Raw genomic sequence first — 71,783 nt, forward strand, 5'->3', positions numbered from 1 at the left:
AAACATACCTTTATTATGAAGACTATGCTTAGAGTTGTGTTTGATGTTCTCGCCTTTGTCAGCTTTGGAAGACTTGTGTTCATCCACATGCGCCTGGTAGCCATGTTCCTTTTCAATTTCATGTCACAAACTTCGTTTATACTCTGACCACGGACACGGTAATTTCCCAATCACCTAATACACCACATCTCACAAACCTTAGTTCAGATAAAATATGAGTTTTGAAGATAATATCTAGATTTATAAACTTCGTTTGAACCACCATATCAAAAAACTCATGGTTACCCCATAAAAACTACTTTAGTTAACAACAAAATTCTGCCCGTCAGAATTTTTCAGGAACGTTTCTCAGTTTTGTAAAATATCAAAAAAATACTTTTACAACTCCAAAATTCTGAAATTTTACGTGGGTAACTATCAGGATGTCTACTACTTGTGTCAAAAGGGTTCATCGAAATTCCTTCTAGGTTAAGAGATAAACTCGAAACTCTACATGACCAAAAATTCGTTTTTGTTTTTCACTCCACAATTAACATCCATGATTCACAAACCAACCAACCATTTTTATTATTACAAATACTAATATCTTAAGATTGTTGGGTGCAATAATCAAAAACAAGGAAAAATCAAATAAGCAAAAGTTATTGATACTTAGCTCCTTTATAATGGAAGTGATCGATTTGATGAAACGAATGAGCTCCCTATATCTCCGCAACAGCAACAAGGCAAAACTTTGGAAAAAAAGAGTGAGTCACGTGTTCAACACGTTTCCATTAAGACATTAGCGCCCGGATACACTCAAGAGTGATGCTATAGCCCTCACAGGACGGATATCTCCAGGATAAAACACCCTAATACACCTACTACTAGCATATGTAGTAGATGCTCAACTTGAGCTTGGCAACTCCGAAAAAACCATAAAGGAAAATCTCGAACGCTTGAGACAACAATATAATATTTTTTCCCTTGGGGGTCCCTCTAAATATAGAGCAACCCCTTTCCCATAGATTTTACAAAAATAGTGAATTTGTTTATATAATTGACAAATACAACTTAACAAGAAAAACTCCCCGATGTGGGACTAAAAGGTTTATATAGTTTCTTAAAACTACTAAAAATTGGAAACTCCACGATGTGGGACTAAAAAGTTTCATTCACAAAATAAAACAATAAATTATAATTTTTTATTAAAACTTTAAAAAATTATTTTTTCTATTAATCGTTTTCCAACAAATCCATCCCATTTCAGCTTCCATTTGCACAAACCCATTAGCTCTGAAATCCCATCAACACAGCTACATTTGCAATTTCTATCTCAGCTCAGGCCACCTGCAATCCACCAGCACCTGCTCTTCTTCTCAGTATCACCACCAGTTCAGGCCACTTCCACAATCTTCTAATCTAACTTCAGAGCTCTGTCCAAAACCTCATCTGACACCTACCAGTTTCATACATACTCTCAGCAGCTTCAGAATTCCTCCACCAGAAGCAACTCCCATTTCAGTTCTTCTCTCCAATCGAACCCACAGTTCCACCTAATTCAGCCACCAAATCCCTTTTGTTCTCGACTTATACAAACCCTAAATTCCATCAACCAACACCAGATTCACGACATCTCATACCCATGATAATCACAGTATCACAATCTTCTCAATATCAATACCTAATTCAGACAAAACCCGTTCATAATCTCCTTTAATTTCTTTGTGATTCTCAGCATTAAGCCCTAATTCATCTTCTCTGATTGAATCGACCAAATGACAACAGCTTCATCTCCACTATCACTTTAACAGTAATCTTCACCAGTCTCTGATCATCATCGCTCTATTCATCGCAGTCATCATCAACCTTCCTTCCATGTTCTCTAAATTTCTGCATCTCTATTGACATAGAACAACGCCTCCTTTTCTCAATTTCAGATGCAAAAGTAATGAATGATGAGAAACGACTCTTCTCTGATTCCTATGTCTTTTGTAGGAAAGAGAATGGACACAGGAACCCACTGATAGATATGGGCCACCATAGCATTATTGGCTTGTCAGTTCCAGGTAACCGAAATCTTAATCCTCTGTTCAACTCAACTGTCAGTCATAGGGAACTGACAGTTCATCTTCACCTCCTTCTTGCGCATTCTATCCGACTCCAAGTATAGCTCGCCTGTGAATTGACGTTTTTTCCTGTGCGATTAGTGAAACAATAATTAATAAAGCAATTATGATATTTAAGTTGAACAAACCACCACCGTTGATTTATCTTTTCTATTAATTCCAACCAAGGTGGAACATTGGTTAGAGGCCACTCTTATGACACAATAGGTCATGAGTTCGAACCTCCCCGTTATAATTTTTGAAAATCCATATCTTGACTTGAGTATTCATTTTTCATTCATAATATTGGAATTAATGCCACGCGTGCGAGTTGTAGGGGGTGGTAAGGAGAACCACAACCCTTGATTTATCTTTGTCTGGACAAATCCTGACCACCACTAACACAGGCTAACTTAGCCTAGCTTTGTTTTGTACTAATGATTCTTAATGTTTCCCTCATCTCAATATTTCGAGAAATATGCAAGCGAGTTAAATTTAGCTTGAAATATCAAATGTGTATAATTTAAAGTCTATATATCTATAAGACTTTTGTCTCAATAGTAGATAGAATGAAAATAGTCTTCTAAGTTAGAGATGAGTTCAAGTCTCCACATGCCTTTTGTTGATGAAGTTTCACAAGATCCCCTTAGTAGTTCTTCGTCTTAAATCGATGAACGCCGTGACATAACTATAAGTAGACTAAATCAAGACTTATAGTTTTGACAACTAAACTTGACAAACAAGCTTGAGATAACAACGCTTGCGAGTTCGACCAAGCAGTGCTCTAACATAGTCAATTTCCTATTTATCTTAAAGGTCTGGATTTTATCTTGTACTTATGGTTGTCCTTACAAAATCAGGAAACGTGTGAGTTGGAAATATTTTAAGAAGTTGTCTAGGAGTGTTAATATCTCATGGTTAACCCAACTGATCAGGCAGAATTGTGTTTCTTCTCTAACCTAATCAATGCTGCTGAGTTCATTGACTTGGGCTTTGTTGGTTACCAGTTTACTTGGTCCACAAAAGGGATGGACATGAATTCATTGAGATGCTTGTCTAAATCAGGATTTCTGAACCTATTCCCCGGCGCTTAATTTACCATTTAAGTACAATAGGATCAAGCCATAGTCCTATACTCTTAAGAACTGCACCTTGTTGAAAAGATGGAGCTAAGCCATTCAAGTTTTTTGGTGTATATATGGAAGAACCATCCTGCTTCCAGATTATTGCATATTTGTGGAACTTTGACCCTTGGAGGGTCGGTTGCCTTTGGAATAGTATCTAGGCTAAAAAATGTCAAAAAAAACATAATAATCTGGAATAGAGAAGATTTTGAAAATATTCAACAAAACATCAAAAGAACTCACTCAGGACCTCAATCATGCAAAAAAACAATCTAAAACTCCAAGATAAGTCTCTCCAAAATCGAAACCTGATTTTTGATTTAGAAAAATGGTACAAATATGAAGAAGCCTTTTGGAAAACTAAGGCCTCTGGAAACAACCTTCGGCTATGGCACAAAATACATGGTACTTTTACTCCACATCAATGTATAGGACTAGGAATCAACGAATAGAGTCAGTAAAACTAGATGATGGCACTTGGTGTAGTGACAGGCAGGGAATTACACACTCCTTTTTTTCTTTCACTTTGCCAATATGAAGACTTCCTCAAGACCCTATATTTCTCAAGATATATTGAATATTATCCCCTCATGCATTAATGATATGGATAATACCAAACTAATGATAATACCAATAGAACTAGGGGTAAAACTCATAATTTTCGAAATGCACCCTAATAAGTCCCCTAGGCCTGACGGGTTTCCAGCCATCTTATTTTTTAAAAATTGGGTTCTCCTCAAAGATGAGGTAAGCAAAATGATTCTCAGGACTTCTTCACCACAAAGCACATTTTGAAAGAATTCAATTCTAATTTTATTACTCTTATTCCAAAAATTGAACCCACGTCCACCCTAAAAAGACTTCATACCTATCTCGCTGAGCAACACTATCTACAAAATCATATCAAAATTGCTAGCCAATAGAATAAAACTATTCCTAGATAAGATTATCTTCCCTTACCAATCATCTTTTGTCCCCGTGAGACAAATTAGCGGATAACATTGTTATTTCCCATGAGATAACCCACACAATGAGAACTGAGAGGATACATAAAAAGAAAAAAATGGTATCTAGGGATGAAGATTGACATGTCAAAAGCTTTTGACAGAGTGGAATTATACTTTTTGATTAAGGTAATGGTAAATATTGGATAGACCTAATCAGTCAATACATATGAACCACCACAAGTGCAGTCTTACTTAATGGATCCCCCACTGGTTTCTTCAAACCTTCAAGAGGACTGATACAAGGAGATCCCTTATACCCTTATCTCTTCATAATATGCATGGAAGACCTCTCCAGAGTCTTGTTAGAAGCGAAAAATAAAAAACTTATGAGTGGATAAACATTTGTTTCGATTTCTCCATCTATCTCTCACTTCATGTTTACTGATGATTGTCTCATCTTCACAAAGGCCAAGAAAAAAGAATACATAAATCTAACTAAAATCTTAGATACGTTCAGACCAGGATCGGGCCAACAAATAAATTATGACAAATCTGGAGCTTTCTATAGAAAATCGGTAACCAATGGGGAAATTAAGGAGATCCTTTAAATTCTTAAAGTGGGTAGAATTAAACTGGACGATAAATACCTAGGGGTACCTCTCTTCACCTAAAATCCAAGTTCAAATGTTTTGAGCCAATAGTTCACAAGTTGAGGAGTAGGCTTAAAGGTTGGAGAAGTAAAATTGTATCTGTGGAAGGGAGAGGGGTCCTGATTAAACGCATAGCTGACACTCTATCCACTTACCAAATGTCGTGTCTTGTTATTCCTAAACAAATTACGAAGAAAATGGATGCCCTATATAGATCTTTATGGTGGGGTCAGACTAAAGACAATGGTATGAGATGGTTCCCAATATCATGGGGAGCCATCTGTAAACCATCAGAGTGGAGATCTAGGATTCAAACATCTTGAAAAGTTCAACCATGCAATGCTTGCAAGAATTGCCTGAAGGATAATAAAAAATCTTTATTTTCTCCGATACAAAGTCCATTCAGTCAAATATTTCAAAGATACTTTAATTTTGTGCACCCTAAAACAGAAACAAAACTGCTCTTGATTCTGGAAGGGTCTGTGGAATGAGATCAAAATAATTCAAGAGGTGTTCGTGTAGAAGGTTGGAAACGACGAAGACATCCTCTTGTGGAAACATAACTGGATCCCTCTTAACACTCTGAACATCATACAAAGACAGGAAATTATACCTATTGTTGTTAACACTGTTAGAACTGCCAGTGAAGTCATTACAAGGGATTAAAATGTGCACTTTTTGCAACAGTCTCCCCCCCCACACCCCCCCCCCCCCACACCCCCTCCCAATTGTTCAATACATTGTAGGTACGGTCTCAAAACTAGTAACAACAGCCTTGATAAGCTAATTTGGCTCTCAAGTAAAAATGAAGAGTACATCGTCAGCCTGACTTACAATGTCAGTCAACCAAAAACCTCAATCAGGCGCACCAAAACTCAATATGGGAAAAAATCTGGGCTCTAGAATGCCTCCAACGAATCTGTGTTTTTGTCTGGAAGTGCTATCGTGGAATCTTGCATGTTAATAATAGTTTGAGTAGATATGTCCTTGAAATATGCTCTGTGTGTACCATGTGTAACAACCCCTCTGTAAGAGATACACATACTCTCCTAAAGTGTCCTTTTAGCAAAGCAGTTTGGTTTGGTCTTAATTGCAGGCTAGACAACCATATTGACAATGTACAACAATGGATAGAATCTTGGATTAATAATAGGAAAACCAGTCCAATAGAGGTTGTTGATTGAACTAATTGTATGCAGTATTAGCCTGGTTCATATGGAAGGCTAGATGTATTAGGTGCTTCGAAAACACTAAGCCCTCACCTGCAGGTACCATCAAGCTGATGAAAGACCACATCAATACATACTACTCAAAACACTCAGAACTGATAATCAATCGAAACCAAAATCCAGTCCAACTTCAACAAACCTTGATAAGAACCAAACAAGAATGGCTAACCATACTTTGTCATAGTGTATGGACAGATCAGTCAACCAAAACTATTCTGGTAATTGTTTTAACAGATGAATCAGAAAACACGCAGCAAAGAAGGGCCTTCCAATGTGAAGTGAGCTCACTGAAGAAAAGCAATATCCTAGGCGTCATAACTGCAATGAAATAACAACAACAACACAAGAAAAGGATATGCAACATCGAAATTGAAAACAAGAAGCTGATAAAGAAACTGACAAGCAAATGGAAATATCCTCAAAGATCAACAAGAAATGGTATAATTATCGAAAATATGTACTTATTCTGATATTTTAGTCATTTTAATTGTAATTCCTTAAGGCATGTTTGAAAGCCAAAACTTGTTACTATTGCACACATTGTTGCCCAATCATCTGGAGATGAAGGCCCTAGTATTTTATCATGATATTGTAACTTATTTTGCTGAACACAAGGACACTCAGGTCCCCTACCTGAGTTGCTAGTCCTCTCTATAAACTCTTCTCCAAGAAAACGAAAAAAGAATATTCACTCTGTTTCTGGAAAAATGTTACTTTTACTTTTTCAGTTTAACCTTTATTTTCGAAGTATATGAAATGTGCAAACAAAGCCCTTTAGCGTGGCGGGTTTCTTGCAATATATGTATATTATCTTTTGCCAGTGTGTTGTTCACGTTTAAAATGTATGGAGATGGATAACAATTGACATCTTCTATACATACATATATTTATTTCTACAAACATCATATGACATAAAGTAATAACGTAGTTAGTAGTTGCCAATGAGCTAGCTAGAGTCTCCATAACTGGCCGAGGCAGTCACAGTTCCAACTTCCAATAAATTACGTGAAGTGGAGAGTGATTAGGAGTTGCTGTTAGTTAATAAGTTAAATATCGTAAATATGTGGAACTGAATGAAATCAACAAGTGTCATGATTTGTAAAATTATCAAAGATGTAATAATAAATATATGCAATCTGATAGAGTTTAGCTCCTTGTTATTCATTCATTCCCCACACATGGTGGCCAATTTTGTTGCTAACCAGCATTTTGGCCTAGTCGGCTAGTGCTAATCTACTTGATCGACTTTGAGTGGTATAGTTGGATTAACCACCGGAGATTATATATTACTTGATGGAGTCTGAGTGGAATAGTGGATCGAACCCCCAACATTTTAATCGATGTGGTGCTAACAACCAGGGTGAAAAACCCCCAACATTTTAATCGATGTGGTGCTAACAACCAGGGTGAAAAACTACGTTTGGCATGAGATGAGATTTTTTTTTTTTTTGATCTGATGCTGACGAGTTTCGAACTCAGATCACTGATATCATCAACTAATAATTTTATCACCGTACTATAGTGACACCCGCTGGTATGAGATGAGATGGTGACACTGATGCCAGTACTAATATGGGTTCTCAGATCTTTTTGGTGTTTTCTACTCAATTTTCCAAAGGTTGTCTTGTGACTAGGGAGTGTTACTCATTACTTTAATGGATGGCCATGTGAAGTGAAGTAATGATCCAAGTTGAAAATATATTAAAAAGTAGACACTTGGACGTCGACTGAACCCTTTATACGATGTTAAGCCTTGAGAAAGGTACGCATAATAACTCCAAAAGTTCCTCCCTTCCCAACACTCACCAACAAAATCTCTACGAGTACTTAATGACATTCACATCTTCACAACTCTTAATCACATTTTTGTTTGCTTAGTCATAACAACGAATTCCTCCTGAAGTTCGTATTTATCATTATATATATCGCTCGTTCATTAGTTTCTCGAGTGTCCTAGAATGTTGTGTTTCCATACTGCATAAACTCTAGGTTTTGTCGAGTTTCATTTAAGAGATTATTATGGAGATGGAAGGCAGAAGCAACCGTAACGGAGTTTCCTGCAGAGGCGGTGACATGAAGAAGGGAACAGTTTTTGACGTATGGGTTGAGAAGGTTCGAAGATGGCCGGGAATGGCGACACAAAAGATATGGAAAGTTGGCCGTGATGATCCGAGAAGAGTGATTCATGCTTTGAAAGTTGGTTTCTCACTAACATTAGTTTCATTGTTTTACTTGTTGGAACAACTCTTTGATGGAATTGGAGATAATGCAATTTGGGCTGTCATGACTGTTGTCGTGGTTCTTGAGTTCACTGCAGGTAGCATTTTCGATAATCTAATGCTCATTTCATCATGCATGTTAACGATGACTTGGTACTAATTAATATTGTTGCAGGTGCAACTTTGTGCAAGGGATTGAACAGAGGACTGGGTACACTTTGTGCCGGATCACTAGTGTTTATCCTTGAATTTGTAGCTGATAAATCCGGTAGAACATCCAGAGCAATTTTTATCGGCGTTGCTGTATTTCTAACTGGATCAGCAGCAACATATATGAGATTTTTTCCGCATATAAAGAAGAATTATGATTACGGGATCGTAATATTTTTACTAACTTTTAATTTGATAGCTGTATCAAGTTTTCGGGTTCATAACGTGCTAAAAGTTGCACATGAACGATTCTACACGATCGCGATTGGTTGTGGAGTTTGTCTGCTCATGAGTTTATTGGTTTTTCCTAATTGGTCTGGTTTAGAACTTCATAATTCTACTGTCTCAAAACTTGAAGGCTTAGCTGAATCAATTGAAGGTAATTATCATCTGTTTCATGCTAGTTTCGGGGTTCTAGGCTTCTAGCCTCTACAAGCCTTCTTATTCACGTTGTTGTTGAAATTCTTGCAGCTTGTGTTAATAAGTATTTCAAGGATTCGGAGATTATCGAAGACGAAAAATCGTCAGATGATGAGGATCCTATTTATAGAGGCTACAAATCAGTTTTAGACTCCAAAACTATGGACGAAACGCTTGTAAGTACGGCCTAGCTAGCTGATTGATTTATCTTGTCTTTGCCATGCATCATCATATATAACATCTAGCGTAATTTTTATCTGAATCAGGCATTACATGCAAGTTGGGAGCCAAGGCATTCACTGTACTGCTACAAAACTCCATGGAAGCAATATGTTAGATTAGGAGCTGTACTCCGTCATTTTGGTTATACGCTTGTTGCTTTACATGGTTGCTTGCAATCGGAAATCCAGGTAAACATTTACTCAGTGCTCGTTCTTTAGTCAATTAATTCATAATTATACCGGTTTGTAATTAATACTCCCAGATTTTTGGTAAAGAAATACTATCACTTTTTCATTTTGACCAAGTATTCAGTTTGGAGGTACTGTCAATGGTATGTTAGTCATGCCCTATCTCGCCTCAGGAAGCTAGATTTAAATTAGCCGCGCAACACGTGAATGATCAAAAAAAATTCTTACTACTTATTAAATTCGATTCAAAGTCGTCCTGTTAAAATGACAAGCCACCAACCAACTTGGAAGCATTCATGCCAAAAGGCTGTGTCATTGTAGACAAAAAAAATAGGCTTGCAAGAATTTGGTTGTGCTGCGCGTGCTGGCGCATTGGTTCCCTTAGACCTCACCGTCTCATATTTTCCCCCCTGCTGTTGATTTTCAGGCTCCAAGATCTGTTCGTGATCTATTCAAAGCCCCGTGTACTAGAGTTGCAAGAGAAATCTCAAAAACATTCAAAGAACTTGCAGACAGCATTCGAAACAGACGCCTTTTAGCTCCAATCTTAGTATCCGATCCTCTTCACGAAGCATTACAAGACCTGAACGATGCCATCAAATCTCAACCTCGACTCTTCCTGAGTTGTTGGAATATTTTCAACGCCGCTAACCAAAGGGGGGTCCTGGGGGGCATCGCCCCCAGGCTGTGGTCGACCTGACAGGTCAGGTCGTGGGGGTCCAGGGGAGACCGCCCCTGGTGGGGGTTTCAAGAGGGCAACGCCCCCGGAAGAATTTTTTGAACTGAAGGTTTTATTTGGCCGATAAAAGCCTGTTCGAAAATTTCGAATCCAAAAGACACCATTGATGTCTGTTGATGAAGGAACCTGACGTTTCGTGAATAGAAACCTGTTGGCGAATAAAAACCTATTCCCAACAGGTGCAAAACCCTTTATAAATAGCTTTTCCCAGTTTCGTTTAACATATAAGAAAAATCAATCTGTTTTCTCTGTTTCAAAAAGCATCATCAGAAATCAGAAATCTCTTTGTGTGTTCTTGATTGAATCAAGGGGTACAAACCTTGAATTCAATTTTTCGTTGCAGGGCTTTCATTGTATCCTGAAGGCAATATTTCGCATACCTGTTGTAATCGCCAATTGTTATTGGGAGGGTAGAAATATTTGTCTAAAAGAAATTTATACAAGCCTTGAAAGTTTTGGAGTGCAACACTTTCTTCTCTGATTCATTCATCCTTTGTGAAACCCATTTTTTTCCAACATGAGTTCCAAGAATCATCACCACAACCACCACGCCTCTCAAATGTTAGCTTTAACGGCCGCCACTGCCAGCGCCCACCAAAAACCACCAAATATGAATTCGTCGCAGGTTTCATTAGCAACAGTTAAAACCGATAGTTCGGCGTTACTAGAGTGGAAAAAGAAACGAGCAGCTGATCAGTACAAGGATTCAGAACGAAAAGCATTAAGGCCAACATTGAGTAAGCTAGACATAACTAGCCTTGAATTCTCGGAAGCACTTCCTTTTGCGGCCTTTGCGTCATTGCTTGTAGAGATGGCGGCTAGGCTCGATATGGTCACGGAACAAGTAGAAGAGTTGGGGCGATTGTCTAGGTTCAAGGAATACAAAGCTGATGAGGTTGAAATTGTTGTAACCAATGGAGAAAACAAAACGGTGAAAAAGGATAGATCTAGAGATTTCGCAACAAATATGGGTTCTAACGATGTAGAGTAATCAACAGCTACGTTTTGCATTATTATTTATGAGTTATGTAATTTCATGGGATATCTGATTGTCTCAATAATATTCAGAACGGATGGTCTCTCCATTAATCTCCATCCTCACCGCCCAACTTGAGTCATTTGTCATGGGTTGTAGATGTGGTGCTTATGATTTTTCTTTGTTTTTTTTACTTTTTATTTATTTTATTTTTGATCGGTGAGGATTTTGGTGCTGGCGAGCTTCGAACTCAGATCACTAATATCATTATCCAATAATTTTATCATTGTATTTACAGCGACACACATGATTTATTTTTTTTGTTGGTACGTGTTTTCTTCTTTTATCCCGACTTTGATAATTCGAACGAGTTTTGCATTCTGGTCAGTGATATCATCACCGAACGACTATACCACCGAACATTTTACCTTTGCAGAGAGGCCTAGTTCAGACTTGTGAACATCACAAATGCCCTTTTGTCATTTGTTGGTTTCCGCTTATTTTGAGACTGCCAAATATAGACTGTTGGTATCGCTACACGTGTAAAAGCAAATCGAAGAGAATGTTCTTCATTCTTTCTTTTTCTCCGTACTCCTTTCACAAAATTTATTTACCCGTACTCTGATGAGAAAAGAAAACCCTAACTTTTTATAGAAAATTAAAACTTTGATCTATCAATGACGGATTCAGATGCAAATCTAACAGCGCTTCCAGAGGAAGACGTTGTAGAAGAAGAAGAAGTTAAAACCCAAACCCTTCCTTCTGCTTACTCATCGATCCCTATTCGTCCAGCAACTCAGTAAGTTTGTCTCCACAAATTCTCATCATTTTTATTCGTTTTTTAATATTGATTGAATATGTGATTTCAGTGTTTAAATGGTCATGAAATTGATGAAGTTCAGTTTAAATGGCCATGAAATTGAATTTTGAATTACTTGATTAGATATAACTATCTGGGACAATTCAGTGAGAACATTGGGTGAGATTATGTTAGCTCAAAGATCAAACTGCGGAATGTTGCAAAAATTCTTAGGGCATTGGCTTAGATGAAAGTGTCAGTCAATTATAAGAAAGTGGGACATGATGGAGAGGTGCATCACAAAAATAGCTTATACGAATCTTCTTCATTGTGCTGAAGCACGTAGTTGTAGATATTCATTTTATCTATGTTGGTTGTTTATTATCTAATCATTTTCATTTTCTATCTGTAGAACTTCTAAACAGAAGTATGCACCTATAGAATGGTTAGGCTACTTTGACAAAGAGGAAGACATTAAGATTCCCGATTCAAATGATGTAAGTAATCAGTTCAATTCATCTTTTAAAGGACTTGAAAAGAACAAATCAAAAATACAATCTCATGCGTTTTGTTGTTATTAGGTGTTCCATGTATACACGGCGGGATCTGAAGGACCAGTTGTTTTTTGTTTGCATGGAGGCGGATTCTCAGGGTATACCTTATCTAAAGAATGTTCACTCTTTTCTTTTTTATAATCAGTATTTGTTTTTTAAAATCAGAATGCTAGTTATAATATGACGAAGAAGTGAGAACACATTTTCTTTGGATAAATCATCTTCTCTGTAATGAGTCCAGGTTTTTAGCATTGAGAATCATCCAAGTTTCTTTCCACTCTATGTTATATGCATTGAAGACGGGATTTTGGATCTGCACTTATGTCTTCATTTGTGGCTTTCACAGAAATGATTTCCTTTGTTGTATGACAACTCTTAGCACCACCCATAATTGACTTTTCACCCTATTAGCGAATCAGTTTCTTTAGTCCCATTATAGTTTCATTGACCATTACCTCATGATGCCATAGTGGTGGACCTATCGTTCTTTAGGTGGAACTATATAAGAAGGGCGGTCTTAAGATTCTTGAATCCTCTCGTGCTAGTGACATTCAAGCAAGGATGTTTTTAATATAATAAAATACCTATTGGCTTCATTTTTTTTCCTAGTATATAACGAGGTACACATTTTACTGCTCATTTTCTCAGGCTCTCATTTGCATTGTCAGCTAGTAAAATAAAGGCCAATGCTCGGGTTGTAGCCATGGACCTTAGAGGACATGGCAAGTCATCCACAGAAGATGATTCAGATCTATCCATAGAGGTAAATTCGTACGGTTGACGGTTCTGGGTACTTACCATTTTCATTGCCAGTTTTTCTTTAACTCTTGAAGCTGCTTCTGAAATGTCTCCAACTTTAATATATAATTTGCAGACTCTTTGCAACGATGTATTAGCTGTTATAAAGGCGATGTATGGAGATTCTCCACCTGCAACTGTGCTTGTTGGCCACAGGTTTGTGCCCCTTAATAGTGTTGATTTATCATTGTTTGCTTAGGTTATAAATATTGCACGTGTAGTAAGTATATAAATGGAGTTGAAATTCAAAATGATTTTTTTTTTTATCTTTTCATACTCCTACATGGTCTAGGTTTCTGCTCCACCTGTCTTATTATGCTAATCGCAGACGTATTCGTTAATGGTTGGAGTATCTTTTCTTTTTGTTTCAATACTAACACTGGTTTTGGGGTTGTTTTATACACTTCCTGTCCACCAAAAAAAGAAAAAAGAAAAAAAAATGTACTGCAAGCTTTTTCCTCTAAGGTGCAAAAGCTGTTATACACCAACATAAACATATCTCATTAGACTTACTTGTACTCTTACAGCCTGCATTAAATAATAATGCTGATGGATAATTTTATCAACGATTTAAGCCAGATTTGTCATTGTCTTTTACAGCTTGGGAGGTTCAGTTGCTGTGCATGTAGCTGCAAAGAGAGCTATATCAAAATTGGCTGGGCTGGTTGTTGTTGATGTTGTAGAGGTTAGTTTTAATTCAGACAAACCATTTCGATGTGCAGCACATTGTTTGTGGGTGTTGACAGTCATAATGATAATACTTGAAACTTCAGGGAACAGCTATGGCTTCACTGATGCATATGCAAAAAATTCTATCAGGCAGAGTTCAGCACTTCCCCACTTATGAAAAAGCGGTACCTACCCATCCTTAAATCATTCTGGACTTCTCTATAAACTAACCCTTCTGCTGTTGGGGTTGTTTTATTATAGTAAATAGATTCTGTTCTGTGACAGTATAATTCTTCTCACATTTGGAAACTGAGTGCAGTATAATTTTTATCAGATGTAGTACTTCGCTGAACTAATTATAAACATATATCATCTGCTTGAATGACGTTCAATATAGACATTATGGAGTTGTTTTATAGCCGTTTAGCATCTATTGTTTGAGGTATTGATTTGAATAATGGCCGTGCTACATCAGGTTGAATGGAGTGTGAGAGGAGGTTTTTTACGGAACATTGAGTCTGCGCGTATATCCGTTCCATCCACTTTAAAATTTGATGACTCAAGGAACTGGTGAGTATTTTTTACCGCAATTGATAGTTATGGAATAATATTGGTGCATAAAGTGTCTATCACTTGTTCCTTTTAAACCTCGTCAGTTGAATTTCATGTATTTTATGGTTAATTTAGTCTATTTCAACCGCCCATGTTAAGCAATACATGTATCTGATTTTGAAGGTGTGCTGCAGTTATATTTACCAAACGCCGCTAGAAGAGTCAGAAAGATATTGGAGAGGATGGTAAGTACTGCTTGGTTTAGTAATTTTGGTATAGTAGAATTACTCTGATAATGATTCCTGATGATTTTATTAAATCAGCTCTAAAGAAGCGAATCTAGTGAAATTCCAATTTTTTGGACATTAACTCTATGAGTTTGTTTTAAATACCTCTCAATGTTTGTCCAATTCATTTCCTATCTTAATTAACATATTTATGGTGGTTCTCTTGACATAAAAAAATACTTGTAAAATAACTTATGCATACCACCTGCAATGCTATAAACACTTAACTTATGTTCTGTTGGTTGTCACCTCTCGAAGAAAGAGTTTGTTTTGTTCGTCTATGTTTCAGATTGAAATTGTGCTTATAATATTATAACGTGCTGTCTTGTATGTGGTGTAGTGCCGCCGTGGTACATATACTGATATTCTATCTTTTCTTACTTGTTCAGGTATGAAGGTCTTTCTGATTTGTTTTTGGCTTCCCCCGTGCCGAAGCTGTTATTGTTGGCAGGAACAGACAGACTAGACAAGTAATCTCCGACGCTTACATCTAACTGCCTGCTCTTATGTTTGGTTACTAGCATGGGATCCTCTCAGTTTTATATTTCATCTTAGCTTTCCAGCTGTGTATTCTATTTTTGTGATTTATGGCCGATTGGAGATGATAATTGGACCAAGCTACCAATATGTACTTTAGGCCTTTAGGGATGATTTTTGAGCCAAGCTACCAATATATATTTTTAATGCAACAATTACACAGGAAAAGAAGAAAGAATGCTATGAATTTAATAGGGAGAGAAGAAAAAATAGGGTTGTTTTCAATAATTTTCTAGGTTGAAGTGTAGAAGTCTGCTACCTAGCTAATAACAACTAATGCTGGAGCAGGAATCCTACTAATCTAACTAAAACCACCTATGGATTTCACATGGCTGTCACATGACTTGTTTGGAGACTTGGGCTGAAACCATCCATGGACTTTAAAGAATAGTGTAACTAAATTTGAAGGATATGCATATACATGCCAGTGTTGTTGAATTACATACATTAAGAAAGGTAGAGTAATGTTCCTAGAACAAGCTGCATGAAGCATTCTTAGTGTACGAATTAAAAGAATGATATGGTTTAAGAAAACCAAGATACCAATCTGCACAGCACAAGTATCAACAAAGACTGTGGAAAAATAGTTTGGAGAGAACACCAGGGTTGCAATTCCTATATATCCAACACATCTTGTTATGGATTCAATCGAGTAACTATCCTATCTGTTTTCTTATTTGTTTGTCCTATCCCTCTTTAAACAGATCTCTGACAATTGGTCAAATGCAAGGAAAGTTTCAAATGATTGTTGTTCGACATACTGGTCACTCTATACAGGTAAGGTCTACTGTTTTTGCAGTTTCACACTTTCCTGAAACATTTCTTGGGCTCATTTAGTTCACTTTGATCCATTTAACGTTGCAGGAAGACGTACCAGATGAGTTTGCTTCTCTTATTAGCAATTTCATATCTCGCAATCGAATAGGTCCACATGGTGTTGAGGTTTGTGTCCTAAATTTTATAAGCAGTATAACTTTTTTTATCTCTAATAATATCCAAACAAACCCATTTGATTATCCAGTACGAAGATGAAAACAAATTGGATATCTTTATCTGGTTAAATTTTGAAGTTGTCTTCTCTATTGTCATTATCATGTTTAGGGCCCCCGAAAAAAAATTGCACTCGTATCATTCTTGTATTGTCTCTCAATGATATTACAGTCGCCTCCTTTTATATGTTCTTCATTTCTTTTTTTCTTTTCCGTTATTTCTAGTTACATTTGGATGAGCAGAAAAGTAAAGAAACAATAGTAAAATAGAGTGCTAGTTTAAACTCTAGTTGCACAATGGAATTGCTGAGTTATGTTGATGGAACAATGTTTGAAAAACTGCTTTTCATTTTACTGGCTGAAGAAAAACTGCTTTTCATTTTACTGGCTGAAAGATGGTTATAACGACTGATCTTATCATTCTTGTATTTCTCTCAATGATATTTTAGATTATCACCCTCCGTTTATTTCTTCTCCATATCCTTTTCCTTTCCTACTATTTCTAGCTGCATTTGGATGCGCAGAAAGTAAAGAAACAACAGAAAAATTGAGTGTTTCTGTAAATCTAGTTGCACAGTAGTAGTGTTGAGTTGCTTTAATGGAACAATGTTTTAGGAACTGCTTTTCATTTTACTGGCTGAAAGATGGTTATAACGACTGATCTTGTTAGAAATAACGGTGAAAATGACTGTTATAATGTTATGTACTATAGGTAGTGATTTTTGTTTGTTTGGATAAACTGTCGTAGCGGGTGCGGTACATTTACTTCATTTTTAGTTCTTTGTCACCTGAAACCATTATGACGTTGACGGCCACAGAGTGTTAAATCGTTATACTTATAACAGTTCTTTCCTAACATCGTCATATATTTGTGTTTGTGCGATACCTTGACAATGTTTAATAATAATGAATTGCAGATACCAGGTCTTCCTCGTCCGCAAAAGTAACAGTTCAGTCATAAATCTGAGTAATCAAGAGGAGAAGAGAACCATTATTTCCTGATAAACTTTAGTTTTCCCTTGCGTGATTTGTCTTCTGTAATTTCAGAACATCCACTTGACACATGAAACATTGTATACTTGGTAACATTTTACAAAATCTGGGCCTGTGGTTCTGTCTTTTGGTAGCCATCTTTTTATTTTGTATTTCCGGCTTTGGTTTGGAATGTTGTAATGGACGTAAGAAATATTCCTTTTGTTTGATTACTGATCACCAGTCAGATTCAGTTCAGAGCGGATCAGAAAAAACAAAACACTGACTCTGTTTGGGGGTAAACCATCTGCAACATTAGCCAGTTGGTTTCCAACACCTTGTTGGAATCCGACGGTGGTTAACCAATAACAGCTGATAATCCTCTTAAACGATGGCAAGAGGTTAATTATAGTTAAGAGTGATCACATTTGCTTCCCTTGCCAGTCTGTTTAGTGAATGCTGTTGAGAGGGGAATTTACCTCCCGGAGGATTTTGTAGTTTTCTTTGGATAGTACCCTTAACAAAATATGGAGTCTGATTGCTTTATTAAATCTGTTAGCTGTGCTATTGGGCGGAAGCTATAGTCAAGATGCACATTTTATGATTTTTTTTTTATCATAGGTCAATTGAGATTTTTTTCAATTTTCTGTTGTCAGCAGCTTTGACGTCAATGGACATCCTTCTCAAACCTCCATGATCGTCTTATAGCTGTTGTCACAGACTTTGGCTAATGCTGGAGAGTGTAAGCTTGTTCCACCGCCTCCGCTTCCTTTACACTCTCTTCCTCAATTTGTGCACTCTTTAGTGTGAGTTGGGAAATGTCTGGCTGAGGAAGATGTCTTTCGCTTGTTAAGATATTTCTTTCCAAGAGTAAAATTGGCAATTCTGATGTTCAGTTTCTGAGAGTCAATTCATTCCTAACAAATACCAACTATTTAAGACATTTGTAGACCACAACTCAAATAAAAGGTCACATCCCCTCCTCCCTCTGGGACAAGGTTTTACTTATTTCCATTGGAGTTGTTTCTGTCAATCTTTTGGGTTCAGTATGAACGTAACACATGAAACATCTTTCAGTAATGCTCTGATTCCAAATTTCAGTAGCAACTAAGTTAAAGTTCATATTAAGAACTAGTAACATGACAACTAGAATCCGAAATTGAACCTTAGTTTTAAACTAGATTTAGTGTCTAACAGTAAACTGAGAATTTTTTGAGAAAAATAAACAAGAATCAAACAGATAAGAAATGTCTGACTCAACAGTCTCTGTGATTTTCCCCATCTCTTCATTGTGGGATGTCTCCCCCTTCTACAGGACATCTTCATCGGTTCGAAAGATGCTGACTTTAAAACGAACTGATTTCTTTGAAGTTGTAGCCGATGGAGAAGTAATCTCAAACAAACAGGCATCTCCAACTTTTATGGTGTTTTCTTGTACAAAATCAGTCCAACCCCTACCAGTAATTCCTGAATTTACTCCCTCTTTTTTCCATACATACTTAGCTTTCCATGTTTTTCCATTCATCTCGAGATATATACGTTTAGTTCCAGGAGCTATATGCTTTCTTGCTGCATCAACAGGAACCGTCTGCAATTGCATAATATGGTTTCATCTGTCAGTTAAATGTATTGAATGAAATACTTTTACAATGTGCAGCATAAGAAAAAGAAGGAAAGAAAACAACATTACCATGTAGTAGATGGCCGATATATGTGAGCGTTTCATGCTTACAACGAAATGTGGTGCTCTCCTTCGTTTACCTTCACGAACAGCTTGTTCAAAAACTTCATGTTCTTCTTTTCCGGACTCTCTTTTTAACACAAGCGCCAACGGGTTTACTGGGGTGACTTCATCATCTTCTGATACTGAAACCAATATGTACTATCGACTTAAAACACAAAATGCACACAATGAACTCATGAGCTAGGAAAGAAAAATAATGCAGCGAAGAGAATTCACCGTCTTCGGGCTTGACAGGAACTAGAGCTTTGCCTTTACTACCAGGAAGTGGATTAGACGAACGTGGATGAACAATAACTCTTCCGTAAACTTCCTCCTCCTCTTCATCATCGCTAATGGCGATTGCTTTCTTCTTGTAATGAACCTTCTTATGTTCAATTATCTCAAAAGAAGGTTGTCTTTCTAATCTTGGATGAACAATGACTCTTCCGTAAACTTGCTCATCCTCCTCATCATTATCGCTAATGGTCATTGCTTTCTTCTTGTAACGAACTGTCTTAGTCTCAATAATTTCAAAAGAAGGTTCTCTTTCGACTCGTTTTCTTCCCTCATTCAACCCCTTACTCTTATGACAACCTTTGACATCAATCCATGGCTCCCTTTCTACTCTTTTTCTTCCCTCATCCAACCACTCCTTGGTACTCCTATGGCTTCCTTCATTTTTAGAATGTGCCCTTTCTTTCTCACAAAAGTTTGCCTCATCAAACATTACGACATCAAAAACTGAAGTCCCTAAGTTGTACTTGAAAAGCAAAACATCATTTTCTTTCAGATTATGTTCCTTAACAAATACTTCCCATCCCTTGCTCAAATACAATTCCTCACTGCCATATTTCATCAATTGGACAGTCCAAGTTCTCCCACTTGGTCCTTTCAGAGTAACTACACTAATCTCTGATAATTCATTCACCAAACATTTATTTACCAACTTCTTTGGAAATTTCTGCATTCATGTACATTCAATCATCAAGATCTTGAATAAATCTATTTCAAATTACAAGTTGAAAACTAAGAAACACAATTAGGATGATGGAGCTACTACTTACAAGTTGGTAGCGGAAATTGTTTGTAAGAACAGAGAAGAAATGCACCACTTTAAACTTTGACCAATACATTTCTTCTTCCCACTTTTCACAATCCTCACACTTTCTTCCCATTTTAGTCCTACAAGAAAAACAGCTCACATTAAGATACTAGATTCACATATATGAGCATAGTTTGTGAACCCATTTGAGAAACCCATCATGGTATTGTTACAGAATCAGCTAAATCAAGTATAAAACCCTAAAGGGCCTAACCCAATTTAAGGAAGACCAAGAAAAGATCGAACATTTACCTATCTCCTTTAAAAACCTCCAACTGCAATCTTGAAAATGCTGTATTTCCAGTACCCATTCCTTGAGCATTTGCACGATGAGACGACCCTGAAGCTGGAAGTAGTTGTAGTTCTCGTTGATTGAGTTTCATGATTGTTTAATAGTTCCGATCTCTAAACCCTTAGCTCACACTCTGCTCTTTCTTTATCTTTTTTTCACTCTGAGAAGTAGTAGTAATCTTAATTTATGAACTTTAAATTTTTCTCCTAACATGATCAGACAAGTACTATATAGTCTTCCTACCCCCAACTTCCAACTTCAATAGAAATTTAATTCTCTGATTTTTTTTCCATCCATAACTCTGATTTTGCTTTCACCATTTTTAGTCCTTGCTTTATAACTCAGTTTGCTCTGTTTCAGTTTTTAGTTATTTTTAGTAAGAAAGTTTTGTCACTCACGTTTGATTTTGTTTACCCCCGACATTCGTATTAAAATTACCCCCAACCATGTAATGATCCCGATCTTGTATCGGTCCTAGCAATTGATTAATCAACGCTTCTACGTTGACATAAAATTTCTACCCGAGAAAATCGGGGAAGAAACAGCAGGCGCCCCATAGAATCATCAGGGGTGGGTTTCACTCATCATGGGTCCCACATGATTTGTCTCTTCGGATATTTCTAACGAGATTAAATCCCGATAAACTTGAAAATTGTAGATTGATAGCTGAATTTTGCACCTACCTAGAAGAAGAAGTTATGGAGTGTCTCCTGTCGAATAGGTGTTGAAAAAACTAAATTACTATCACTGCTAAAACCTAATGTTTTTAATCTATCTCATTTTCTCTCATCATAACAGAATCTTTTTTCTCTATATGTTGATTAAATTTTTTTCATTCCAAAGTTTCGAACGGAACTGAGCAAGAAAAACAAAAATTTCACTCACTGCGAACAACAGAACATATGTGACGAGAATTTGTTTCTTGATTGATTTATCCACACATAATTTTATTTATTTTAAAATAGAAAATTTGGCTTCTAGGTTGAACTCAAATCATTCGCTATTCATGTGTCATATTTGTTACTTCCGAATTGATGTGACACGCACGACAGCTGATTGTTCTTGATGTTTTTTATAGGAAGAACATCAACTTAGAATCAATCAACATTAAGTACCTTACTTGTCTATTAATAATGAAGGAAATGCACAAGTTTCTTGTAGATTTTTCGGCCAAAATATGCAAATAAGGACATATACAATTCATGATTTTCAAAAATCTTCAAGTGTTCAATCTACGAATATAGATATTCGTATCAACCGATCGCAGCATTGGGTAAATCCACATTTTCCTATTGTTTTTTTAGCCGAATTCGTCAGATATGAACATTCGCATATGTCGATTGTTAAGTTTGAATTGTTGTAATCGGCAGTTGCGTAGTTCTGTACATGCCGATTGCAACACTTCATTTTACTTGAACTATTGTCAAGCGGTGAAATCGACGGGTATAGAAATGTCGTGGATGACAATTATGATGGAAAACTGGCCGGGTTTTCAAACTCCAAAAAGAACTATAATCAGCAGTTGTACAAATATATACATGCGGATCATTTCTTAGTTAAATCGTGTCAATACTGAACCAGAATCGACAGGTGTTCTTCATTTACTTGCCGGTTTTGTGTCATACGAACCCTAGAAATGCTTGTTATAAGTCATTTTCCCCCATGTTTTCACGATTATATAAGCTACAAATCTAAGTTCCCTCTTATGGCTATTCAGCTGCTTAAAAAAGTAAGCAAAACCTAGTTTGTCTTACTTTCCCCAACTTAGTTTTCTTCTTCTTAAAATGTAGTTTTTTTTAATCCTCTAGCACTAACTACAACTTAATCTAATAATTAATATGATTAATTAACATTGATTAAGCAGGGGCGTGTTTGTCATAAAAAAATGTGTTTTTTAGTTTGTTCAGGGATCAAAATCTGTTTTAAAACTGAACTTGATTTTTTTAATAAGATTTTGAAAATTCAGCAACATCATACGATGAGATTTCATATGATTAACTTAGGTAAATAGATTGATCTTACTTGATGTTAGAATATTGCTCAGTCGAACTCACAAGTGTTGTTATCTCAAGCTTGTTGTTAAATTTAGTTTGTTTTTTTTTTGTTTTTTTTTTGATCAGACAGCTGGGGTTAAAAGTGACCACCCCCACCCAAACACAAAAAAGAAAAGAAAAAACCTAACTACAACCTACTCCCGATAGTACAATCTTCCCTCTCTGTCCTCCATGATTATAGTTCTCAGTTCATGCGAGAACTCTGTTTCATCTATATCCACCCATTTTATAGGGGGATGATAACTAGCTAACATGTCCGCAGCCCTGTTAGTCTCACGGAAAACATGAGATATCTTAATGCTGTCAAAAGAATTCCATAGAAGAGTTATTCTTCTCCAGGCCTGTAAGAATCTCCAAGGAGGTTTTTCCACCCTCTTCCTGAGCAAGTTATAGATTGTCATCGAGTTCACTGTTATATGAATCTTACGACAATTTTTTACTTTGGCAAGATTTAGCCCCAATTCCACCCCATGTAACTCATGAACATCAGCAGTGATTGGAGGACCGCCTCCCATAGCAGCAGCAATAACACCTCCCCCTTTTCCACTTAAAATAGCTCCACACCCACCTGAGTTCTCACCTTTTGACCCATCTGTATTTACCATGATTTCATCATAATCTAGAGCCAACCAAGGCAAGAACCTGCCATTAACCTGGAAAAATTCACAATTAAGCCTCAATTTGTCCACAAAACTCCTAGCAGCTGGAGAATCTTTCACGGGAGTCTTGATAGAGATTACTGTAATTCTCACTTCTTCCATAATTGCGAACCCCACCTGGTCTGTAGAGTTATCCTTACTGGTAAAAATTATGGTATTTCTTTCTTTCCATATGTGATACATGAAACAATTAAGAATTAACTTCTTTATCCTAGCCACCAAGCCTTGCCCTGCGAAAGCATTTACACACCATTTCACTTCCTCCAACCAACTACTACTCACTTCTCTTACATAACCCATTTTCAAGAGAAGACATGTCCATATGCTCACAACAAACCTACAATCATGGAAAATATGCTCAATTGTTTCAATACCATTCTCACACAAAGAACAAGGAGCAGACTGCATCAAACCCCACTTCACCATTTTATCTTTAGTCTTAAGCCTACCATGAAAACCCAACCAAGATATAAAAGAGTGTCGTGGTACATGGGATTTAAACCATACCAAACTCTTCCAAAAGATCTTATCCCCAGCACCAACTAACGCATTGTAAGTATGCTTAACAGTAAAGTCCCCAGAGGGACATGGTTGCCATACAATAACATCAGACTTTGTTCTATCAAATTCAACAATCTTCAATTTGTCAAGAATGGCCACATGCTCTTCATCCACTGAGTCAGGCAAACACCAACCACTGTCATCTAAAAATTGACTAACTTTGCAATCAGGATTAGGGAAAAGTTCTTCAATAATATCAGATCTGACCCAATCCACCAGTCTACCAATAGGGTGCCAGGAATCATAAAGCCAAGAGGTATTGCTGCCATCACCAATAATATGAAGTAAAAACTTCCTAGCCACCTCCCTCTGTCCCAGGATTCTCCTCCAACACCAAGATGCATCTTGTGGGGTATTCAGGGTCCAAAAATTTCTCTACTTAATCAGATTCTTGGACACCCAGTCTGTCCATATGGTAACTTTCCCACTCACCAAGTCCCATAAATGTCTTAAGTTAGTAGCCTCATTAAAGATGTTTATACTTCTAACCCCTAATCCACCTTCAGCAAAAGGCCTACAAATCAAATCACAATTCACCGGACAAGACTTCTTTTCAAGCCCAGCACCAGCCCAAAGAAACTGCTTGCATATAGAAATTAACTCCTTTATAACCCTCTTCGGCAGAACAAAACAAGCAATCCAAAAAAGTATAATTCCATTTAACACAACTTTGATCAAACGCATTGTACCAGCATCAGTCAGGTTCTTAGCCCTCCAAGATTGATCTCTCTTAGTGACTTTAGATAGAAGAGGAAGACAATCCTTATAAGACAGTTTAGAAGATAACATGGGAACTCCTAAATAACGAATAGGTAATTCACCAGTGGAAAAATCCAAACAATGAACAATAAGATCAAGCTCAGCACTATCAATTGAAGAATGAAATAAAGTCGTTTTCTGTCTATTCCTTTCAAGCCCAGAGATTTTACTAAACACAGAAAGAATTATTATTAAGTGAATCATCGGCCCCAATTGACCCTTTAAAAAAACACCAGAATATCGTCCGCAAAACAAAGATGGGTCAACTTAGTGAGACGACACCTAGGATGAAAGCCAAATCTTCCACATTCCACTTGGTTTTTAAGAGAAATATTCAAGATTTCCATTACCATGACGAATAAGTAAGGTGAAAGCGGACACCCTTGTCTTAGACCTCTACTCGCAGAAAAATATCCATACGGTGACCCATTCACAAGAACAACAAATTTGGCAGACGATATACAAAGATAAACCCAGTCGATAAAAATTCTTGGAAAACCCATTTTGTTCAGGCATAAAACAATGGCCTCCCACGACACAGTATCATAGGCCTTCCTGAGATCAATCTTTAAAGCACAGCGAGGAGGACCATTCTTCCAATGATAGTTACGAACAAGTTCATGAGCTAACATAATATTGTCTTGTATAGACCTACCCGAGATGAAAGCAGATTGATTCGGGATAACTAAGTCTTTCAAGATTCTCTTCATTCTTATTGCTAGGATTTTAGATTTGCACTTATATATAACATTACAACAAGCAATAGGCCGGAAATCAGTAATAAAAGAAGAATTTTCAACTTTAGGAACTAAGATTAAGAAGGTATTGTTTACCTCACCTAGCATCCTTGACATGGAGAAGAAATTAGTGACAGCTCTAACAAAATCAGCCTCCACAATCTGCCAGCACACTTTGAAAAAATGACTAGTAAAGCCATCCGGTCCCGGGGCTTTATTGGAACCAATGCAGGACAAGGCATACACAATTTCATCTCTGGTAATAGGTGCACCTAAAGCAGTAGCATCCTCCATAGAAACAGTGTTAGAAAATTGAAGAAAAGTCGTATCTTCTTCAGTGAATGGAGAAGAAGATGAACCATTAAATAAAGAAGTAAAGAACTGAGTACACTCTAATGCAATGTCCTTATCCTCCTCCAACAAATTACCATTCCCATCCACCAAGGTTAGAATGTTGTTCCTCCATCGCCTTTCCTTTAAAGAATCATGGAAAAACGCAGTATTAGAGTCCCCTAGATCCATCCACTGAACTCTCGATTGTTGTTTGAGCATTGATTCCTCTAATCTAGCTTCTTTGGCATAATGACAAACAACTCGTTTCTCTCGAGAAGCAACCTCAGTGTCAAGAGGCCTCAACTGAACAGCAGCTTGGGCCTGAACCATATCTGCCTTGGCAGTGACAACAGATTCTGAGAGATTATTAAATCTAACTTTTCTCCAATCAGTTATCAAGGTTTTAACTCTCTTCATCTTAGAAACCAGAACAAACATAGGATTCCCTTGCACCTTCTCACTCCAAGCAGTCCTAACAATATCAAAAAATTCTTGTTCTTCGGATAAATAATAGAAAAACCTAAAAGGTGGTGGCCCATGTTCTCTTCTCTCAAAGATATAAACCACCATGGGAGAATGGTCATAGATACCAGGATTTTGAAATTCAGCTTTAGATTTAGTAAAACAAGTCACCCATTCTATGTTCACTAAAACCCTGTCAATCTTTGAGACGATTCTACCCTGCCCAATCTGCTTATTTGACCGCGTAAAAAAGTCCCCAGAATACGGTAGTTCCAAGAGTTGAGACATACTAATGCATTCTAAGAAATCTTTACTTGAAGAATTACCACCACTAGTACCCCCTATTCTTTCATGCGGAGCAAGGATTTCATTAAAATCCCCTAAAACCACCCAAGGGATTTCGCAGCTAGAAGCAAAAGCAGTAATATCATTCCATAAAGCTAATCTATTTCGACTATTATTATCCCCATAACAGAGCAAACAACGAATTTCAGATTCCTGGTATTAGTGACTTCAAGAAAAATCGCCTGAGACGCCGAATGCAAAACAGTAACACCCACTTCCAAAGGGTTCCAACCAACCCAAATCTTACCAGACTCATTATTCTCATAGTTATCTAAAAACCTCCAATTTTTATTTATAGACAATCTAATTATGTCTTTATTCATCTCATGGACATGAGTTTCAACTATTCCTACCAAAGATAATTTATTCAAAGCAACAAACCTACCTACTTCCTTCAGCTTTAGAGGGTCGTTCAACCCTCTAATGTTCCAGCCTCCTATTTTAAACGTCATCATTAAGAACCATAAGGGTCTTTTTAGAACTCTAGAGTTTTTCAAGTCTACACCCTTAGGTCCCATATTAATCAAAGCATAGATATTAGATTTAACTAAGAATTTACCTCTAGCCCCATTTGGTTTGCTTGCATCATTATTCTGAGAGCTGGAAGCTATACTGCCACCTCCTTGACCAGAATTGAACTCCTGAGCTAACACTTTTACCGGCCTCATGCCCTCTATAACAGAAATGTCATCTGGTTGTTGTATCAAAACATCAAACATATTTGTAACAGGGGCTTCAACTTTATCCTCTACCATAGATGAATTCTCTTTGTTACTAGTTGGAGAGATAGGCCTTTCAACAGGATCTTGCTCCATAGCATTATCGTTCTCCTCTTGCACTTTGCTTACACTAGAACCCTCTTTCACTTTGCTTGCACTAGAATGTTTAGGTCCCTTTGTGATCTAAACCTGTTTCACAACACCATCATTGTTCTTCTTCTCTACTGCAGCATAAATCTTAGGTGCTACTTTAGGACATTTAGCCAGGGAATGACCAAAAGTTGAACACTCTGAGAAGACGGGAGGTTTCCATGAATATTCAACATAAACATCCACCACATGCTTCCCCTTATAGTATACAGGAACAACCAATGGATACTTATAATCAAAATCTATTTCCACTAAGACACGAGCAAAACTCATTCTAGAACGACTCAATGTGAATTTGTCCATCATAATAGGTTTCCCTATTAAACTAGCTATCTTTGATAAAGCAGTTGCATTCCACATATGTAATGGTACCTTGCGTAAATTAACCCAGGTGGGAACAGATTTCATTGTAGCTATTTCCTGTTCAATCAAAGGATGCCATGGCCTAACCAAGAACATTTGACTAGCAATAAACACGGGGCCGTACTCAATAGCAGCAACGCGATCCTCTTCATTATCAAATTCAAATACATAATTGGACTCACCATGAATAGTCATCTGCATAGCTCCTTTAGGTTTCCAGGCACGAAGAACTGCATTCTTAACCATCATGTAAGGGAACTTCTTCCCCACAAAAACCCCAATTAGCAAATCCTGACAAAATTTCAATTCATCAGCAACATCTTCTTCTAACACATCTGCTACCTCTTTATCATCAATAAAGCCAGGAGAATTGAAATCTATGGACACATCAGGTGATAATTCCTTCTTCTTCACAAACATATCAGACCATAAAAACTCAGACGAAGCTTTATGTTGAAACCCTTGAGATTCCTTCCTCGAAGAATTAGCTCCTCCCACAGCAGACCCCTCTACCCTCTGGGAGGATGAAGATAGAGAGAACCCCCCATATGGATGATGAGTTCCACCATCAGCAGCCATGGCGGATGAATCAGAGAACCAAAATAACTGAAAAAAGAAGAACCCTAATCGCCAAAAACTTTGGTCAAAATCGCACGGCCAAAGTCAACTCTATTTCCTCCGCTTTTTACGGAATCAATAGATTTCCCACTCACCCCCATTGTCAAATTTAGTTGTCAAAACTATATCTTGATTTCTAGTCTATAATTAGTTAAGTCTTGGTCTAGGATAGAGGTAGTTGAGAAACTAACCAGTCATCATTTGTGTTCTACCGTTTGAAGGCGAAGATCAATCGAAGCTTTGGAGAACTTCATCAACAAAAGGTATAAGTGAAGACTGAACCACCTATTTCTCAAGTTATATTCACTTTTTTGTCCTTGAGACATTTGTCGCATAACTAATTAGACTAGCTTGCATAGACAAGAATTTCGAGTCGGGAACTAATTATTTAGTTTACGAATTTCTCGAAATATAATGACTAAGCTTAATGAACATTTGTTCATACTTGATCAATTTTAGTGGAGAACAATTCATTGTTCGGAACCAAAATGATGATTCAAGTCTATCATTTGAAAATAGCCTGGAACAGTGATATATATCATTGATGTTATTCGGGAATATTTCGAATTGATTTAGAGAAAAATATAGAAATACTATATTAGGAATACAAGACAGTGTTATCAGTCTTACAAACTGAGAAAACTGTTATATGTCTGAAGCCGTATTACATGTACTCGTACACGTAGCGGAGTAACTATATATCGACTTACAGATTTGTGTGACACGCATATTCGTATGCACATCACGGGAAAATATGTTTGTTTTGTGATCTGGATAGGTATACATATTTGTATGCAACCCATTTTGGAACTGTGGTAAGGGAACCGGTTTAAGTATCCAAACCGGTATGCGAACCAATACAGTTCTATGTTCCTGAACTAGTTTAGTACCTAAACCAGTACGCAAACTGAAAAGGTTCCGTGAACTCCGGAACTGGTAAAGTCTTAAGGTTTCCAAACCGGTTCGCAAAATTAAAAAGTTCTGTGAACTCCGGAACTCAGTTTTGCACCTAAGTTTGCAAACCGGTACGTGAACTGAAAAAGTTCTATCAACTTCGGAACTCGGTTTTGCTCTTAAGTTTGCAAACCGGTAAGTGTACCATGACTCAACCGATTCACGAACGACTCATGTATTTTTACTTTGTGCATTTAACAACTATGTCGATTGTGTTCAATTGCGATTAAATTATTTAAAAGAAATAATTTGCATTTGATCAATTCTCTAAGAACGCTAGACTCATTTGATCACATGATTGTGACTCAAGATTAATGTCTTTGTGTTCATAAAAATGAGTGTTAAGCTTTTAAATTCAAACCGTCGAGTTTCGTCTAACCATGTTGAACGCAGTATTTGTACACGGTTATGTTACGGTTTACCTAATCTTGTTTATGTGAATAAGATTCAAAGTTTTCATCTAATAGGTGAATATTGTTTACTTGACTCCAAAGCTATCTTAGCTTCAACTTAAAGAAACCTATGCTTTGAAGTTTATATAAGGGGAACTCTTGGAAACTGGGATTTTTGAGTCCTGATACTACTTTTTAGTGTGTCCTAATTGTATCTAGAGTCGTCCTCTCCAGAAACCCTTTTAGGGTTTAGCGACTATCAAAGACTTCATTGGGATTCGTGAAGACAGGTACAGTTATCTTTTATCTTGATAACTTGAGTATCCTGATCTTCTTTGATTGTTGATTTATCACTTGAACAAGATAGATAGAAATCACAAAGTTCTCTTCGTCTCAACTTTGTGATTCCGCAAGTTTTATACTTGTGAGGTGAATAATAATTTAGGCTGCACTTCGGGTTGCATAAGTCCGGATTTTGAAGATAGCTAGACTTTTGTCAAATTGTTATTGATTTCCATCACCTTGATCCTACGTTTGATCTGATCACCCGTTTCGATCGTAATCAAGAAATCAATTATATAAGCTTAATCTGTGGGAAGAAGATTTGGTTTAAAGTCCTCAATTGAGTTGAAGTAACTCTTAGTTGGTGTGACTTCATCTAAGGGAATCAATTGCTGGGAGTCATGTTGGGATTCAAGAGGCATAAGGAGGGAGATTGTACCTGATTCAGTGGGAGACTGAGTTCGGGATCAACCACATTCCAGACCGAAGTTAATTGGTAGTAGGCTAGCATCTATAACGGCTTAATACAATTTGGTGTTCAATATGGACTAGGTCCTGGGGTTTTTATGCATTTGCGGTTTCCTCGTTAAAAAAATTTATGGTGTTTGTGTTATTTCTTTTTCTGCATTATATTATTTATCTTTATAATTGAAATATCACAGATTGTGCGTTGATCAATCAGAGTAGATACATCCGACCTAGTTTGTTGGATACGACTTGATTGATCCTTGGACATTGGTTTTTAGTACCTACCAAGAACTCTCTTTGTGATTTGGTTCACGGATTCAATTCTGTAAACGTTATAATCGCAAGAGAGACAGAGGTATGACTATAAACACTTTCCTTGATTGAGTTTAACTCTCGGAGTTGTGTTGAATTTTTCCATACAGATTGCCTAAGAAAAAGTTGGTGGTGTATTTTGGTACCCCCGGTGTTTTTCACTTGTTGATTATCTGCATAAAAATCACTAAACATATGAGGGGAAAAAATACCTATATTATTAGGTGAATCGACAAAAACAAAATTTATTAGATAAACTATACGTTATATATATATGAAGATCGTGATGATGGTGGAGTTCAACACCATGTTAGGAAAATTATGATTCATATAATAGCAACGAAAGGTAAGAGAAGAAGAATAAATAAATGATGGGTTTTAATTATTACCCGCAGAAAGGTGGTCATTAAATATTTTGATTTCAAGGGTAGGTTGTGTTTAATTAAATTATGGGTTGTATTTAGTCATCGCCTTTCACAATAAACAGGAATCAAATTACAACGGTCAACGCAAGTGCAAGGATACATATCTATTTATGCAAGCTTTACAACCTACAATTACAGCATTGCTCGGTAGAACTCATAAATTTTACTATCTCAAGCTTGTTGTCAATGTTAGATGCACAAAACTGTATCTCAATTTCTAGTCTAATAAAGTCAAATCTCGGACTGGGATTAGAGTATGGTAGTTGAGTATCAGGCACTACTGAATAACTCTCAAAGATTGAAGACTGAAGATCAAATGAAGATATTTGGAGACTGAAGATCAAACGAAGACATTTGGAGAACTTCATCGACAAAGAGGTATGTGAAGACTGGATCATCCTATAATAAATAGAGAGACTCAAATTACTGATCCCCGACACTTTTGCGTCCTAGTTTCTTGCTAGAGTTGTCCTCTATTAACCTAGGTTTCCTCTGAGAAACATAACTAGGTTTACGACTTAAAGTCTTCACTTAGGGATTCGTGAAGCCAGGTCCTATTATCTTTTACTTGATAGTTTGTGTATCCTGATCTTGTTCTTATTGATCGTCGAGGTTTTTGTCAATATCCGGTTAGGAACGAGATAGATAGAAATCACAAAATTCTCTTCGTTTCAGACTTTGTGATTCCTCAAGATAGATCTACTTGCAATTGTATTAGGTTTTGTCCATATATATTTCCGAACAAAAAAGTTGGTAGTGTACTTGGTACACTCTCCTTAATTTGTATTAGAGTAGGAAAACATTGTAGACCTAACAAATCTGTGTTTCTAAGTGATCCTAATGGGAAACTGCTTTGGGAGGCTTATTTCCTTCACCTGTAACGTACACTAGAATATCTTAAAGATTCTTCAGAGTCTTTTGACTAGGGGACCAATTAATTTTGTCTCGCTAGATGCTCTCGAGTCAACTAGGACCGTCAATCTCTCAGTTTATAGTAAAGAATCTAAAGCAAAAATAAAAGTTCCCTTGGTAAGGGAAAATGTCAAGAATCTATCTGTCAAGAGTATTAGGCTTTGCTATTTCAAAATGTTGTATCTAAATCTTCTTAAGGACTGCAACAAAAGATGGTGTATAAACGAAGATCTCTTCAAATCCATTAAGAATATTCTTGAATTCTTGGAACGTCTTGCTTCGATCAACAACAAGGTTAATTCCTTGCGTCGTTCCGATTCTGATAAAATATGTTTTCAGCGCAGAAAAATTGGACATGTTAGGAAGTCTTTCACAATTCCTCAAAAGAAGGCTGCCTAGATGTTGAATACTCCAATTATTTATGAAATTCAATTAATCGATCACTTCGTTAACGTTAACGGAAACAGAATTGAACGAAGAATACCGAGCCTCATTAAGAATTCCCACCCAATAGGTCATGCTCCACGCATGGGAGACGAAGACTATCATTCTAAGATGGTTCGTGAGCATATCCTTGCTTACACAACTTCATGGTAACAAGATTTTGGCTCCACCCTATTATGTACATAGCTTGATATAGGGCAAGAGACATGTAAGTAATTTTTTTTTCTTTTTGTGTTCTTCCATTTTGTGCTTTTTCAGGTATTTCTAGTGGGATTTAAGTATTTTCTGATACTATTCACTGGATAATAAAGAAAGTGAATTCTTTCAAGTACTGAAGACATTAAAAGATCATCTTCATGTTGAGCCTTTCTCTGTAAAGATGTGTCTCTACGACGTAAATCCCTATGTTGTGTCATGATTGTCTCCTACACACATGTAACTGTGAAAAGAGAGTCAATACAACTTGGGTGCTACCATATTGCTAACAGTGAGTCCAAATGTAATGACTCAATGTGGGTATCAACAAATCTTGTGCTCTTAGCAACATATTCTCCATGCCTATCTGATATTAAGTAAGAGATGAAAACAATATCCATGGGAATGGTTAATAACTATCCAAGTTAAGAATGCTCTTAGACTTTTCTAAACATCATGTTGATATTTAAACTTAGGTTTGTGTTTGAAAGAAACCGACCATCTTAACGTTATCCATGTTGGTTACTGAAAATACTTGGGATATGCAGTTCAACTTGGTAAGAGACATACTATTTTCGGGTTATGTATCAATTAACCAATTCATATCACAATTTTGGTTAAGTTTTTATCATCGGTTAAGACTTATCTGTGAGTCTCAGTGATATCATCTAACTTTCTATATCCATTTATCTAGAAAAGTTACACAAAATGGGACACTTTTGAATTTTGAAAATTATTAGATGATTTAGATACTTCATTTAAAATAGTTATCCATCTCGTAACCGGTCAAGCCCGTTAAGGCTAATATAAGGTTTGCGGATTCACGGACTACTTGTATTTTTATTCCTCATCAGTTCAAGAACATGGGGAGAAAAACAAACCTAGGGTTATGAAACCGAAATAGATAGAAATTGCAAAGTTCTCTTGGTCTCATACTTTGTGATTCCTCAAGATAGATATCTAAATCGGTTTATATTTTTGTTGAGGGGTGGTTAGTAATACAGGCTTCTCAGCTAACTGAGTGTAAGTGTTACGGATTCGTGAGGTTTGCTATCTTTGTCTATTGCAAACAGATTTCCAAGCCTGGATCTAAATGATCTAAAGGGAAATCAAATAAGCTTATTTTTTTAGAGGAAGATTGGTATTAAAATTCTTCACTTAGGTTGAAGCAACTTTTAGGTTGTCAAGGTCGTCAGCTAAGCGAATCAATTGCATAGAGCCTTGAGGTTCAAGAGACGTAAGGAACACGACTACAACTAAATTGCTTGGAGGGTTAATTCGGTTTCAACTATAATCAAGTCCGAAGTTTGATAGGAGGCTAGTATCTGTAGCGGCTTAATACAGTTTGGTGTTCAAAGCTGGACGAGTTACCGGGGTTTTTCTGCAGGTGCAGTTTTCCTCGTCAACAAAACTTATGTTGTCTTGTGTTTTTCCTTTTCGACATTATATTGTTTTATCTTTATAAGAGGAATAACACAAGTAATACGTGTTCAATCTAGGTAGTTTAAATCCTTATTAATTCTAACCAATAATGAGACTTGTTCTTGTTGAATTCGTTTCTTTAAAGATAGATAACAAGTTTCATACTTGGCAGAATTCGGATCCTCTTGATTTATATACAACTAGATTGGTCTTGGATATTGATTTGTGAGATCTTCTAAGGACTCTTCTACACAACCAGGTTCATGGACTTGTTAGTCTAGACATATTGATTATGGAAGAGAAAGAGAAAAAACTTTATATACATATTGTTCAAGAGAAAGAGAAAAAACTTTATCTACTTGCAATTATATTAGGTTTTGTTCATACATGTTGCCGAACAAAAAAAGTTGGTGTAATGTACTTGGTACCCTCTCCTTTTCGCCTACAATCGACAAAAAAAAAAAATCATCTGTAAGAATGTTCAACGAAGTTTAGAATCGTCATATATGGACATACTCGACAACTGATTCTAACATTAACATAACGTAATCGGAAATTCTTTTCTTTTTAATGGTCGATTCTAACCATTGTTTTATACAAAACATCTGAAGGAAGTGAAAATCTATTATCGCCTGTTCATTTACAAACTACTGTCGGTTCTAAACATATTTATACACCGATCATTTGAAGAAACTGGACATCTAATATCAACGGTTCATTTAGAAATTATAGTCGATTCCTACCCCGGATGAAGAAAGTGAAGAAAAATTGGTAGAAGGATTGTCTCACAATGGCCGATTTCTCTTCACATTTTCATCTACGTGGAACATAACCTAGAGCCGGCGGAAATTTTTTCTCATAACCCTCAATTTTTCATAATAACTGAAATTCCTAAAACACAAAATCATAATGCATGGGTTGAGAGAGTTACATAATTCTGGCCATTTTCTGTTGTTCCCTCAGGTTTTAGATGTCAGAATCACTCGGTGTTTCTTGAACTTCATATTTCTCTTCAATTTCTGGATTAAATAAAAATTGTTTCGATGTTACTAATTGTAAAAAAACTAGATAGGATTCACTATTTTTCTAGGTGTCCCTTATATCGAGTCATCTTTATGTAGAAAAATAGACAATAAATTGGTCTTTAAATCAACGATTGAAGTTTTTAAAAATATATAAAAGAATTGGCGGCGGCCTAATTCTTCACCATTGTGAATGGAGTGCCAAGTTACTAAAAAGAGTACCGAAATCGATAAAAATATAAGACAATGGATTTTTTAGTTTGTCTCATATGGATTATGATACACTCCCCAGTAAATTGATACCACTCCCCAGTAAACTGATACCCCTCATTAGCGATCATGTAATTTTTGTTGTTGGGATGGTGAAAATGAAATAGGAAAATCAGTTTCAAGGATGAGGGTAGACATTTCAAACCCTGAAAACACCCCTTATCAGTCCCCAATTGCACTAGGCTATTTATTTTTATTTTATTTTGATGGGTTAGTGTAGTGGTTAGTTGTGGCCCCTAAAAACTAGGAGCAATTATAAGGTCCATGGTTTGAACCTTTATCTCCTCCAACGGAGGGAGCTTATTTATCGATCAACGTAGTAAAAATGAAAGGAAAAAAAAAAGGTGGTGTTGACTGTTGACTTTAATCTAGCCCAACAGTTATTCCGCCACACCTGCAACCAAGTTAGAGAAAGTAAAAAAAAAAAAAAGTAAACAAGAGGGATTGAAAATGCAGACACACGGGGCATCTCATCAGAAAAAAAAAAAGAAAAGAATTAGAACACCAGTTACTGAATTTCCTATGCACAGCGATCCCTTATTAAATCGTTATCGTTAAACACTTCCATTTACATATAATAACCTTAACCACAAAACTGATTTAAGGATCACCAGGGCCGTCATTTTAAGTCTTTCCTTTACTTCTTTATATGTTTGGAACTTTTTGTTTCAGAGGAAGCATGGGCTGGCCTGGAGCTGGTGGAGAGGCGGGTGGAGATTCAAGTTGGCGTCTATGAGCAGAAGAGAAGAGGCTGACTTCTTCAACCGCTTCGGCATTTGGAGTTTCATCTTTCAGCATAGTCCGGAAAGAGATTGATCCACGCTTCGCAGAAGCATCAGAATTTCTCTCGAGACTAGTAACTGAGCTTGCCTCAAGAAGTACTTGGTTCGCGATGAGAGATGCAGTATCGTTTTGATCATCCAAGGACCTCCTTCTTCCAATTTCCAAATCTCCTAAATCTCTTCTTAGTCTCAAAGAATCCGCAATTGGACAATAAACAAGCATGCAGATACCCAAGCAGGCAGACACTAATAGCACAAGGAAAGCAGAGAAAACAAGACCCTCAAATAACTTATGCTCTGGAAGGGATAAAACAGATAATCCAAGTAGAATAACCCTTAATGGAAAGACACCAGAGACCATGCATATGAGAAAGAGAGCTCTCTTCTGCAATCCCTTGTTTATGACCGAAGAGACCATTCGCCTACCAAGCAACAGCAAATAACCAGTAGAGAAAGTGGCAAAGATCCCTAGGAGGATTGTGCTAAGTAAGGGGTACGTACACATGGCAATGTCATCATTAATAAGAGTAGATGTGCTTGTAAAGTAATGAGGCACCTTCTTCCATACATGGCTCTTCTTTTCGTTGAATTTCGGACCTGCTAAAACCAAGATGCACTGAAGAAGAAATAATGGGAGGCAAGTCAAAAGAACATAACCGGCTGTCTTCGCATTCCACTGCCGGCTTAAAGTCCCAGACTCCCTTTTCTGCAAGGATGCGCGAAGGAGAAACACAATGGTCAGAAGAAAGCATGGTTCTGCAATTCCAAGATTTGAAAGGACGTAGAGTTTGCAAATATTCTGCTGCCATTTCAAGCCAAGATCATATACTACTTTATCCCTTCGTCTCAATAAAGTTAACCTGGCAACCTCGCCAAAACCCCACCAAAATGCATACAGAATAAGGGTAATCCGGATGACCCAAGGTTTATTGAAGTAACCTAGTTGAATTAAACTCTGCGTTCTTGTACAAGTGCGGAAGTAGATTGAGTACAGGATGCAGAATAATCCCAGAAGTACTAACAGAGAGACTAGACAAATTGTCACCACACCGAATGCATCGGCGACGAATGTGGTCAGGGGCATTACCCGAAGCACAGATTCCACGCATGCTCTCTGCCAGCATGGAGACGGGAAGAGCCCTACAGAGACGTCAAAGCCTACTTCTTAATACAATAAGAATGAGGCAGCAGCTTCCAGATTATATTGAACAATTCTTGAGCACAAAAGAACCATACATGTGACAACTTCAGCCAATTATCAACACAAACTCAAAATCGCTGTGTGTTCAAAACCCAAATGCAACACCAATCAACAACTCCAGTTATCCCATTAACGCTTTGTCAACAAACCCCAGTACCGCCAATTTGTACTCCCTTCCTATCACGTCACTGAGTGTTACTTATATCTAAAATCTGAAGTAGACTTCAGGTCCAGCACTGAATCAATTGCTCATCGCATGACACCTAAAACTGAAATAGCAAACAATCTTAGACGCAATCCAATTAACACAAAAAAGAAAAGAAAATTCAAACCCATATATTGAAACTATGCAGGACTAAAGCCAACTTCCTTGACCCTTTCAAGCACGCAACATCAGACCAATGCATACTAATTACTTAAATGAAAACCAAAGCAACAATAATAAATATAAAATTAACATTACGAATACTAAATTACTAACAACCAAACCTAAACAAGTTGCTTGGAGAATCGAGGTCAATTCTCAAGCAGAGCTAATTTGACACACAAATTATCACTGACAAAATTAACTTTTCACATACATTACATACTTCCATCGAATCTTACAATCTTAGTCAAATATCTAGAGCAGAAAGTTCCAACAAAAGACGATTCCACATAAAGTTCTATACACAGTCGATATCTGACCGTTTTTTTGGCTCTAAATCTAAATCTTTAACGGTGAATTATCAAAGTAAAACAAAAAAAGAAGAAAAAAAAACTCAAATATCAGGATTTGTTTTTACATTCATGTTCATCCTAACTTCAAATCCTCTGAATCCAAACGTCTAAACATGGATTAAACTAACTAAAACATTCACAAAAGCAAATTCTACCACTTCATCCACAAACCTTATAATCATCCGAGCCAATAAACAAACAAAATCGATAACAAAACAAAAGTTCGTAAAATACCTTATGATTCTTCACAGCATTCCAGTTCAATATCCCGATCTCTTCTTCGCCTGTAGTTTTAACAACCAAACGAGCTTCAAATCGAACAAAAAATACACCAATCGAAAGCTTATCTAGTAACAAATCTCGATCTGTAAAACTCCAATGCAGATTCGTAATCTCTGTAAAGAAAATCGAAACCCTAGCGGAGAGAAACGATTTCGAGAGAGAGAAGGGAGTAAACAAAAAAACTGAGAGGAAGAGAGAAAAGGTGGGGGAATAGAGAGAGAGAAGAAGAAGGAGGGCTTTGGGTTGCTGACAGCCTGTATCCAGCTAGCTTTTAGGTTCGTGTGTCAATAATATTAGGTTCGGAAATCTACAAAAATAGGCTCGGAGGTTTAACCGGATCTACCTGGCACTGTTCTGCTTTGTTGTGTTTCTTTGTCCATAACAAAAAGGGTTTTGATTTGCTGTGACTTATTCCGTTATTAATAAGTTATTATTCCATCGACAGTTATGCAATCCAGTGGGTCCCATTTATCCACCCTTGGCCCAATTCATTAAAGTGGTTTTCTACCGTTGATTTTACTCGGGATTGGTTTGAGGACATGACGCGTGGGCTGAATGACGTAAAACACTGAAATAATAGTGGATGACAGAGTATACTATCATCATTACAGCAGTGATTTCACCGGGAACAATTACTTGTCTTTAAATGACTGTAATATCCTATTCATTCTTTTTATATACTTTGTGTATTTAGTTAATCCTCCTTGAGTCTTTTGAAAATACCTAAAACCCTCTGTATCGGCTTCAAATTTTGGGATATGCTCCTTGGGAAAAGTTTTCCTCTATGGGATTTGAACTCATTTTAACCAACTACGACGTATGGTATACTCACTCTAGTTGGTCGACCGATAGAGGATCCAGAGAAAAACAAACAAAGTGCCAAAATTGAAAACGGAACTACCATGGTCCATGAAGCAAATAGTCTCTATGATCAATAGTGTGAAAACCATAACTAACCGCCGACCCAAGTCGATTTTTTCTATTAATATGGGACACTTTTGTGCACAAGTGGGGCAAATGCACAAAACCAAAGGTAAACAAAGTGGGGGCAATTAGACCCTCACGGCCTTCATTGGATCCACCATCAACAGTGCAATTCTCATGCTCTATAGGAAAAGATAATTTGTTACTGATCTAAAGATGCGACTTCTGGCCCATGTCTGAGCTGTCAAACGGACCAAGCTAGGGTCAACTTGTCCCTAGCTTGCCAACCCGTACTAGGGTTAGGGTCAATTCTAGCCCTATTACTATTCACGAACAAGCTCAAAATCCTAACCCTAGCCCTAGACGGGTCAACCCTGACGGGTTGGCGGGTTGGCTTGTTAATATTATCAATTTAAAATTTAGGATTGTTTAGGATTATTCATTTAGTAAACGTCGAACCTAGGTCAATTTAGTGTTTAACTAGAAGCCTCACCACTGAGTTGTAAAGTGGACGTTTTTATTGCCACTTAATCAACGATATAGCCGGTTACGGCGCTTTAGTTTTTTTAGGCAGAGAACCCTAACATCAACTAAGCATTTTACTTTTTTTTTTATCATTTTATAAGTTTAAATTAATGTGAGTAAGACTAACTCACTGTTTAAATTATGCTAGTCCTTTTATCAATTTAGGACATCCCGAATAAATAAGTGATTGCTGAATTTAAGTTGTAATTTAATTTATTGATTGATTATTTAAAATCTAAAAATTGTTATATTTGTTTGGGTAGATCCAAAATTAGCTTTATTTATTGATTTAAAATTAACTAATTCTAATATATGTTTGCAAATGATGGATTTTAAAGAGTTGGTGGGATTGAGGGATATATTTATTAATTTTGACGGGTTGACGGGTAACCCGCAGATTGGCCCTAGCCCGGCTTGTTTTCTAGTAGGGTTGTATATGACAACCCTAACCCCGGCCCGTTTAGACAACAAGCCAAGTCGGGCCGGGTTGAAACAAGCCGGGTTATAAATTGACAGCTCTACTGATGCCTAATATATTTTCTAGGCTTCTAGCGTCGTAGCAAAGATGTCTAGCTAAGAAATGAGGGGAAGAAATATAGAAAGGGAAAAATATCGTTTGGTCTTTTCCAGGTGGGTCCATATCTGTTTGGTCCTTTTGCAAAACGCCTTTACTGTTTGGTCCATGATTATTTAAAAATATAAAACAGATAAAAATACCCTTCTGTGTTAATTTTTACTTATTTTTTTGTAACAGTTCATTATGTGTGATGAACCATCAAAGTTCATTCTTACAAATAAAAACCAAATTAAATCACATATGAACGAACTTCATTATTTCATTAAAATTCTATAAAAATCTCATTATTAAGAACAAACCAGAGTTCATTTCTGGAATGAACTCCTCATAAAACCTATATAAACCAGAGTTCATTTCTGGAATGAACTCCTCATAAAACCTATATAAACCAGTGTTCATTTCTGGAATGAACTCCTTATAAAACCTATATAAACCAGAGTTCATTTCTGGAATGAACTCCTGATAAAAACCTATATAAACCAGAGTTCATTTCTGGAATGAACTCCTGATAAAAACCTATATAAACGATTATGTTCATCAACGGCAGAGTTCATTCCAAAAATGAAGTTCATTTCAGTAATGAAGTTCATTCCAGGAATGAAGTTCATCTTAAGCAGCAGCAACAACAAAAAAATGCATAAATCTTCATCTTCTACAGCAGCAACAGATTTCTAGGGTTTGACGAGTTCATCTTCATCATCATCTCCAATCGCAACAACATCAAGAAAACCAAAAAACCTAATTAAATCTTCAACAACAGCAGATCTATCTTGAGTTCGTCTTCATCTTCATCACCAATCGCAGCAAACATCAAGAAAAACAAAAACCTAACTAAATCTTCAACAGGAGCATATTTATCTTTGACGACAACAACAGTAGTAGAAGATGAGTTTGTTCCATCAAGAAAACACATTAAAATCTTCATCACAAACCAGAGTTCATTCCTGAAATGAACTCCGTCATCTTCATCTTCTTCATCAGCAGCAGCAACTCATCTTCATCAACTTCATCCTCTCCATCATCATCAGCAAAAACATACGAAAAACATCAAAATCTTCATCACAAACCAGAATTCATTCCAGAAATGAACTCCGTCATCTTCATCTTCTTTTGTAGATCCGAAACTTACCCAAGAATGTGAAGATGATAAAGTTTCATCATCATCATCATCATAAATAGTAGTAGAATCTTCATCCTCACCGTCTTCATCATCAAAACAGAAGCAAAACATCAAAAAAAAAATCCGCAAAACTTCATCGTATTCATCATCATCGTTCATCTTCTTCATCACTAACAGAGAAAAAAATAGAGAGAAGAGAGAATTGTTCATCATCATCTTCATCTTCTTCATCACTAGCAGGAAGAAAATAAAAAATAAAAAAAAGAGAGAGAAATTCTAGATCTGAAAATATAGGAGAGAGAAAGTAAATCTGAGAATGATTTCTTCTCTCTTACTTTTTGACTATATATACGGTCCTAATCTAAAAGGGTATTTCTGCCACTACAAGATGACAATTACATCATCCATGACGTCATCGTAGGACCAAACCATAATTTATAGGACCAAACTATAATTTATATTACCAAATAGGACCAAACAGACAATTGACTAGGTCAACTGGACTAGACTCTCTCTAATATATTATTTGTAGGACCAATTGGTATTTCCTACATATAGAAATAGGATGGTGTGGAGATGGATTGTAACGCCAAAGACGCAGACACCTGGCTCAAATTCTACTATATTTGAGCTTGAATAATTTTTACATGGTTGTAATAGATCTTGGTTTGTCTTTGCTCTTAGAATCTTACGAGATATCATCTTTGTAGTCCCCTTCTTTCCCCATTCCATTAAGCCTTAGGGATTTTGTCCACAACACTGCCTCCTTCAAAGCTTGAGTCCCGGCTTCACTCTTCATCCTTGGATTATCCGGCAACGGAATCTTCAACAATGATATTCTTGACGACGAAATTTTCATCACAAGTTTTAAGAGATTTGAGAAAATCACTCCAATTTTAGGAGCATTTCATTATGAAGAAGAAAAACAAATAAAATGGTTGGAATTTAATTCCGATAAAAACCATTATTCCACCGATTCAATCGGTTCTTATTCATGCTTGTATTCGTCATGTTCCGTTAATCCTTCTCTTTCTCTTGTCGGAAATTTCGGTGTTGTACTAGTATGGCATGTTCTTGTTACTTTGTATTCTCTAATTTTTCATTTTAAACCAAATGTAACCTTGAATTTCCATTAATGAAAGGTTCCTTTGTTATCAAAAAAAAAGAGTCATGGCTTCATTGTCTCCCTTTTCTTTTATCGTCTAGATCTCGGCTTCCTTGTAATTTTCAGGCCAATCAAGCATAACCATTCCAATGGTAATGACGTTTCAAGACCCCTTTAAAGTTACATTACATGGTTTACAGAAACATTGGCTACATGATGATTAGTGTGGTTTGAGACGTTCTTTCCTATGTATGTTTTTAGTGTAAGATTTTTTTCAAAGGCCACTTGTTTGAGATTTGGATTTTGGTCTCTAAAAACTTTTGTACATGTGCCTTTTCCTAATGTGCCAAATTATTTTTGCGCATATTGCTTCCCAATCACTACATTCCTCACTTCATCCTATGAGTTTTATTTTTTAACTTAACATCAAATCTGTAAAAGTTGGTGGTTTTGAACATCTGGAAGAAACAGGTTATAAGCAAAAATAAACTAATTACCAGACACTCCTGGCAAAAGGACAAGATATGTGTTAGGGTTTCCATTGCGGTTACATACATTACACACATGACACTTGCTAATGATTATAGTTCTTTTATCACCTATATATGCAGCATATTATTGAGAACTTTATAGACAAACATTTTAACTCTTTGTGCAACATCTAGAGACCAAGCCATATACCATAACCTATTGTTAGACGAATTAGTACACTGAAGAGTTGGGTACAAGGATTTATTTGTGAACTCTCCTGTCAAAATATGGTTTCATCTTAATTTATCTTCTCTCTGTATGTTAGGTTGAATGCACTGAATTTTTGAGATAACATCTTGAGGAAAAAGATTGTAAAATGTTGACATCCCAATCTCCATTGGTACCAATAATATCACTCACGTAGTTGTATTTCATAGTCTCTAAAATTCTGGCTAGTTGGTTTTCGTTGTTAGGAACCCAGTAATCCTCCTGAATATGAATGTTATTTCTTTCAAACTTCTCAAATTGAGTTAGTTTTATTATTGTTAGACCTTTTCGAACATGGCTTCATATCCAAAAGTTCGTAGGTCTTGACTTGGTTCCAAGATGGTGTTTATAGTTAGGAAAGTATTTTTGTTAGAGCATTGCTCAGTTGAAGCCAACAATCATTGGTATGTCAAGGTTGGTTGTCATATTTTAGTATCAAGACTCAATTAGAGTTGCTTGATTAAATTACTAGAGTCAACTTCGTTAGGTTAGATTAAGAAGTCTAGAAATGTTGAGACATACAACTGTTAGAGCACTGCCCGGTCGAACTCGTAAGCGTTGCTATCTCAAGCTTGTTTGTCAAGTTTATTTACCAAAACTATAAGTCTTGATTTCTAGTCTACTTATAGCTATGTCTCAGATTAGGATAGAATGTATAGTTGAGCTTTAGACTTCACGGCGTTTATTGATTGAAGACGAAAAACTACTAAGGAGAGCTTGTGGAACTTCATCAACAAAAGGTATGTGGAGCCTTGAACTCATCTATCACTCAGAAGTCTACTTCCATTCTATCTCCTATTGAGACAAAAGTCGTATAGCTATCTAGACTTTACTTTATACATATTTGATATTTTGAGATGAGTTTAACTCGCTTACATATTTCTCGAAATATGTGTTGGTAAGCTTTCGCTTTATCCAAGTTTATCTTTATTCTTGACGAAAGTCAAAAGATGATCATGTGAAAATCGTCTGGTAACATTTTACATGATTTGTGTGAGATAGTCATTTGATGTAGACTTGGAATATTTCGTATTGATCTTTTGATCACTTGAAAGCTGCTTTGAAGCTAATAGTTTGTGTGAGACAACTATTCACATCTTCCAAGAATGTTTCAATGATTGACATGGAGTTTAGGATAATTAACCATTAATAGGATATAACACAGTATGCGTACTTGTATGCTAATTGTTGCAAGTTATTCAAAGTTCTGGAATCATAGTATGCATACCCGTATGTGTACCGACTTAACAGTTCAAGTCCAAGAATTCAACTGAGGTTGGCATGTACGACAGTATGCATACCCGTTCGCATACGAGTGAACCAAGACCAAGTCCAGAACTCTAAGTATGGGTACCCGTATGCATACTTGAGTGGGTTAAGTTCTAAAATCGGCTTGTTCATGAAAAAATACATTTATATAATAAGGAATACAATCTTTTGTAAACCGTGGCTATAATGTTCATGAATTGATTCAAGTGAATCAAAATCGATTTTGCTTCAATTGTGTCTTGTATACATCTATGAGAATATAAACAATTGAACAATTCCATAACTAGTTTTATTTGAGTCATTTGAACTAGTTGTGATTAAGATGAACAAGGTTGATATGAAAGTGTTCATATAGCTAACTTCAGTTAACTATTGTTGAGTCAACAATGTGCACACATTTAGGTACGGTTACTCATACCTAAATGAAGTCACATTTCATTTGTGTATAACAAGATAAGTTTGATCTAACGGTTGAAAGATATTAGCTTGACTCTAATCAGGTTTTCATCTAACGGTGAATATTGAATGTTTTTTTTACCAAGGTAGCATTGATTGCAAACTCTGATTTGAAGACTATATAAGGGTGAACTCTAGAAACTGGGAAACCTAATCCCCACACCTCCTGTGTAATACTAGTTGCGACTAGAGTTGATTCTCCTTTAACCTAGGTTTATCCTAAAACCATTATAGGTTAACGACTTAAAGACTTCACTGGGATTCTGAAGCCAGACCCAACTATTTTCTCTGTAGTTGCGTGTTCTGATCTTAGTTTGCTCTATCTTGTTGAGTACTATCTTCTCTAATATTTTCTCTAGATTTAATCTCCGATAGGTAAGATAAAAGGTAGTCACAAACATCTTCGTCTCATCGTTTGTGATTCCACAATATCTTGTTTCGCTTCCATACGATTAAGATTATTGTGAGGTGATTGATATTACTAGGATGTTCTTCGGGAATATAAGACCGGTGTATCAATTGGTGTTCACCTTAATTTATCAAAAGACGGAACAAAAACTCGTAGGTATTTCTGTGGGAGACAGATTTATCTATTCAATAAACTTTTCTGTGTGAGACAGATTTGTTTATCAAATCTTCGACTTTGGGTCGTATCAACTCTTAGTTGTGGGTAAGTTAAGCTAAGGGAATCAAGTGCGCAGAATCCGGCGTGGTTCAAGAGGCGTAAGGAACACGACTGTACCTTAATCAGTGTGAGATTGGTTAGGGCTCAACTACATTCCAGTCCGAAGTTAATTGGTAGTAGGCTAGAGTCTGTAGCGGCTTAAAACAGTGTAGTCTTCAAATTTGGACTAGGTCCCGGGGTTTTTCTGCATTTGTGGTTTCCTCGTTAACAAATTTTGGTGTCTGTGTTATTTCTTTTTCGCATTATATTTTTTTATATAATTGAAATATCACCGGTTGTGCGTAGTTCGATCAATTAGATAATCCAACCTTTGGTTGTTGATTGAAATTGATTGGCGCTTGGATATTGGTCTTTGGTACCATCCAAGTTATTTCTCATATTAATCCGGCTCACAGATTTCTATCTGTTCGATTGCAGATTGATTTGAGAAATTGAGATATAACTCTTGGATGTATTTTCCTTGATTGAGTCTGACTGTCTAGTTGATTCTCTTGAAAATATATTGGAGTTAGTCCATACAGATTGCCTAAACGAAATATTGGGTGTGGTTGTTAGACCCAGGTTTTACTCTGAAGACCTGAAGATTCCGAAGACGTATCGACATCGACAATAATATCATCCTTCCACTTGAGGTTAGTAATACATGACTTGACTTGTTTCCATTTCTATATCATAATCTTTCAATTCGTCGGTGATTGAAAACATAACATGTGAAGTTATATATATGAAACTCTAGTATAATAAACTTGATCATCGTATTGTGATCAAAGTTTCAAGGAACAATATGTCAATAGTGATAAGTGTTTTATATTGGTGTATGAATTGAGAAGTATAATGCTTATCTTTTGAATGTAGGAATTGTGACATCGACATAATCTTTGTAACACGTTACTAGATTGTGTAGTGAACATAGGTTTGATTTCATACCTAAAAAAATATGTTTAACTACATGAGTTTAAGGAAGTAGAGGTACGAACTTGTTTCGTAGTCGAAAGGAAATCAAATATTGATGGTTCGGTTTTCATTGAAGATCTTAAGGTTGGACTGATCCTAACTTATATATGGAATCAAGGTAGAATCGATCCTAGCTTATGTTGGGAGTCAAGGTAAACTGGATCCCTACCTATATTGGGAGTCAAAGTAGAACCGATCCTAACTAGTTTTAGGTATCATGGTGGAACCGGTCCCAATAGGAAAATCTGATTTCTCCAAGTCACGTACACTTTTGGGTTTGTCTGATTTGGAAATTGGGTTTGCAATATAGGAAAGTTCAAGTTGTCGACATAGTGAGTAATTTGAACATGTGTCTTATTTCTTGTTTGTTCAAAGATATTACTTGATATTCAAGCTGGGATCCCAAACCAAAATAGTAGAGAATCTTTTTGAGATTTTCGAAATTAATATGTTTCGTTTTACCAACAATAAAAACATATATCTGGAAAGATATATTAGTTAAGTACTAGCTAATGTTGAGTTTTCCATGAAGATTTCGGTTATACAGTTGGATATTGGTTGGATTTCATAAAACCAAATTTAGGTTCTTTAATGCACATGTTAAGAATATCTCTGGTTATGGAATTCCTTGGTGTCCAAACTACCTTGGTCTATAAATAGTGAAGTTTGTTCTTCGTACAAACCTATCGTGAGTCATGCAAACTTCATCTTTGTTGTTTCTGGTATAGCCGACTAATAGTATTCTCGTAATACTATCTTGGAGAGTAACCTAATTAGACGAAATCTCTTATGTCCGCTAGTTTAAAAACTTTTTTGGGATCAAGAACCGTTTAATAGTATCGTTGGTGGGAAACTAGAATTGCATTGTTATTTTGGTTTTCGGTTATTAATTTGGTTGACTAACGGTGGTTAGCTCTTGATTTGCACCTAGTTTGATTATTCTTGAGAGCCTCTCTTATGAAAAAAGGTCACTCAAACTAGATCAAGAGTTTAACATTGACTTGTAATCATCCATCATTAACAGGCTCCGTTCTGTGTATGATTGATCATAAGTCAGGAATCAGGTTTATTATTGTGCAGGTACAGAAGACTATTGAAGATTGGAGACAAAAATATTTTTCTTATTGGTTTTGTCTCTTCTTGATTTGCTTCATGCACAAACTTGATCGGCTAGGATCCGACTAGATCTAGTTTATCTTTTGATAGACTTGTTATTGCTAGTCGTAATTTAGATTAACAAGTTATCATTTGGTGGTACTCTTCAGTATCCGAATCTGGTAGTTCTGTTTGACTCAATCTGGTAAACTTGTTTAATACAGATCTTGGAAGATCTAAAACCCGATAAAGGAGTTTATTGATTTAAACAGAAAAGTCTTTGTCACGCTCAACGTCAATATCTCTAATTGATTTCCTGAGATAGAAGAGTGGTTACCAAACAGATTAGCTAGTCATTTACTGTTTGGAAGACGATCGAAAGGATTGAGTGCTTAAGGTCTTCAGAGAGAATGAAACAACTTAAGATAGTGGACATCTTAAGATTCACATGCGTTGGCCAGATTAGTTGTAGGCGCAGGGATACTGAGGAAACTAGGTAACTAGGGGTAGTTTACTTGGTCTCAACTATACGAAGTTGGAAGTGTCTTTGTATAGCCGGGGTTTTTCTGCATTTTCGGTTTCCTTGTTAACAAAATCTTGTTGTGTCATTTACTTTACTTCCGTATTATAATTATTGATTAGTTATAATAAAGTAAATTATACTTGTACGCTTATCAAGCACTTGATACTAATCACATAGTTAAATTGGTCTTGTATCGTAACTATTATCAAGTGAATTTCTTGTTGTTGTGTTGTCTCGACTTCTTTTTCATAAACAATCACACAAAGTATCGGACTTATAGGTTGATATATCGAAAAGTTGTGGTGTACTTGGTACCCTCGTCATTTAAATTTGGCTTTTAACTTGACTCCATAATATTTATGGGAATTGGGTTAGTCTCCATGCTACACATATATCTTATAAGACTTTGCAATATATTAAACCAATAATGATCACATATTGCAAGTTCATCTTCCAAAAACTCTAGAATTTAAATAAATAAATTTGAAAACATACAAAATGAAAATCGTTGAAAATAGGATGTGTAATCACAATATATGATATACCAAACCCTGGTTATCCTTCTCAAACACAAGGATAAATCCTCACAAGAGGTTTCCTAGTACATAAACGAAAACAAAAAAAAAAAACTAGATTTTTTCAGACTGTTCATTGCTATTGAGACCCTTGAATTTGTCATCAACTGTGTTCACGAACTCTTCCGAGAAAATATCCTCATTGAGAAGATCACGAAGATGAGACTTCATGAGAACAAGGTCAGCAAAAACCTTTTTCAATTCAGTTCGTAACATGTCTAGACCTTTCAGAGTTTCCATAAGTTCCAGTTTTACTTCCTCAAATTGTTTAAGAAAATCATAAACAACATTAGCAGAGATCATCTATTTAATCTCAACAACTTTATGATCATATGCAAAATAACAATTCATACCGGGAAGATCTTCAGATGATTCAACAACTTCGTCATCAACCAGAGTTCTATTTTTTCCTCTTATTTCAATACCACCGCAATTAAGAGCTTTCTCCATGCTTTCAAGGATTCATGGCATAGAAGACATGCTTGGTTGCGAAACTTTATGGATGAGAATTTCTCAATCACAAGACAGTCGGTTCGTGACCTAACTTGAAGTTGGGGTTCTCGTACGGTCATAAAAGGAAAGTGTTAGAGCACTTCTCGGTCGAACTCGCAAGTGTTGCTATCTCAAGCTTGTTTGTCAAGTTTAGTTTCCAAAACTATAAGTCTTGATTTCTAGTCTACTTATAGCTAAGTCTCGGATTAGGATAGTAAGTGTAGTTGAGCATTAGACTTCACGTCGTTCATCGATTGAAGACGAATAACTACTAAGGGCAGCTTGTGGAACTTCATACACAAAAGGTATGTGGAGACTTGAACTCATCTATCACTCAAAAGTCTATATACTATATCTCCTATTTCAGACAAAAGTCGTATAGCTATTGAAAAAGCGTGGGTCTAACAACACCACCAAATATTTCGCTTAGGAATTTGTATGGACTAACTCCGAAATACTTTGATAGAGAATCAACTAGACAGTCAGACTCAATCTAGATAAAAGTATCTAAAGGAGTTAATATCTCTCTCTTGATTTGATTTTTACTCAAGCTAAAATCAATAGCGAGTCTTTATCAAATACAAGGAATAACTTGGACGGTACCAAAGGCCAATGTCCAAGGATCAATCAATATCAATCAACAACCAAAGGTTGGATTTCCAATTGATGATCACGAACGCACAACCTGTATTATTTCAATTATATAAAATATAATGCCGAAAAGAAATAACACAGACACCAGAAGTTTTGTTAACGAGGAAACCGCAAATGCAGAAAAACCCCGGGACCTAGTCCAGATTGAATATACACCGTATTAAGCCGCTACAGACACTAGCCTACTCCAAGATAACTTCGGACTGGACTATAGTTGAACCCCAATCAGTCTCCCACTGATCCAAGGTACAGTTGTACTCCTACGCCTATGATCCCAGCAGGATACTGCGCACTTGATTCCCTTAGCTGATCTCACCCACAACCAAGAGTTGCTGCAACCCAAAATCGCAGACTTGATAATAAACAAATCTGTCTCACACATAAAAGTCTATCAAAGGATAAATCTGTCTCCCACAGATAAACCCTAGGTTTTGTTCCGTCTTAAGATATGAAATCAAGGTGAACATGAACCAATTGATAATCCGGTCTTATATTCCCGAAGAACATCCTAGATTAATCAATCACCTCTCTACAATCCTTCCTGACTACACTGGAGGTTTGTCGAGGAATCACAAACAGTGAGACGAAGATGTTTGTACCTTCTTTATCTTGCATATCGGAGAACTCTCGCGATATCAAGCCAATCAAAGATTGTACTCGTACGATAGAAGATGCAAGATCAGATCACACAACTACGATAAAAGTAGTATCGGTCTGGCTTCACAATCCCAATGAAGTCTTTAAGTCGTTAACCTGGTTTTAGAGAAGAAAACCAAAGGTTAAAGGAGAATCGACTCTAGCGAGCGCACTAGTATCACACAGACGTGTGGGGATTAGTTTTGCACAATGTTAGATGTCTCCTTTATATAGTCTTCAAATTAGTGTTTTGCCTTAGTTACAAAGCAATCCATATTCACCGTTAGATGAAAACCTGATTTAGATTCAAGCTAATATTTCTCAACCGTTAGATCGAAAACTTAGCTTGTCACACACACTTGGGTAGACGTTTACTGGGTTTGTGAAAACCATGCCCAAACGTGTACGTGTATGTTGGTTCAACATAGTAAGCCAAAAGGTTAACCATATGAGCATTTAATATTAACCTTGTTCTTCTTCACCATAACTAGTTCAATTGACTCAAATGAACTAGTTAGAGAGTTGTTCCATTGCTATGAGATCTTATGTAACTACACAAGACACAATTGAAACAAAGATGATTCAATTCGATTGAATCGGCTCATGAATATCATAGCCACGGTTTGCATAAAATATTCCTTCGTAATTTAAGTTTCATGTTCAGAGCACATCTTTAGATCATAACCTTTTAAGCTCACAAACAAGTTCGCGGACTTAAGACAACCGGTGGAGTTTTCCAAACTCAGCAGAAAATCTCGGCAAAGAGACTTTCGCCAGTTCGCGGACTAGGTTTGCGGACTGAGTTCGCGGAATTACACGCAAACGAGTTTTTGGAAAATCCCAGCAGAAATTTTCGGTACAAGAACTTCCGTCAGTTCGCGGACTGAGTTCGCGGACTGGGTTCGCGGACTTGGCAAAGCCAATTCCTCCGGTTTCTCTCAATAAACAAAGTTCGAAAACTTCGGATTAAGTAATATATGGTTATGTAATTTAAACTCTCATTCCAATCATTGAGACATTCTCAGAGGACGTTATATAGCCGTTATTCACAGACCGTTTCGCGTCAGAGCAATTCTCAAAGTAATTGAAAATTTTCATGACTTTCGTCACTAGGTGAAGATAAACTTGATCAAAGAGAAACGCTTTACCAACACATGATTTCGAGATATAGATAGGCGAGATATACTCGGCTCGAAATATCAAATGTGTATGATCCAGTCTATATAGCATACGACTTTTGTCTCATAAGAAGTAGGAGATAGAAGAGATAGACTTTTGGGTGATAGATAAGTTCAAGTCTCCACATACCTTTTTGTTGGTGAAGTTCCACGGTTCCTTGAGTAGATCTTCGTCGTTGTATGATGAATCGCAATGAAGTCCTTGAGCTCAACTACACTTTCCTATCCTAGTCCGAGACTTAGCTATGTAGGCTAGAAATCAAGACTCATAGTTTTGATCACTAACATTGACAAACATGCTTGAGATAGCAACGCATGCGAGGTCGACAGAGCTATGCTCTAACATCTATAGACTTCGATCATACATATTTGATATTTCGAGCTGAGTTTAACTCTCTTACGTATTTCTCGAAATATATGTTGGTAAGCTTTCACTTTAACCAATTTCATCTTATATTCTTGAGGAAAGTCAAAAGATGATCATGTGAAAATCACCTTGTAACATCTTACATGATTTTTGTGAGACAGTCATTTGATGTAGACTCGGAATGTTCCATATTGATCATTCGATCACTTGAAAATTGGTTTGAATCTAATAGTTTGTGTGAGACAGCTATTGTCGTCTTCCAAGAATATTTCAATGATTGAAATGGAGTTTATAACAATTAACCATGATTGGATATAGCACGGCATGCGTACTTGTATGCTAACTGTCACAAGCTATTCCAAGTCCGGGAACCATGCTATGCATACCCGTATGCGTACTGGTTGGTTAATGAAAGTACATGAACTTAGTATGCATACCGGTATGCGTACTGGCGTGAGTTTCAAGTTCCGGGATTTAACTGAGTTTGGAAGGTATGCGTACCCGTGGCATATTGGCGAACCCAAACTTAGTCCTTCTACTTAAGTATGCGTACCCGTTTACATACTTGAGTAGGTTATGTTCTAAAATCGATTTGTTCATGAACTAATACATTTATATAATAAGGAATGCAATCTTTTGCAAACCGTGGCTATAATGTTCATGATTTGATTCGAGTGAATCAAAATTGATTTTGCTCCAATTGTGTCTTGTATTCTTCTATGAGAATATAAACAATTGAGCAACTCTAAAACTAGTTACATGTGAGTCATTTGAACTAGTGATGGTTAAGATGAATTAGGTTGATATGAAAGTATTCATATGGCTAACTTCGGTTAACTATGATTGAGCCAACAAGGTGCACATGTTTAGGTACGGTTACTCATATCTAAATGAAGTCAATTTTCATTTGCGTGTACCAAGATAAGTTCGATCTAACAGTTGAAAGATATTAGCTTGAGTCTAATCAGATTTTCATCTAACGGAGAATATTGAATGCGTTGTTACCAAGGTAGCATAGATTGCAAACCATGATTTGAAGACTATATATGGGAGAACTCTAGCAACTGGGAAACCTAATCCCCACATCTCCTGTGTGATACTAATTGCAACTAGAGTCGATTCTCCTTTATCCTTAGGTTTTTACAAAACCCAGTAGATTAACAACTTGAAGACTTCACTGGGATTGTGAAGCTAGACCCAACTATTTTTTCTGTAGTTGCATGTTCTGATCTTGTTGTTTTCTATCGTGATTAGGTACTATCTTCTTTAAGATTTGCTCGAGATTTAATCTACGATAGGCAAGATAAAAAGTAGTCACAAACATCTTCGTGTCATTGTTTGTGATTCCACAATATCTTGTTTCGCTACCATATGATTAAGATTATTATGAGGTGATTGATATTACTAGGATTTTATTCGGGAATATAAGTTCGGTGTATCAATTGGTTCCTGTTCACCTTGATTTATCAAAAAAAGGAACAAAACTCATAGGTATATCCGTGGGAGACAGATTTATCTATTCAATAGACTTTTCTGTGTGAGACAGTTTGGTTTATCAAGTCTTCGATTTTGGGTCGTAGCAACTCTTAGTTGTGGGTGAGATCAGCTAAGGGAATCAAGTGCGCAGAATCCGGCGTGGTTTTAGAGGGATAAGGAGCGCGACTGTATCTTGATCATTGTGAGATTGCTTAGGGCTCAACTGCATTCCACTCTGAAGTTAATTTGGAGTAGGCTAGTGTCTGTAGTGGCTTAATACAGTGTGGTGTTCAAATCTGGAATTGGTCCCGGGGTTTTTCTGCATTTGCAGTTTTCTCGTTAACAAAATTTCTGGTGACTGTGTTATTTCTTTTCCGCATTATATTTGTTTATATAATTGAAATATCACAGGTTGTGCATAAGTTCAATCAATTGTGAATCCAACCTTTGGTTGTTGATTATATTGATTGACACTTGTATATTGGTTTTTTATACCGTCCAAGTTATTTCTTATATTCAATCAGGCTTGCAAATTCCTATTTGTTTGATTGCAAATTGAATTGAGAAATAGAGATATAACTCTTGAATATACTTTTCATAAGATTTAGTCTGATTGTCTAGTTGATTCTCTTGAAAGTATATTGGAGTTAGTCCATACAGATTGCTAAGCGAAATATTTGGTGTGGTTGTTAGACCCCCGCTTTTCAGAAAGCACGGGTAATATCTCATGGTACGCAAACCAACGTCCCTAAAAAGTTTTAAACACATATTTTTAAGGATAGTAAACAATTTTTAGAGAACACAAAGACATTTTTCAATTATGTAAAATCTCTACCTTTTACTATGATGTATATTCCCTTTTTGAACATCAATACATTCTTATCTCAATAAAAAAAAGTTTAGAGCACGAGAGTATTAGCATTCAAAAAAAAAGTTTTATCATTAAATGCTTGAGATTTTTGGAGCATGACTCAACAAGAAATTCTAGCACTCTTTTGATATAAATCATAGAGAAAATGTAAAGGTTGCAATATGAGAAAAATCATAGCTCATCACTTCTAAGTATTATTTGAAACAAATACTACACCTGTTACACAACAATCCTTATCCAGCAGGACTTTTATGGACAGGGTTCTAAGACTTGTGCCTAGTTTACACAAGGGTGAGCCGTACACTCACCAGATGAATTTTACTGATATTTACTCTTGTGTTTACCTATTTCTTTTGCTAAGACAATCCTTTTGGGACACGAGAAGTGATCATAGAAATTACTATCATCATGAAAGGAGACAAAATTAGAACCTTCACCTGAGGTTGATTGTCTGGAAGATGAAAGTTTATCAATAAGATCTTTATATCCTGTAATGATCAAATTCATGTTAGCTTCTTAAATTGTTTCATTGGTGAAAACATCAATTTTCTCAGGAGGCGTATGAGTATCCTTACGAACCCATATTAATGATGGTTTTACTGAGTTCTTCTTTGACCGATTTTGCATACTACCTTTTTGACTTGTTCGAATATTCATGGACCATAAAGAACTAACATTCCTAGAAGCAGATTTGCTTGAATGTGTTTTCACCCCAATAGGTTCAGACATCCAAATATCAGTCACACCCTTCAGAATTAAATCTAAGGTGTTTTGGAGACGGTTAAACTGATAGTTTTCCAATCTCAATTTACACTTTCTTTGAATATGCCCTTTAGTGTTTTAGTAGAAGCACACTTTCTGAGTTTCAGTGAAATCAGAATAGATAGTTTTATCATACTTGTCTTGTAAAGAACTTTTCCTCCTTGAAGATACAGTTTTTTCTTGGTCAGAGAATTTTAACAAATCATCTTCTGTCAAAGTAATAGTACTTAGTTTATCAGAATCTGACTGCGATATTCTAAGCATATCATGAATAGCAAGTGTTCTTACTTTTTCTAATTCATCGCCTTGTACAGAAGATATCTTCATGGTAGTTTCTTTGGATTCACTATCGCAACATGGAGTAGAGTTCTTACTCAACAGTCATTCGATATATAAGGCATTATCTCTAAGTTTAGCCTCGAGTGAAAGAATATCCGATTTCACTTTGGCATGTTCTTCAAGAAAAATCCTTGTTTTGGAATCATGCTCAGACATGATACAAATGAGATTATTGACTTTGTGTTTCAGCCGATTGACCTCAGAAGACTGGAATCCTACATGTTTTAAAATTTCAATACTTTCTTTGGCTGCTTCTCGTTCTACTTCTGAGTCAGACTCATCCGTAATATAATATGGATAACACTTATCAACATCCAACTGTTTTATGGGAACGAAATGTTCATCTATATGGGAGTTTGAGAATTCAGACTATTTTACAGGATCCATAACAACAATTTTTCTTAAACTGGTGGAACGTTTATCATAGATTTTACTCATGTGCATATAGTCAGATTGCTTCAAACACAGACTTAATAGGTCTTTCACGTGTTTGCCTGCTCTGATACCAACTGAAAACGTGGGGGTACCAAAATACCCCACCAACTTTTTCTTAGGCAAACCGTATGGACTAAACTTGAATACCATTCCGAGAGTTAAACTTAATGAATATCAATCAAGGAATTATATGAAGAGATTATATCTTTTTCTCTCACAATTAAAAAGTTTACAGAACCAAATCTGTGAGCCTGACTATGTGTAAGAGTACTTGGACGATCTCAAAAATCAATATCCAAGAATCAACCAAGTCGTACCCAACAATCAAGGATGGATGTATCTACTTTGATTGATTTACGTACAACCTGTGATATTTCAATTATAAAGACAAAAAATATAATGCGGGAAAAGAAATAACACAGACACCAAAAATTTTGTTAACGAGGAAACCGCAAATGCAGAAAAACTTCGAGACCTAGTCCAGACTTGAACACCAGACTGTATTAAACAGCTACGACACTAGCCTACCACCAATTTACTTCGGTCTGGAATGTAGTTGAGACTGATATAAACCCTCACAACAATCCAATAATAGTTGCGCTCATTACGCCTCTTGGATATCAGCAGGACTCCGCGCAAATGATTCCCTTGGCTGACGTCCTTTACAGCCTAAGAGTTACTTCAAATAAATTGAAGACTTTAAACCAATATTCCTCCCACAGATAAGCCTATATGTGTGATTTCCTTTTTGATGGTAGATCAAGGTGAGACTGGAAATCGATAGAAATAGACAAAGTCTAGCTAACTTGAAAATCCGGATTTATGCTTCCCGAAGAGCATCCTAGATTATTATTCACCTCACAAGTATTAAACTTGTGGAATCACAAAGTCTGAGACGAAGAGAACTTTGCGATTTGTATCTATCATGTTCGAGTGAGTATCTCAACAATCAAATAAGATCAGGATACATGAACTATCAAGATAAAAGATAGTTGGACCTGACTTCACGAATCCCGGTGAAGTCTTTTTAGTCGCTAAACCCTATAAGTGTTTTAGGAAGAGGACGACTCTAGTTTACAACTAGGACACACAAGAATAGTGTCGGGATTCAAATATCCCAGTTGCTTGAGGTTTCCCTTATATAGACTTTCAAAGTATATGTTGCTTTAGGTTTAAGCTAAGATAGCTTTGGAACCAATCAAACAATATCCACCTTTAGATGAATCTTTGAAAAGAGATTAACCAAACAAGATATACACTCTGGTTAGGATGAACCGTAACTGAACCGTGTATAAAGACATTGTTCATGGACGGTTAGCCGAGACTATCCGATTGAACCATAAGCTTAATCATTTTCATAAACACTTAAGACTTTTAGGTTTGAAGCACAACCATAGGTTATAATGTGATCAATCATGTTTATATAGTGGTTTTAGAGATTTATTCAAATGCTAATTATCTCACAGTATTTGATAGGGAAAGTACGTGTACTCTACCTTATTCGTGGTTATTTTTGTCATGGTACATGTAACAGGTATGTGTACCCTTAAGACAAAAATAAGTTCCGGATCTTACAAAACTTTTTCGGTTTGCGTACAGGGTAAGGATACCATACTGGTTTCAAAACCAACAGTTTTTTTCTGTATGCATACTAGGTATGCGTACCAATCCAGGTTCACGAGTTCACAGACTTTTTATGGTATGGATACCGGGTATGCATACCAATAAGTCATTGTCGACATATAACTACTCTGGTACATGTACTAAGTACATGTACTACGCTCCGGACCTGTAACAGTTTTCACCAGTATGTGAACTGTTATGCATATTGTCATGTATCCATATTCAGAGTAGTTCTACATTTCTCTCTAAATCAATTTGAAACATTCCCAAATAACATCAATGACGCATATCTTTTTTTTTCTGAATCAAATCATTTTATTGATATTTAAAATAAAGATTACAAGAGAAAGTTTAAAGTAAAAAGATAAACAAAAGGGCTAAACAAGGCCCAACCAAATATTAACTTTAACTAAACCTTACATATTTCACATTAGGCATTTCAATTCTTGCTAAGAAACTTGGCCTACCAATATGAATATTTCTTTCTCCTGCTTCCAGAGCTGCCCCTCTTCTAGCAATGTTGTCAGCTGAGAAGTTCACTTCTCTGAAACAGTGCCTAAATTGAATGTCAGTAAGATGTTGAATGGTTGTTTCCCGTCTTTCTCTGATAAACCAAGGCATTTCTCCTTTGGAAAATTCATTGATTACTTTGAATATGAGACAATGATAACTTTGCTAATCTGCCACAGGACTGCAAGCTCTACTGCACATACCACATCATAAATCTCTGCTATATAATTTGTAGCAACACCAATTCCACCTGATAAAGTTCCCAAGACTTGACATATGTTATTTTTGACACAAACACCAAAACCCGCTGCTCCTGGATTGCCAAATGAAGCTCCATCACAACAAAACATTATATAATCATCTTCAGGAGGCTCCCATTAACATTCTTGAATAAATTGGAACTTTGAACTTCTAACACCAAGATGAAATATCTCTATAATAGCCATATCATAACTCTGATTCTACTTGTTTCCAGTAATCCTTAAGCCTCCTTCAAGAACAACTTTCATTACTTTGCTTTTTATATCTTGTTCTTTTGTGCAGATTCCCTCAAAGAATTTTTTATTCTTTTGAAACCATAATTCTTTTATAATGCTACATGATGCTACAATCCATACCTACTTGACCAACAGACTTTTATGCTTAGTGAATCTCCAGATTTCATCAAAGGATTTAGGCACTGCAACCTGAAAAATTACACAAATCCAGTTCCAAATACTAATGCTTTTTTTTGCACTGCCATAGTAAATGAGTCATGCTTTCTTGATCATTTTCACACACACAGCATTTAGAAGGCATTTCATACCCTTTACTTACCATTAGTTCATCATCCATGTAAACTCCCTGTAATAGCTTCCACACATTACTAGTTATACTAGGATGAAGAAATGAGTTCTAGATGTACCTTGGCCATTCTAAAGTAGGCATTTTGATTCTGATTTTATTGACTGCTGCTGGTATGGAGAAATTACCTTTTAGTTCACCTCTCCAAATTAGTTTATCATCTCCTCTGCCAACATCTGGTAGTCTCATATGATGAATAATTTGCTTAAGTTCAGAAGGAATATCCCATTTTCCATTTGATAGAATATCTGATATCTTCATTTTTTTCGTGCTCAGACACATAAGCAGAATTACCAACTATATCAATTAGAGGGCCATCACCTATCCAAGTATCAAACCAAACTGACACCTTTTCCCCATTGCCAATGCACTAACAAATATCTTCTTTTAATATGTTCCAAGCCCATTTTAATCCTGGCCAAACTGAAGATAGTTGTTAATTAGTATTCCATTGTCCTTTCTTGTTTTTATATTTTGTCTTTATGAACAAAGACCACTCCTCTTCAGAGTTGATTATCTTCCACATCATTTTCATTAGGAAAGCTTGATTGATGATTTCTAATCTTTGAATTCCCAGTCCACCTTCTCTATATGGAGTACACACTTTTTTCCATGAGAAATTCTTTCTAACTTAACTGTCCCATGACCATAGAAAGTTCCTTATGATTCTTTCACAAATCTTGATCACTGATTTTGGCCATTTATATATTGCCATGTTGTACACTGGAATGCTGCAGAGAACATATTTGATTAGATTTAATCTATCTTGAAAAGACAACAGTTTACCTTTCCAAGTGGCTAACTTCTTTTGCATCATTTCCACCATTGGCCATAATGTGGAGATTTTAACTTTGCCTGCATGAAGAATAATGCCAAGATATTTATGTGGGAAGTTGTTTAGCTCCATTTGAATCATTTCTTTAATATGGGACTTCCTTGTACCTGATGTGCCATCAATGAAACATTTACTTTTTCTTTTATTGATTACTTGACCTGAACTTCTCTGATATTCTTCAAGCAGCTTCAAGAGGTTGTGTGATGTAATTTAAAAAGTGGTAGTAAAGTTCGTTCAACTCGGATTGTGTAAAGGTTTGTTTTAAGAACTAAGAATAAAATTACTAAAAATATATTCACAAGGTTGTCACGAATATCGAGAGAGACTGAGACTCAGGATTCCACCAAATTCCATTCATGTGATTCAAATAATAATTCCAATCAATTATAGATCAAATATTAAAAATATGACTCTTATTCTTTGCCAAAAAGTAGATTTTTGAAAAGTAATGATTGTAAATCAAAAGCATGATGTATCAAAAATACATAGACCAAGCATACACCATCAAACGAAATCACACCCATTCAATAAAAATCATAAATCGATTAAAATCAATGCAAATAGTCATAAAAGAATTATTAGAATTACCACATGCATGAAATAGGGCTTCCTCCGTCATCCCAGTGTTGGGGTTTATCTCCTCATATGAATCACTTGCTCAAAATACATGTTTATAGCCCAAAAGTTGATTAAAAGAGTGAAAAGAATAAAATCAGTGAATCTGCGACCCACAGAAGGCGTCCAGAAAAGAACGATAAAACTGAAGTGATGTTTCTGTTGTTTTAAGACTGCCACGCGTCTGTCCTTTTCACTGTAGAAGAACGACTGTCTTTGGAAGTCTGTTCTTCGTGTTCTTCGTGCTCTTCAATGGCAGCAGCAGCAGCAGAGACGGGCCTCATGTAATCTCTGATTCTCGCCTCCTGAGCTCTCCTATCGACCCCAAACTCTCCGTTCCTTCTTCTAGGGGACCTAAGCATCCTATTTATACATAAAAGGTTCATTGAATCTTTCCAAAATCGTATAAAAATTCCCTTTTTCCTTTCTTGGCAGTCACCGCAATAATTCCTTCCATAAATTGTTTCACGCGTTTCTGAGCCTTCCTACTTATCTCAAACTCTTCCTTAGATAGAATATGTACCTTTGGAACGAATTTCTTGCCTTTAATCTCTTTGAATATCCAGAAACAAATCCAACAGGACCGTGTTTCCTTATTTGCTATGTTTCCTTTTTCCGGACATTCCAGCCCAATTCGATCGATCCAATTGCTTCTAGTAAACTTGTATAGCCATGAGAAGTCCATCCCAATCAATTTCTGGTGTTGAATCTCTTTAAAACTGCCCAAAGCTTCACGTCCAAAATCTGCAGACGTGAAGTCTCTTTTCCCGCCAATATTTCTAATTTGAAACGTGAAGAAGGTGGGTGTCCCCCTATCCTGTGTTGTTCTCCCTTTAGCAGATGCCTGGAAATAGGTCACCCCTTAGTAATTAGGTTACCCCTTATCCAAAATGAGAGTCTGTATAGTAATTTTCTCCCACGAGCACAACAACCGCTTTTCGAGCCAATTTCGCCGCAAAAGCTTATTTCTCCAAAATACCTACAGGGACATAAAAAGCCATAATAAATATAAAATCGAGCACTAATAATATATACAATTGAGATTATATAAGACACAAAAATGTGCCTATCAAATACCCCCAAACTTATTATTTGCTAGTCCTCGAGCAAATTAAATAGAAAATAAAATCCTAACTCACTGTCGCAGGCATCGTCGATTGCATTTAGCGTATGCAATAAGCCTTTAAACCCCTAGGTGGCCCTAGTGGCGGAGTGTTGTCTCCGGAGGGCTTACAAGAGATATACCCACAAAACCTTTATACTCCAGACCTTAGCTATCTACGCAGAACCTTGGAAGGCACTAAAGAATCGCCTTGGTTGGCATACTTATTGACTACAGGAGGAAGTACCCTGATGCGAAATTCCAATTGCTGTACACGAGTTTGCACTCAAGCATACTAAAATTCATATAAAGTGACAGAGCTCTACTCAGATAGTCGCACTATGGACATCAATATCCGGAGTCAAAACTAATCACATGGATAGATCAAGAAGATGGATATAGAAAAACATAGATGGTTTTGATGTTTACTAAGTGAACGGCGTTTCCCATATCTGTCTGAAGGCCTCCACCAAAATGAACCTATCCTAATGGACTGAGATACCGGTCTGACTAATATCAACACACTGGCATATACAAGGGAACCAGTGGTCGATAACCTAACTCTAGGTCAACACAACTGGCATATACAAGGGTACCAGTGGTCGACTTTATTGAATTTATTCCTTTTGGTCAAATGGTCTGGTCTCAATTTTTTTTCCAACCTTTTGGTAACTACCATTTTTTTTTCATCTCTTTTTTTTTTTTCAATTTTTTTTTTCTCTTTCATGGTATCTTAATCACTCTAATTCACCCTAGCATTGGTAACAACTTGAATCGTGGGCCCCACCTATCACTTAGAGAAACATAGTTTAAAAAAAAATAAAAATAAAAATAGAAGTGAAAAGGACTCAACGAGATATGGTGAAACTATCATGTTATTTCTAACACCTGAGCTCTGTGCTTTTATGAATAGACTCTTTAGATGTTTCCATCTAATCAGATTGGTTCCTCAACTCCTACAACCAAAATGCTTCCATCCACTTAGATTAGTTAGTACAGTCCTCAATAGGCATAAATTTCTAGGTTCTGGAGTTTATTTATGCAACTAAAAAGTTTCTCCCCTACCCCCAAACTTAAGTCTAACATTGTCCTCAATGTTCTAAAGATAAATTAAAAGCACGAACAAGGAGAAACTGTTACCATTTTGAAGCAAAAGAGATAAGGAAAGATATTACCGTGTCGCATGAATGTTGGGTTACCTCCCAAGAAGTGCTAAGTTTAAAGTCTTCAGCCAGACTAAGAAAGGATTAGTCACCTCATAAAATCATAAAGTAATAGCGGAAATTTTTGTGGGTCATCAAAACCAAATAGAGCTATCACAAATAAAAGGAATCTGCAACCTGCCAAGAAAATTAACAAATAAAGCGCACCCTTGTCTAGTTTCCTGTTTAAGACAACTACATCTAGTTGTGGTTCAGGTTCTATAACTGGGTCCAAATAAAATATTTTCATGGGTTGGAATTCCTCAAAGCTAAGATCCGGTTCAGGTATTAGAGTCTGAAGAAACTCAAGTAAATATTTAAAAGCACATAATAATAACCTGAATAATTGAGGATCCTTAAAGTCAATCAGTTTTGACTCACATAATCGACCATGATGAAACTGGTGGTCAATCTTAAGCAAATGTATCGACCCTAATCTCTTAAAGTAATTAGGTTTAGTCTCAAAACTAAATAATTGACACATCTGAAATTTATACGTTCCCACAATTGGTTGAAAAATATTTGGTGGGAAAACAAAGTCAATCTGGATATCATAGCCTGGGTAAACCACATCAACAAGAGGATGGGTTTCTAACAACTGAACTTCCTTATGGACATCACTAGGTTCAGGAAAACGTGTATGAAGATAATCTTGTAAAATGGTTGAGGCACATATGTCAAGTCCCAAGTGAGAGACCTTTCTAATAGTTAAATCACATGGAGAATGATAATCACCCCCAAACTTAGAGTTTTCAGTGTCTCTAGAAAGACTAGTCACAACATCCCTAATTTCAAGGTCATTAGATTCCTGAAAATGGTCAATTGATTCTTCTAAGTATGGTTCATCCTCACTCATCTCTACGAGTTCACTTTCTTTGTCTAAGACTAATGTTTCTAAATCGCTTGACTCTAAAACAATATTCTCAGAAAAAACTCGTTCCTCCAAACCATTATCGACTTCGTAATCAAAAGGAAATACTACATCGTCTAAAACGGGGGTATCTCTAGTCAAATCCTCGTCCTTTTGAATAGGTGAATAATCATTAAAATTATCGGGATCTGAACCAGAAATAACACTATCATCATAAAGTTCATTTGGAGTAACAAATTCCTGATCACTATGCCTTCATATTTCAAATTCTTCCTCAACACTATCCTCGTCATAATCATCATGATAGCATGAAAATGGTTGAACCTCATCTAAAAAAGTAGTGTTACCAATTCTAACCTCGACATCTTGATTATGAAAATAACTATCCTCATTTTCAAGGGTACTATTGGAAACACTATATTGGAAATTAAGACTATCTTGAGCAGTTCTGTTCTGGGCCTCTAACAACATTTTCTGAGTCGACTCACATGACTTCCTTATGGTATCGTGTATAGAAGGTGCATTTTGTTTATTCATTTCTAACACAAACCTATTTGTATTCTCAGTTAATTGTTTGAGAGACTCTTCTAGAGGAAGAACAGGTTCAGAAGGATCATAATAGGGACTAGTTTTCAACATTTTCATTATATTGTCCAAAGACGAGGAACTAGTACTATAATAATCCTTATTTTCTTGCTCGTATGACCGGTGTGTGTATGTATAGTAATTGGGCTCACCATGGTATGAGCCATAACCTTGAAAAGGTTGATGTTCCCAATCACTATTCACACTATGGTTAAAATTGTAACGTCCATTTTGAAACTCAGTCGGATATTCGTTGTATTGGCTATTGTGATACTAGTTCGACATTCTTTTGCAGGGGGGTGAGTTATCACAAAATAAAATCCACTGACAGGGGATTCGTGGGTGGATAGAGTCTTACCTCCGGTACCAGACGGGCGATGAACCGTTGAAGTCGAGTCAGGCCACCGACTCCGATGTCAGTGTACGAACCCGAGGGGCCGAGACAGTATCGTAACTGTCGTCCTTCCCTGCAAACAGTTTATATTTAATCTTAACCCTTCCGTAGGGTTTAAAAATAATGTCCAATCCAAAAAGTCCAAAAATGTCCAAAAAAAAAGAAAAATTACAAAAAATAATACCCTATTTACAGTTTCTAAAAATAAAACAAAATAACTATATACAAAATCTTCTTCTTCATCCTTTCGGATTCCTCTTTTCTTTCCTTCTTTGGCGATGCTTTCCTTTTATAACACTTTTTCTTCCCTTGTAGCTTCGCTCCAAATCTGAAAAGAATCGAAAAATACCAAAGGCGTAAAAGAAACAAAAATTCTAAAAGAAATAAAATAAATCTAAAACCTAAAACCTAATACAAATCCGCGTCGGCGGCGCCAAAAATTGATGTAGTTTTGAAAGTGGTAGTAAAGTTCGTTCAACTCGGATTGTGTAAAGGTTTGTTTTAAGAACTAAGAATAAAATACTAAAATATATTCACAAGGTTGTCACGAATATCGAGAGAGACTGAGACTCAGGATTCCACCAAATTCCATTCATGTGATTCAAATAATAATTCCAATCAATTATAGATCAAATATTAAAAATATGGACTCTTATTCTTTGCCAAAAAGTAGATTTTTGAAAAGTAATGATTGTAAATCAAAAGCATGATGTATCAAAAATACATAGACCAAGCATACACCATCAAACGAAATCACACCCATTCAATAAAAATCATAAATCGATTAAAAATCAATGCAAATAGTCATAAAAGAATTATTAGAATTACCACATGCGTGAAATAGGGCTTCCTCCGTCATCCCAGTGTTGGGGTTTAGCTCCTCATATTAATCACTTGCTCAAAATACATGTTTATAGCCCAAAAGTTGATTAAAAGAGTGAAAAGAATAAAATCAGTGAATCTGCGACCCACAGAAGGCGTCCAGAAAAGAACGATAAAACTGAAGTGTTGTTTCTGTTGTTTTAAGACTGCCAAGCGTCTGTCCTTTTCACTGTAGAAGAACGACTGTCTTTGGAAGTCTGTTCTTCGTGTGCTCTTCAATGGCAGCAGCAGCAGCAGAGACGTAACTTCCTGCAACTCTGATTCTCGCCTCCTGAGCTCTCCTCTCGACCCCAAACCTCTCCGTTCCTTCTTCTAGGGGACCTAAGCATCCTATTTATACATAAAAGGGTCATTGAATCTTTCCCAAATCGCATCAAAATCTCTTCTTTCCTTCCTTGGCAGTCACGGCAATAATTCCTTCCAGAAATTGTTTTACGCGTTTCTGAGCTCTCCCACTTATATCAAACTCTTCCTTAGATAGAATATGTACCTTTGGAACGAATTTTTCTTTATCTCTCTGAATTTCCTAAAACAAATCCCATAAGCCGTATTTCCTTATTCTCTGTTTCCCTTTTCCGGCCATTCCAGCCCAATTCGATCGATCCAATTGCTTCTAGTAAACTTGTATAGCCATGAGAAGTCCAGCCCAATCAATTTCCGGTGTTGAATCTCTTTAAAACTGCCCAAAGCTTCACGTCCAAAATCTGCAGACGTGAAGTCTCTTTTCCCGCCAATATTTCTAATTTGAAACGTGAAGAAGGTGGGTGTCCCCTATCCTGTGTGTTCTCCCTTTAGCTGCCTGGAAATAGGTCACCCCTTAGTAATTAGGTTACCCCTTATCCAAAATGAGAGTCCGTATAGTAATTTTCTCCCACGAGCACAAAAACCGCTTTTCGAGCCAATTTCGCCGCAAAAGCTTATTTCTCCAAAATACCTACAGGGACATAAAAAGCCATAATAAATATAAAATCGAGCACTAATAATATACAATTGATTATATAAGACACAAAAATGTGCCTATCATTGTGTATACGTTTTTGTGCTCCATTGCAGAATATGAACACATCATCAGCAAATAGCAAATGGCTGGGATGAATTCCTTTTCTTACTACCATAGGAATAATTTTACCTTTATTAACAAGATCAGTAATGCTTCTACTTAATGCTTCTTCCATCAATATGAACAAAATTAGAGATAATGGATCCCCTTGCCTTGACCCTCTTCCAACTGAGAGAAAACCTCTAGGACCTCCATTAACCATGACAGATATTTTGGCATACTTTAACAGTGTATGAATCCACTCACACCATTCATTAGAAAAACCAAATTTGATAAGTACCTGAAATAAGAAATTCCAACTGACTGAGTCATAGGCTTGTGAAATGTCAAGCTTTAACCCAATATTGCCACATCTCCTTTTTTTCTTCATCTCATTTACCATTTCAGATTCCAAAATTATTTGCTCTTGAATGCTTCTTCCTTTGACATAAGCTGCTTGCTGAGGAGATATAAGCTTGTGTAGTAAAGTACTTACCCTTGTTGCCAAATTTTTTGTGAATATCTTAAAGCTTACATTACTTAGGCCAATTGGCCTAAAGTGACTTGGATTTTTTGCACCATCTATTTCTGGAATGAGGACCAAAATATTTGAATTTAAACCTTGGGGATGAATTTTCTTCTCCAACAAAATTGAACTTCTTGAGTGACATCTTCATGTATTATGTCCAACAAGATCTATAGAACCAACCTGAGAATCCATCAGGAACAGGTGAACTATCTGGATCCATACTAAAAATTGTATTTTTAATTTCTTCAGCATCTGGGACAACATTCAACATATTCTGGTCTTCATCTGTTACTACCTCAGGAATTGTGTTTAGTAAAGAGTTATCTATAGTTACCTGCTGAAATTTAAATTTCTGCTCAAAGTGTTTAACAAGTTCCTCAACAATTTTTTCTTGGTCTATAACCATTTCACCATTACTATTTTCCAATTCATTGATGGAATTTCTCGCTCGCCTAATTTTCATATTGCTGTGAAAGAAACCAGTATTTGCTGCCCTTTCTTTGATCCATTTTATTCTGGACTTTTTCTTGAGCATAGTACTTAACTGCACTTCTTTAGAGTTATACAAATTTTGAGCTTCAACAAGATTATTTAGAATAGCCTCATCAAAAGGATTTCTATCTGAAATTTCCATTGCTTCTTAAACATTAATTTCAGCTTCTTTAACTTGACTATAAACATTTCCAAAAACCTTCCAGTTCCAAACTTTGAGTATCTGTTTCAATCTTTTAATTTATTCTGAAATATAAAAGCTGGATCACCTTCTATTGAAGCAGACCAACATTGTTGAACTACTTCAAGAAAGTTTGGATGAGAAATCCACATCTTTTGAAACTTCATTGGTGAATTCTTTGGTTTAGGAATTGTGACATTTCCACCCATCAATGGAGCATGGTCAGAAGCAATCCTTATCCCAACTTTATAACTCCAGTCTTCATATTTTTGAAGCCACATTTGATTAAAAACTACTCTATCAAGATTGCATAGAATTCTTTTACTGCCATGTTGACAGTTAGACCAAGAATGCTGAGTACCAGTTTTGGAGCCTGTATAAGTTCATAGTTATTAAGACAATTAAGAAAATCCATCATTGCTTTCTTGTTGGGACTTCTGCCTCCAATCTTTTCATCTACTGAGGTAATGACATTATTAGAATTACCACATGCGTGAAATAGGGCTTCCTCCGTCATCCCAGTGTTGGGGTTTATCTCCTCATATGAATCACTTGCTCAAAATACATGTTTATAGCCCAAAAGTTGATTAAAAGAGTGAAAAGAATAAATCAGTGAATCTGCGACCCACAGAAGGCGTCCAGAAAAGAACGATAAAACTGAAGTGATGTTTCTGTTGTTTTAAGACTGCCACGCGTCTGTCCTTTTCACTGTAGAAGAACGACTGTCTTTGGAAATCTGTTCTTCGTGCTCTTCAATGGCAGCAGCAGCAGCAGAGACGGGCCTCCTGTAATCTCTGATTCTCGCCTCCTGAGCTCTCCTATCGACCCCAAACTCTCCGTTCCTTCTTCTAGGGGACCTAAGCATCCTATTTATACATAAAAGGGTCATTGAATCTTTCCCAAATCACATCAAAATTCCCTTTTTCCTTTCTTGGCAGTCACGGCAATAATTCCTTCCATAAATTGTTTCACGCGTTTCTGAGCCTTCCCACTTATCTCAAACTCTTCCTTAGATAGAATATGTACCTTTGGAACGAATTTCTTGCCTTTAATCTCTTTGAATATCCAGAAACAAACCCAACAGGACCGTGTTTCCTTATTTGCTCTGTTTCCTTTTTTCGGCCATTCCAGCCCAATTCGATCGATCCAATTGCTTCTAGTAAACTTGTATAGCCATGAGAAATCCAGACCAATCAATTTCCGGTGTTGAATCTCTTTAAAACTGCCCAAAGCTTCACGTCCAAAATCTGCAGACGTGAAGTCTCTTTTCCCGCCAATATTTCTAATTTGAAACGTGAAGAAGGTGGGTGTTCCCCTATCCTGTGTTGTTCTCCCTTTAGCAGCTGCCTGGAAATAGGTCACCCCTTAGTAATTAGGTTAACCCTTATCCAAAATGAGAGTCTGTATAATAATTTTCTCCCACGAGAACAAAAACCGCTTTTCGAGCCAATTTCGCCGCAAAAGCTTATTTCTCCAAAATACCTACAGGGACATAAAAAGCCATAATAAATATAAAATCGAGCACTAATAATATATACAATTTAGATTATATAAGACACAAAAATGTGCCTATCATTGTGTATACGTTTTTGTGCTCCATTGCAGAATATGAACACATCATCAGCAAATAGCAAATGGCTGGGATGAATTCCTTTTCTTACTACCATAGGAATAATTTTACCTTTATTAACAAGATCAGTAATGCTTCTACTTAATGCTTCTTCCATCAATATGAACAAAATTAGAGATAATGGATCCCCTTGCCTTGACCCTCTTCCAACTGAGAGAAAACCTCTAGGACCTCCATTAACCATGACAGATATTTTGGCATACTTTAACAGTGTATGAATCCACTCACACCATTCATTAGAAAAACCAAATTTGATAAGTACCTGAAATAAGAAATTCCAACTGACTGAGTCATAGGCTTGTGAAATGTCAAGCTTTAACCCAATATTGCCACATCTCCTTTTTTTCTTCATCTCATTTACCATTTCAGATTCCAAAATTATTTGCTCTTGAATGCTTCTTCCTTTGACATAAGCTGCTTGCTGAGGAGATATAAGCTTGTGTAGTAAAGTACTTACCCTTGTTGCCAAATTTTTTGTGAATATCTTAAAGCTTACATTACTTAGGCCAATTGGCCTAAAGTGACTTGGATTTTTTGCACCATCTATTTCTGGAATGAGGACCAAAATATTTGAATTTAAACCTTTGGGGATGAATTTTCTTCTCCAACAAAATTGAACTTCTTGAGTGACATCTTCATGTATTATGTCCAACAAGATCTATAGAACCAACCTGAGAATCCATCAGGAACAGGTGAACTATCTGGATCCATACTAAAAATTGTATTTTTAATTTCTTCAGCATCTGGGACAACATTCAACATATTCTGGTCTTCATCTGTTACTACCTCAGGAATTGTGTTTAGTAAAGAGTTATCTATAGTTACCTGCTGAAATTTAAATTTCTGCTCAAAGTGTTTAACAAGTTCCTCAACAATTTTTTCTTGGTCTATAACCATTTCACCATTACTATTTTCCAATTCATTGATGGAATTTCTCGCTCGCCTAATTTTCATATTGCTGTGAAAGAAACCAGTATTTGCTGCCCTTTCTTTGATCCATTTTATTCTGGACTTTTTCTTGAGCATAGTACTTAACTGCACTTCTTTAGAGTTATACAAATTTTGAGCTTCAACAAGATTATTTAGAATAGCCTCATCAAAAGGATTTCTATCTGAAATTTCCATTGCTTCTTAAACATTAATTTCAGCTTCTTTAACTTGACTATAAACATTTCCAAAAACCTTCCAGTTCCAAACTTTGAGTATCTGTTTCAATCTTTTTAATTTATTCTGAAATATAAAAGCTGGATCACCTTCTATTGAAGCAGACCAACATTGTTGAACTACTTCAAGAAAGTTTGGATGAGAAATCCACATCTTTTGAAACTTCATTGGTGAATTCTTTGGTTTAGGAATTGTGACATTTCCACCCATCAATGGAGCATGGTCAGAAGCAATCCTTATCCCAACTTTATAACTCCAGTCTTCATATTTTTGAAGCCACATTTGATTAAAAACTACTCTATCAAGATTGCATAGAATTCTTTTACTGCCATGTTGACAGTTAGACCAAGAATGCTGAGTACCAGTTTTTGGAGCCTGTATAAGTTCATAGTTATTAAGACAATTAAGAAAATCCATCATTGCTTTCTTGTTGGGACTTCTGCCTCCAATCTTTTCATCTACTGAGGTAATGACATTATTAGAATTACCACATGCGTGAAATAGGGCTTCCTCCGTCATCCCAGTGTTGGGGTTTATCTCCTCATATGAATCACTTGCTCAAAATACATGTTTATAGCCCAAAAGTTGATTAAAAGAGTGAAAAGAATAAAATCAGTGAATCTGCGACCCACAGAAGGCGTCCAGAAAAGAACGATAAAACTGAAGTGATGTTTCTGTTGTTTTAAGACTGCCACGCGTCTGTCCTTTTCACTGTAGAAGAACGACTGTCTTTGGAAATCTGTTCTTCGTGCTCTTCAATGGCAGCAGCAGCAGCAGAGACGGGCCTCCTGTAATCTCTGATTCTCGCCTCCTGAGCTCTCCTATCGACCCCAAACTCTCCGTTCCTTCTTCTAGGGGACCTAAGCATCCTATTTATACATAAAAGGGTCATTGAATCTTTCCCAAATCACATCAAAATTCCCTTTTTCCTTTCTTGGCAGTCACGGCAATAATTCCTTCCATAAATTGTTTCACGCGTTTCTGAGCCTTCCCACTTATCTCAAACTCTTCCTTAGATAGAATATGTACCTTTGGAACGAATTTCTTGCCTTTAATCTCTTTGAATATCCAGAAACAAACCCAACAGGACCGTGTTTCCTTATTTGCTCTGTTTCCTTTTTTCGGCCATTCCAGCCCAATTCGATCGATCCAATTGCTTCTAGTAAACTTGTATAGCCATGAGAAATCCAGACCAATCAATTTCCGGTGTTGAATCTCTTTAAAACTGCCCAAAGCTTCACGTACAAAATCTGCAGACGTGAAGTCTCTTTTCCCGCCAATATTTCTAATTTGAAACGTGAAGAAGGTGGGTGTTCCCCTATCCTGTGTTGTTCTCCCTTTAGCAGCTGCCTGGAAATAGGTCACCCCTTAGTAATTAGGTTAACCCTTATCCAAAATGAGA

General features: G+C 36.4%; 6 protein-coding genes across 6 annotated transcripts; 2 read left to right on the forward strand and 4 right to left on the reverse strand.

Annotated features, from left to right (window-relative positions):
* Window positions 1-7,998: 7,998 nt before the first annotated feature.
* On the forward strand, window positions 7,999-11,077 carry LOC113361369 (aluminum-activated malate transporter 12-like). The gene is made up of 6 exons (XM_026604630.1): window positions 7,999-8,354; window positions 8,432-8,845; window positions 8,938-9,062; window positions 9,153-9,296; window positions 9,724-9,930; window positions 10,580-11,077. Exons 1-6 carry the CDS (start codon window positions 8,057-8,059, stop codon window positions 11,024-11,026), a joined length of 1,635 nt encoding a protein of 544 aa, XP_026460415.1. The 5' UTR covers window positions 7,999-8,056; the 3' UTR covers window positions 11,027-11,077.
* A 499-nt stretch (window positions 11,078-11,576) lies between these two features.
* LOC113356518 (protein phosphatase methylesterase 1-like) lies at window positions 11,577-17,408 on the forward strand. Its single transcript, XM_026599678.1, has 13 exons — window positions 11,577-11,810; window positions 12,223-12,307; window positions 12,392-12,462; window positions 13,013-13,127; window positions 13,239-13,318; window positions 13,763-13,847; window positions 13,936-14,016; window positions 14,307-14,401; window positions 14,578-14,628; window positions 15,060-15,140; window positions 15,912-15,984; window positions 16,072-16,149; window positions 17,114-17,408. The coding sequence occupies exons 1-13, from the start codon at window positions 11,689-11,691 to the stop codon at window positions 17,141-17,143; spliced, it is 1,047 nt and encodes a 348-aa protein (XP_026455463.1). The 5' UTR covers window positions 11,577-11,688; the 3' UTR covers window positions 17,144-17,408.
* Window positions 17,409-18,320: 912 nt separating this feature from the next.
* LOC113356519 (B3 domain-containing protein REM16-like) lies at window positions 18,321-20,639 on the reverse strand. Its single transcript, XM_026599679.1, has 5 exons — window positions 20,246-20,639; window positions 19,956-20,073; window positions 19,129-19,852; window positions 18,859-19,034; window positions 18,321-18,756 (listed from the first exon to the last, which is right to left on the reverse strand). The coding sequence occupies exons 1-5, from the start codon at window positions 20,374-20,376 to the stop codon at window positions 18,478-18,480; spliced, it is 1,428 nt and encodes a 475-aa protein (XP_026455464.1). The 5' UTR covers window positions 20,377-20,639; the 3' UTR covers window positions 18,321-18,477.
* A 1,834-nt stretch (window positions 20,640-22,473) lies between these two features.
* On the reverse strand, window positions 22,474-27,010 carry LOC113359627. Its single transcript, XM_026603225.1, has 4 exons — window positions 26,432-27,010; window positions 24,669-26,348; window positions 23,939-24,537; window positions 22,474-23,821 (listed from the first exon to the last, which is right to left on the reverse strand). Exons 1-4 carry the CDS (start codon window positions 27,008-27,010, stop codon window positions 22,474-22,476), a joined length of 4,206 nt encoding a protein of 1,401 aa, XP_026459010.1.
* An 87-nt stretch (window positions 27,011-27,097) lies between these two features.
* LOC113359628 lies at window positions 27,098-28,006 on the reverse strand. The gene has a single exon (XM_026603227.1). It carries the CDS (start codon window positions 28,004-28,006, stop codon window positions 27,098-27,100), a length of 909 nt encoding a protein of 302 aa, XP_026459012.1.
* A 7,607-nt stretch (window positions 28,007-35,613) lies between these two features.
* LOC113356520 lies at window positions 35,614-38,349 on the reverse strand. The gene is made up of 2 exons (XM_026599680.1): window positions 38,081-38,349; window positions 35,614-37,395 (listed from the first exon to the last, which is right to left on the reverse strand). The coding sequence occupies exon 2, from the start codon at window positions 37,007-37,009 to the stop codon at window positions 35,789-35,791; it is 1,221 nt and encodes a 406-aa protein (XP_026455465.1). The 5' UTR covers window positions 37,010-37,395; window positions 38,081-38,349; the 3' UTR covers window positions 35,614-35,788.
* Between the last annotated feature and the right edge of the window lie 33,434 nt (window positions 38,350-71,783).

Source organism: Papaver somniferum, chromosome 3 (genome assembly GCF_003573695.1).
Source record: "Papaver somniferum cultivar HN1 chromosome 3, ASM357369v1, whole genome shotgun sequence".
Lineage (NCBI taxonomy): Eukaryota > Viridiplantae > Streptophyta > Magnoliopsida > Ranunculales > Papaveraceae > Papaver > Papaver somniferum.

What these genes read in the sequence shown, in the direction of transcription:
- LOC113356520 (XM_026599680.1), bottom strand. Translation starts at nt 37,009, where the DNA reads ATGCCCCTGACCACATTCGTCGCCGATGCATTCGGTGTGGTGACAATT.
- LOC113361369 (XM_026604630.1), top strand. Translation starts at nt 8,057, where the DNA reads ATGGAGATGGAAGGCAGAAGCAACCGTAACGGAGTTTCCTGCAGAGGC. An exon ending in CTTAGCTGAATCAATTGAAG is followed by an intron (nt 8,846 to 8,937) that starts GTAATTATCATC and finishes AAATTCTTGCAG; the next exon opens with CTTGTGTTAATAAGTATTTC. An exon ending in GCTTGCAATCGGAAATCCAG is followed by an intron (nt 9,297 to 9,723) that starts GTAAACATTTAC and finishes GTTGATTTTCAG; the next exon opens with GCTCCAAGATCTGTTCGTGA.
- LOC113356518 (XM_026599678.1), top strand. Translation starts at nt 11,689, where the DNA reads ATGACGGATTCAGATGCAAATCTAACAGCGCTTCCAGAGGAAGACGTT. An exon ending in TCCCCACTTATGAAAAAGCG is followed by an intron (nt 14,017 to 14,306) that starts GTACCTACCCAT and finishes GTGCTACATCAG; the next exon opens with GTTGAATGGAGTGTGAGAGG. An exon ending in GAAAGATATTGGAGAGGATG is followed by an intron (nt 14,629 to 15,059) that starts GTAAGTACTGCT and finishes TTACTTGTTCAG; the next exon opens with GTATGAAGGTCTTTCTGATT.
- LOC113356519 (XM_026599679.1), bottom strand. Translation starts at nt 20,376, where the DNA reads ATGAAACTCAATCAACGAGAACTACAACTACTTCCAGCTTCAGGGTCG. An exon ending in GAGGTTTTTAAAGGAGATAG is followed by an intron (nt 20,074 to 20,245) that starts GTAAATGTTCGA and finishes TTTTTCTTGTAG; the next exon opens with GACTAAAATGGGAAGAAAGT. An exon ending in ACAATTTCCGCTACCAACTT is followed by an intron (nt 19,853 to 19,955) that starts GTAAGTAGTAGC and finishes ACATGAATGCAG; the next exon opens with AAATTTCCAAAGAAGTTGGT.
- LOC113359628 (XM_026603227.1), bottom strand. Translation starts at nt 28,006, where the DNA reads ATGGCTGCTGATGGTGGAACTCATCATCCATATGGGGGGTTCTCTCTA.
- LOC113359627 (XM_026603225.1), bottom strand. Translation starts at nt 27,010, where the DNA reads ATGGAGCAAGATCCTGTTGAAAGGCCTATCTCTCCAACTAGTAACAAA. An exon ending in ATGAGTCTGGTAAGATTTGG is followed by an intron (nt 26,349 to 26,431) that starts GTTGGTTGGAAC and finishes CACTAATACCAG; the next exon opens with GAATCTGAAATTCGTTGTTT. An exon ending in CACCTTACTTATTCGTCATG is followed by an intron (nt 24,538 to 24,668) that starts GTAATGGAAATC and finishes GTTTTTTTAAAG; the next exon opens with GGTCAATTGGGGCCGATGAT.